General features: G+C 37.7%; 6 protein-coding genes, 1 non-coding gene and 1 pseudogene across 8 annotated transcripts; 2 read left to right on the top strand and 6 right to left on the bottom strand.

Moving 5' to 3' along the window:
* Positions 1-402: 402 nt before the first annotated feature.
* Positions 403-1854, bottom strand: LOC18018195 (transcription factor TCP19). 2 transcript variants are annotated; one of them, XM_024156528.1, is made up of 2 exons: positions 1787-1854; positions 403-1515 (listed from the first exon to the last, which is right to left on the bottom strand). In XM_024156528.1, exon 2 carries the CDS (start codon positions 1500-1502, stop codon positions 552-554), a length of 951 nt encoding a protein of 316 aa, XP_024012296.1. In that variant the 5' UTR covers positions 1503-1515; positions 1787-1854; the 3' UTR covers positions 403-551. The 2 variants fall into 2 exon arrangements, with proteins under 2 accessions (XP_024012296.1, XP_006401898.1); XM_006401835.2 differs by having other exon boundaries at positions 403-1512; positions 1787-1840.
* Positions 1855-2632: 778 nt separating this feature from the next.
* LOC18018194 (molybdenum cofactor sulfurase) lies at positions 2633-4366 on the bottom strand. Its single transcript, XM_006401834.2, has one exon. It carries the CDS (start codon positions 4364-4366, stop codon positions 2657-2659), a length of 1710 nt encoding a protein of 569 aa, XP_006401897.1. The 3' UTR covers positions 2633-2656.
* Positions 4367-30232: 25866 nt separating this feature from the next.
* LOC112086525 lies at positions 30233-32935 on the bottom strand. Its single transcript, XM_024155490.1, has 4 exons — positions 32723-32935; positions 32574-32624; positions 31080-32473; positions 30233-30827 (listed from the first exon to the last, which is right to left on the bottom strand). The coding sequence occupies exons 1-4, from the start codon at positions 32933-32935 to the stop codon at positions 30233-30235; spliced, it is 2253 nt and encodes a 750-aa protein (XP_024011258.1).
* A 606-nt stretch (positions 32936-33541) lies between these two features.
* On the bottom strand, positions 33542-35407 carry LOC112086524. The gene is made up of 3 exons (XM_024155489.1): positions 34865-35407; positions 34258-34789; positions 33542-34164 (listed from the first exon to the last, which is right to left on the bottom strand). Exons 1-3 carry the CDS (start codon positions 35405-35407, stop codon positions 33542-33544), a joined length of 1698 nt encoding a protein of 565 aa, XP_024011257.1.
* Positions 35408-40731: 5324 nt separating this feature from the next.
* On the bottom strand, positions 40732-42398 carry LOC18018193 (immune-associated nucleotide-binding protein 12). Its single transcript, XM_024155488.1, is given in 6 exon segments — positions 40732-40833; positions 40901-41093; positions 41095-41176; positions 41260-41386; positions 42152-42211; positions 42387-42398. Coding segments are annotated over 6 exon segments (576 nt in total).
* A 2567-nt stretch (positions 42399-44965) lies between these two features.
* Positions 44966-46575, bottom strand: LOC18018192 (BTB/POZ domain-containing protein At4g08455). Its single transcript, XM_006401832.2, has 2 exons — positions 46273-46575; positions 44966-45424 (listed from the first exon to the last, which is right to left on the bottom strand). The coding sequence occupies exons 1-2, from the start codon at positions 46573-46575 to the stop codon at positions 44966-44968; spliced, it is 762 nt and encodes a 253-aa protein (XP_006401895.2).
* Positions 46576-60158: 13583 nt separating this feature from the next.
* On the top strand, positions 60159-60263 carry LOC112086940. The gene has a single exon (XR_002899794.1). It is a non-coding gene; the product is annotated as a small nucleolar RNA R71 (small nucleolar RNA).
* A 10867-nt stretch (positions 60264-71130) lies between these two features.
* The window catches only part of LOC18018191, a 1944-nt pseudogene continuing 1781 nt past the window's right edge, over positions 71131-71293 (top strand).

Below are 71293 nucleotides of genomic sequence, written 5' to 3'. Positions count from 1 at the left end.
ATCTAACTTAGAAAAATTCCTTTTTTCTTAACAATGACAAAAATACATTAAAATTGGATTTGCTCTAGAAAATAGGGAACAATAAAAATAAAAATGTGGCAAGAGTAGCCCAAAATGTTTTTACAAAGCCCACACTAGAATTGAAGCACTATAAGTCCAGCATAACAAACACAGTGGACACACAACAAGTAGAAACAAATTTGAATTTCATGTCCACAAGCTTCAAGATTGTTTAGAAAACGTCAATTTTGATAATTTGGTTATATGTAGTGGCTAAGTTTAAGCTGAATGAACGTGTCATGACTAGTAGTAGCCAAATGCCAGAAGAGTAAACAAGCTAGTGCACACTCCTAGAACCACGTGCCTATCAATTTGTCATCTATTCAAAAAAAGAATCTCAGTAATTAATAACTAGAATTTGCTATTTCTCATTAATTAAACCCCTAATCAAAATACTTCTGTCTTAATTCTTCTACCAACTCTTTTACAAATCTTCTGCTCAAATCATGACCTGACCTAAACAACAAGACTTAAACAACAATTAAATTTTCCTAACTCTCGGGACATGAAGAAGGCGATGAGTTGTTGTCCCCTGAGCCACCCAAAAACTGGAGCTCTTTTTTATTATCATAAATCTCCAACGAAAAATCCCTCAGCGTTTGCGTCGCACCGCCTCCACCGCTTGTTTCCATCTGCGGTTCAGCAGCGGTCGAAGCGTTTGAGACGTAACTAGGCACCGGTCTAGTAGTACCAACGTTCAGAATCGACGGAGCAGCAGAAAAGGTAGGTATGGCCCACATATGGCCCATTTGATGCGGCCCACCGGTAACGAACGCAGGAGTAGTAGCACCCATGGGCCAAAACGGCAGAAAATTCTGCGTGTTAACGTTCATGAAGTTGACGCCGAAATTTGACGCCGTTATCGGAGCTAGACCAGAAGTAACGGAGCTGTCTTGCTCGTTAACGTTGACAAACTCACTCGTGCAGTTTCTCTTCCTCCGTTTCCTCACTAGGTCACCGGAGCCGTCGTCGCTCTCATGACGCGGCGGAGAATCCGTCGGAACCTTCAGTGTTCCGTTGACAGAAACAGCGATAGCCGGGATTGTACCGGTTCCGGTTGCTTCGATTATCGCCGGTTCGGACCGTTCAAGAAGCCAGCGTATGGTTTCTCCGTCGGATTTATGGCCGAGTTCACGGGTCAATTGAAAGATCCGGGCGGCGCAACTTACGGGTATTCGGATCCTCCGACCACGACCTTCTACTTTCGTGTGACGGTCTTTAGACGGCCGTTTCTGAGCCGGTTTGGTCTGTAAGATAAGCGAATTCGTCATCGGCTGCAAAAATCCGACTTCTTGCTTCCTTAACGGGTCGTCGTCTTCTTCTTTCATGAGCATATCGGGGTGGGCTTCTGGATCCGGGTCGGATAAATTAGCCATGGTTAATTGCGAGCTACTGTTTTCGTCAATCTCTCGAATCGCTTTGCCTTCTTTATTCGATTCCATTTTCCCAAAACTTCTACGAATGGGAACGAAAGTTAGATCTCACTAACATGAAAACAAATTCAGAATCACTGAAAGAGAAATCTGCGGAAACAAAGTCTCAATTTTTTTTGTAAAGAAGAGGAATTTAGTCGATTAGTCAAGTTCTTTTTCTTTACTGATAAAAGAGATTTATCTCCAAATTTGACAGATGAAACGAAACCCTTTAAAAAGTTTGAATTTTTTGAAGATTAAAGAACAGTGGGAAAAAAAGGGGGAAAAGCTAAAAGGAAAAAAATTGAGCTAACCCTAGAAAGGTAGAAGCGTCCCCACCGCACCTTATCCTCTTCACGAACCCTACAAAGAAGGAAGGAGGGGCCCTCAAGATCCTCGTTTTATTTTTATAGTCCTATATCAAATCAACGGTGTGGATCACACCTTTACTATATCACTTGGGTAGCTCAACCAATATGGGCTTATTTTACTTATTGGGCCTTGGCCCTTATCACAATAATCTTTCTGTCCTTACAATCAAAATCATCACTTTTTAAAACCATACTAGTTAATCAATAGTTAACATTAGAGGTGTTTGAATCCGGATTTGGACTCGTTTTCTGGATTTTTTATATTCCAAGTTAAACACATTATATGATGGATAGTTTGATTAATTTTCACAAAAAATTGATTAATTTAAATTCTGGTTTTAATCAAATTGATTATATTGAATTTTACAAAGTTGAGCTTTTGATTGGTTTTTTACTTGTTTTTTCTTGTTCATTTAAGATTTGGATTTGGTTTTCTTGCATGCATATTTCAATCCAGATTTCGGTTAGATTTTATTTCTAGTTTTTCGGTTTTCTTTTTGGTGTTTTTGATTTGTGAGTGTATTCCAAGTTAAACACACTAGATCATGGATTGTTCGATAGGAAGTTTTAATTCAAAATTCAGGTTTTAACAAAATATATATCTTTAAATCATTTCTATATCATAAAAATAGACTAAGTAGGAGAAAATTTAATTTAATTTGTAGGATCAAAGATGTAGGAGCTAAGATTTTTATTGAAAGAAAAATTCGAAAGAAGTCTACTTGAAATTTCATTAATAGCTAGGACCGATTCCGATTTGAGAAGTGAAACAAAACCGAATCGACCGAAACAGAGCCTAAACTAAGCTACAAACTACACTACTTCACGGCTCTTCTGTTCAAAGGCATGAACTCCACATCTCACACTCTCCTTCTCCACAAACTCTGAATCCAAAAACCGGGCAACGAAAATCCAAAGCTTATAAACATCTTCGAAATTCGCAAGAAACCCTAACGCAGCAGTGAGAACAGAAATCCCCTGCTCGTTCTTTCTTTTCTCAAGAACTCTATCTTTCACTCCTTCGTACTCCTCTTCGAACAAGATTTTCTTCAAGAAACCTTTTCCTAGTGAGATATTGCTACAATCGGCCAGCTTCTGCACCACAAAAGGTTCGATTCTCTCTCCCTTTTGGTCGAATAGATTGAACGCAATCGCTGGTCCTCTATTGAAATTAACTTTTGGACCGTAGATTTTAACGAGCCGAATTTTAGTTGAATGTTTGAGTTTGTAGAGAGCACTTACCAACCAATTGATCAAACATCTTGATCTGTTCCCTGTTGCTCCCAACCCAAGTGAGTCCACATGATCTAGGCCTCTGAATTCCATTCTAGAACTAAAGCTATTTGTTAGTGTTTCCTCCGATTCCGTTTGTGTCCGGTTGATTTCTAACGCTTGTAATGAAATCGGATCATCGGTAGGTACGAGGTTGACCATACCTGAGCCAGTGGAAGATTCAAGAATCGGAATAGTGGATTTCTTGACGAACAAGCAACCAAATCCAGAAGGGTTTTCTCCAAACACCTTGTAGAACGAACACACCATGAAATCAGGATTATATATCGAAAGACCGAAGCTGTCCATATCTTTTGGTCCCAAACCGCAAGCATCGATCATCACATGCCACCCGTTTTCTTGAGCCACACTCATCCATAGATACGGATACCTAGATCCCGTAACCCTAGAATGAAGCGGAAAGACGAAAATACCCTTCTTATTCTTCTTATTGCCTCCGTTTTTCCCACCGGTTACCATCTTCCTCAGCTTGGACGAACAGATTCTCAGCCCTGGCCATGAGAACTCCGCTGCAGCTACTTTGGCCCCACGTTTCTCAGAGACTCTGTTGATTTCATTAACAGCCTCGCTCTCGTAGTCGTAAACCGTCAAAAGCTTCCGTTTGGAGTTAAACGGATATGACTCGGCGACGAGCCTGAAAGCAGATGTTCTATTGGCGGTGAAGACCATTGAGTAATTTTCTTCGGAGATTTTGAGAAAACCCATGATTCTTCTCTTCATCGAGTACTCAAACTCTGTTTCTTGACCTCCATCGTGGAGAAGCTTCTCCTTGAAGTTACCGATCTTGGGAGAGACACTAAAGAAGGGACTTTCAGACAAGGAAGAGGAGATCTGGTAAGTGGAAGGGTCGTAGTTGAGTAACTGCGAGTAAGAGTATAAACCAATCCCTATGTAATCAAGACACGTGTAGTGTGTTAAACTTAAGTGAAAGTAGTGGTCGGATCTGATGTGGTCGATCTTGTAAGTGTCGGAGTATTTAGGGTAAGCTTGGATGAAATCGGAGAAGGATTCTTGAAGGGAAGGGAGAGAATTTGGGTCGGTGAATTGGGTGTCCGGGAAAATGGTGGAGGCGGTGGTTTGAGCAAAATCACGGCGGAGAGTGGCGGAAGTGACGGTGGGGGTTGATTCTGGCGGATGGTCGGACGTATCGCCGCCGTGGAATGGTGTAGACGAGAAGCAACCGTGAAGGCAGTTTGGTGGTGGTGTATCTCCGGGAGATGATCGGTGCATTTTGTTTTGTTTTTTTGGTGTGAAAAAGTTGATTTGTAATTTGTCAATGGTCATGAGCCTAAGCTTGTGTTAAATAAAGCCAAAGTCTAAAGTTCTAAAGTAGCGCACCTAAGACAAAAGCTTGTTTATATATTTCGCTTATAATATTAAAAAAGGTTAAATGCAATGTGACGCCAAAAGAGGTTAAGGAAATATGTTTCTACAACGCATAGATTGACGTTTTTTTGTTCATCTATAAGTTTTTCTTTTAGTCCAAACGTGGATTTAGTATTTTTTAAAATCTTACAGTTAAAGAACATTTAAGAAAATGTAGAAACGGTAGTAAATTGGTTAAAGTTGAAATAGTTCAAGAATATTATTGAATCGCTATTTTTTTATTATTATTATTATTATTATTATTATTATTATTATTATTCATTATAATATATATTATAAACAAAGTAAAATTTTGAGTTAAAGCTCTCTGATTCAATCTTAGGGTGGCTAATTACCTTTTACCCCTACTTATGTTTTTAAAAATTAAATTTAATAAAAAAATTATTAAAAATCGTAAATTTATTAAAAAAAATATTTAAAATCGTCAATTAAATTAAAATATTAAAAATCGTATATTAATAAAAAAATTGTTAAAAATCAAAATTTAATAAAAAACATTTAAATTTAATAGAAATTATTAAAAATCAAAATTTAATCAAAACATATTTCAAATAGAAAATAACGAAAATTTAAAAATTGAAAGTTAATCAAAAAACATTTAAAATCATATCATATATCATATATATTATAATAAGCAAAGTAAAATTTTGAGTTAAAGCTCTCTTATTCAATCCCAGGGTGGCTAATTACCATTTATCTCTCTTTATATTTTTTAAAATTAAATTTAATAAAAAATTTATTAAAAATTGTAAATTAATTAAAAAAAAATTATGAAAAATCGTCGGATAGGTCGAAGACAATGAACAAAAAAAATTTAATGACCAATTGGAGAAGAAAAAAGATAATCAGAAGAAGAAATCATAAAAGAAAACCAGTAGATAGTAGAGGAAGTGAAAGAAAATAATAATAAAATAGAAGAAAACTAGAAGATGAAGAAGACAAAATAGAAAAAGGTAAATATGATAAAAAAAGGAAGACAAATCAGATGAATAAGAAGTAAAAAAAGATGAAGACAATAAAGAAGAACAATTTGAAAACAAATAACGATAAAAAAAGAACTCAAAAATTTAAGGAAAAAATTTTAAAAAGGGAAAATATAAACCATGAGAGGAATAAAAAGACAGATAAGACAAAGATCTTTAAAATATGATGAAGAATTTGGAGAGAATAAGAATAATTGGAAGAAGAGGAATAAGAATCTGTTGAAGGAGAAAAATAAAATAAAATAGAAGACAAAGTAGAAGAAGAAGAAGATAGGGAAGAGAAAAAATTGGATGAAAACCTTAAAAGATGAGGAATTGGAGAAAGTAGAAGAATAGGAAGATGATGTAAAAGCCGAAAAACACCAGAAGAATAGGAAGTCGGTGATAACAATGAAGACGATGGCAATGAAAAAGGAAAAGAAAAAAAAAGAAGAAGAAAGAGAATAATAATATATTGAAGAAGAAGAAGAAAGGGAATAAAACCTGGAAGAGAAGAAAATCAAAAGATGTATGAGAGGAGAAAGGAAAAGATGTGGAGAAGAAGAAGAAGACGTGAAAAAAAAACAGTAGAATAAAAATTAAAAAATAACATAGAAAATAAAGAAGAAAAAACAACAAAAAAAAAAAGAAAGAAAGAAGAAAATGATAGAGAAAAAAAAATAAAAGATAAAAAAAAGAAAAAGATGAATCATATTAATCTTATTTTAGTTTGTGTTTATTGATTTCATACACTTATTAGTATTGATTTTAAAGTTTTTAATATTAGACAATGATTACTTTCATAGATTAGCTTTATTTTAATTTTGTATGTATCAAATTCTTGATCTAATTATTTTTTGATTTATGACATAAAACTTTATTTTAAGTTTCAATGAAACTTTTTGACCCGCGCAAATCGCGGGCTAAAAACCTAATTTTATTTTATAAAACGTCTCAAAACTCAATGACCACTCACAAGGACTAAAATTTCGTTATATGCCATAGTTAAATTTTAAGTGTGGTGGTGTTACATAACTATATGAGATAATTGCAGTGGTATTAAAAATATGGTGTGATGGATGTTTTCTATATAATTACAGAAACTATAAGAGAAAAAAAAAGAAAAAAAAAGAAAGAAGAAAAAAGCAGACGCAAATTAGCCGGGAATAATGATTGTTGTCAAGAAAAGCCTGAAAAGGGTGCACTTTGTATTGTTTCTCCAAGTTTTCTTTTTAGAACGCGTAGATTTTAGTGGTCAAGAAAGTGTTTTGTTTTTCTCTTTTGTTTCCTTAGCTATTTACAAATCTTACATGCTAAGATATACCACTATGCTCATTTAGTAATCAAAAACAGCCAATATGTACCATCATGTCAAAAGTTATATTTGTAATTTGCATTATATATATTGTTAATGAAAATAGGGCTGAATATATATATTTTATGTATATATCATCTAAATCAGCTACATATATAAAACTACAAAAAGGCTACACAATAACATTGGTTTTTGTTCGTTTCGAGGAGTGTGTTACCATTACGTGTACTTTTGAGTTATCTAATGCCAAAAAGGGATTTTTGTGTTTTAATTACCAAAAAACATATTTTTTTTACTGTTTGGAGAAGACAAATGATTGTTTTAACAATTTTGCCTACTTATCTATATTATTTAATATTATATTAATATCACACACTCTCCATAATTGTTTGTTGTTATTTATCTATTATTTAAAAAATAATCGAATAATTATTTTGACACTATAAATTATATAATTTTTTTCTTAATACTTTGATATCCATTTTATATTTTTTAACTTAATTTTTTTTGTCGTTTAGTGATAAACACATATGTATCCATATAGTAGCATCCACATCAACAAAAATATATGGATATCTATGTAATGAAGGAAGCAATACAAAAAAATTTACACATCTTCGTTATTCCATCTTCTTCTTACAAATCATCTCAACATAATAAAAAAAAAACTATGAAATTGTTATAGCACTACAAAAAGTGTGTTTTGAATCACTTATTTTAAATATTTGCATTACTTATAATTGATGCTAGTAAATTTTACATCACTTATAAAAATAATTCTGAAAGTGGTGATACAAATATTTTATATCACTTGTCATTAATATTATATCAATTATTGTAATTGATTTTAATATGTGTCCGTTGCCAATAACTGATGTTAACTTTTGCATCAATTAATATAAATGATGTTATTATTTGTATCATTTTAGCTAACTGATGTAAATATTAAAATCAATTTTCATAAGTGATTCAAATAGTTAATTTTAAAATAACTATTTAATTAATGACAAATTTATTTTTTAAATAATTTTCGTATTTATTTTTTATTAATTATTATTTTCTTTATAACAGAATCTTTTTTTTTTGAATGAATGACAAATTTTATTCAACAAAAAAAAAAAGATTGTTCTACATATAAGAATGCGAGCTTTTAATGAAAGAAAACTATCTGTTACAGAACTTTATTCGATTTATCCTTGGAAGTGTTGAGGTCGAGATGCAAACCAAGTTTGCAGGCCTGCTTCGAAGCGACTGTCGCCTTGCAATCGTATTGAGCTGAAATGGTTTCTGATCCCTTTGTCTATAAACCTGATTAACATTCGCGAGTTTGAGGAGCTAGCCCCATGTCGACGATAATTTCTTTCCCGCCAGATTACATGAATTGTCTTCTGAAATAGGAATCTCAGAATAAAACTCTTTAAGCGATCCTGCCTCGGCTGAGTAATCTGAGTCACCACCGAGTTCCAGTCATTTGAATAATTTTGCAACATAATTTCCTTTGCCACGTTCTGCCACACCTGTTTCACAAAGGGACAGGAGAAAAACAGGTGATCCCGCGTTTCGAAATGAGCTTGACAGAGAACACACGTGCTGGGAATTTGGAGATTCCAAGCCACCATTCTGTCGCCTGTTGAGAGTCTGTTATGCATTGCTAACCAAGCAACAAACCCATATTTCGGACAGTGAAGTGTAAGCCAGATTCCTTTAGTCCACGGTAACCTTGGGGATTCAGGTCTCAACTGTTTCCGAGTTACTTTGGTGCTGAAACTGCGCTTATATGTATCGCCGGAAGTTTTCCATAGATAGATATCAAGAGTATCAGCGCTGTACTTCTGCTTGATCACGTCAATTTATCTTCAATGCTGTTCAAAACCCTGTTTCGATGTCTACGCCTCCGATGGGTTATAATGACATCGTGGACTGTATCTTCCTCTCGAATCCCCATATCAATAAACCCAATATCTATTAAGATCTCGATAAGAAACGAATTAAATTTGAAAACAAAAAAAACATCAGGATATAAATTAAAAACAAATAGTCATTTACAAAAATAAGAAAGAACAAAAAAATCATAAATCAAATCCAATTAATACACTAATAAGAAAGTTAAGAACTAAGATCACAATCAAACTATAATTTCTTCAGATTTCTTCATTCCATTGTACTATGGACATTGTTCCTTCATCTTAAAAACTTAGGTATTTTTTGTTTTCTTTACTTCATCCACTTGTAGAGTAAGGACTGTAAGTTCTTCATGACTAAATATTCTCTGAGATATGCTCGTGGTTGAAGACATCTTCATTCTACAAAATTTAGAAGATAATAATATAATTATTAAATCTCTGAAAAAAATCCTTGATAATTTTCGTTTGCATTAGAACAACCATTAGTATAAGAGAAGTGTTGGGTACCTTTATGTAATGTTTCTCCAAACCTTGTAGAAAAAAAAACAGACTTTTGAATGTTTAGTATCTGATCGATGAGTTCACCATATCTTTACCTTTTTTTTTTTTCTAATCTATCACAGTATTTTGTGAGCATAAACATCAAAATAACATAGAAAAAAATTATACTTGAGAATTGAAACACAAAATGATATAAAATAAGAGAATAGATGCATCTAAAGGTTTTAGAAGATGAAATGAGAATTATCATTCATCGATTACAAATCTACTTAGTTGGTGGAAGAAGAAGATTGTGGGTATGTAAAAAAAATCTACTTAATTAATTTTGAGACAAAAACGAAAATATCGGTATAATTTGGCAACAAATATATATATATTTCTTTAAATGGCATCATCATTTTCTAAAAAAAATCAATGCAATAAATGAGATATGAATGAAGAAAATTTGACACATTCAAACTGATTTTCTTTTTTTGTCGACTAGCTAACAATTTTTTTTAATAATGAGTGTATATATAGCTTTTAATTAGTAGGTTTATTATTTGGTAAACACTTAATACTTATTATAAGTTATAATTTTTACTATCAATGTTGATCTATTTAAATGATTTACTTAAATAATAAATAAATATATATACATAAACTAATCCTAGAAGGAGTTTTATGAAATAGTTATCAAAGCAAAATTCTACACAGTTTTTTTTTTATATTAAAAGAAAGCTAGTAAATATAGCGGTTTTCTACTAATTTTTTTTATTTATGTGAGAATGTTTTGACTAAAAAAAAATTAAGTAGTATCGAATTTATTCAAAATACAATTGAAATATATACAAGTATTAGTTTTTTTAAATTGAAATTACGTTAGCATCATTTTATTTAACTGATGTTTATCTTGTATCATTTTTAAATGATATTAATACAAATTAGTAAAAACATCGATTACTTAACCAATGTATATTTATATTTTTAATCAGTTTTTTAAAAATGATTATGATATTGGTCCGCACGCATGTGCAGACATGATTGGTATTGCGAATTTTTTTTATATACTTGATATTTATATGTGTTGATCATTAATATAAAGTATGTTTATTGTAATGACCATCATATACTAATGACTCTAAATGGTTGGTCATCACGCATGTACAAACATCAAATGTTTGTTAAAACTTAAGTATCCGGGTGTTGAGAAATCTATCACTCAATCACATATAATAGTTTGATTTTGATTGGTTCTCTCTTTACCTCACAAACGTTATGTTCGCAGTGGGTTACCGTTTTTGGAATTTTACAACAATTACATAATTTTTTTTGTGTTATTTCGTACCGTTTATCAAATTAATTTGGATATTTTAAATTGTATAAGTTTATGAAAATTTTGTAATTCTTTTAGTTTTAGTAAAATGTTAGGAATATATAATAAATGATAGGTAGTATTTCAATAAAATAATAAATTAATGAATTTTGGTCCAACTCTGTTGTAATTATATTAATATAATTTTTTTTTAACATACTTAACTTTTCCTAAGTGCATTTAGGTGGTTCGTCCGCACATTTTAAGATTTTTAAATTTGTCCTAAGTGCGTCTAGTGGTTCGCACATGCGTGCGGACCAACCACCTATCCGCTTTTAGGATCGGTTGAATGTATTTTTATATATGTGTTCCATGTATCCTGCATATATTCTGCATGTAATTCTATATGTATTCCATGTATTCTGCAAGTATTTTATATGAAAAAATTCCACTAAAAATCGGAGAGAAAAAATCAATTTGGAACATAAAACCTGGAAACTAACTTAATAAGATATAATTATTTTTGGTCAATAGATAATTTTTCTAAGAAAATTTATATACCTTCTTTTAGGTAGTTATCATAGATAATCAAATTTGAATATATTTTAATATAAATGCAAATAATAAAAATTGCAATCAAATGGTTTCTTTTCATTTAATGCTTAGTTATTTTAGGCTGAAAATTAGAAAACAATATAATGTATATTTAAATAATATTGAATGTAATATATGCTAGTAAAGTTAATTATTGATTATTACAATTTTTTTGTTCAAATATTTAAATTTTTAAAAACTAATAACACCTAAAATATTGGCAACAAATCAAGTATCAAAATAATTAATAAGTATATATTTTATATTTTATTCTTGGCCAATAAATCTTTTTTTTAAAACAAATTCAGGTTTTTTAGGAATATAATACACATGCCGATTGAGTGTGTGTTCCATTCCCTAGCGACTCAAGCGATGTCCGTCTTCATGGCCTCAATAATACTCAGTATTGTAATCCGTTTCGCAGCACGGTGTTGTGAACAAAGGAATGAGTCTTTGGAAAGTGTACATAACTTGATCAACAACCCCAATCTGATCATTACGAGCCCTTTCCTAGAATGTTTTTGTAGATTCCAAAAATTCCAGAGTGGATCAGGACGATTTTAGAGATTATGAGCCATAGATTGAGGTTATCATTACACCAACTTTAGATTACAACGACAAATGTATATTGAGATTAAAATTGTAGATTTTGCAACAATTTTTATACAAATATAAAAATATTTCTTTTGTCCACAAGAAGACTTTGTACAATGTAAGACAATATAAAATTTACAAATTACAAATTGCTGGTTTAAAGGGAAAGTCAAACTCTGATTCCTAATAGAGCAAATAAAAATAGAGCAACGTTAATCAATACATCCAAACCAATAAAAATGTCAACCAAATGAATACTTCTGCGTCATATGGTTCAAATCTTACTCCCTTTTATCCATATTTTTTTCCTCAAAATCAAGCAATTTTTCCGATTCATATTTAAGAATTGTAGCTAAAGAAATGAGAGTTTAGAATTTCTGCATATCCAAAACACTGAAAAAAATACATGATTAGTGAGAAATGTCATGTAAATGTGATTCATATTTCTTCTACGTTAGAAATTACTATTAATCCTGAAGTTGAGAAAAAATACCTATCTTTCTTCGCTAAATTTTGGTGGATCTGATGTATCAATAAAAATGTGTCCTTGAACTCATTGTTCATATAAACACTAATGAAATGTCTTCGCAGTGGTGAAAGTAGCCACATTGTATACAACTATATTGGCATACAAAAAAAAGATCTTGATTATGATTTGTTTGTTTATTAAGCAATTTAATTATTCATCTAAATTAAAATTATACTTAGAGAAAAAAAAATTACTAACATTTTCATGACAGAGATGGCGAAGAGCTTGATCTCATAAAATGTATGCTTGACTTCCATCTGATAATCAACCATGTTCACCTACAAAAATTGAGAATAAACAATTAACCAATAAAAAAAATTTTATCAAAAAAATTGAAAACTATCTTACATATTCATGAAATAATATAGAGTTTAAGGATTTACCAAGACTTCATTGTCTCATAGTCTGAGTATATTAATACTCATTCGTCAATTATTCCTACACAGAATTAAAAAAAAAATATTAGTAGCCATACAAAAGTAGAAAAATATGCAGAGATAAAAGAATGGTGAAACTGACATTGGTAGAATGTATATTTATACGGAGGAAAACGTACATAAAAAAATTTAGGTTTATCAATTTTAAAAAATAAAATCAAAGGCTCCAAGTGGTGATCATAATTAAGGAATGAAATGATGAGGAATGTGTTATTTCTCTCTATTCCTAAATTTTTTACCATTTAAAAGGAATAACTATTACATGTCATTCCTCTTCATTCCTGTTTTAAAATGGAATAATAGAACAAATATATTCCCTATCAAATTTATTAAGGAACGAGAGGAATGCAAAAAAAGGAAATTAATAAAAGTATATTATATATATTATTCCATTCCTTCTCTACAATTTTATGGATACCATTTACTGTGACAATTTATTACATTTCTTCTCTATATTTATTCCTTCTAATTTGTTCTTATCCTTCTTTTTTATTCCTTTTCCCTATCATTTCTATTGTTCCTGAAATGGTTACCAGTTAGAGCCAAAATATTCATTGATTAGATGCAGATTTTATATCCAAATTATTGTTACGAATTTATTGTTCAAATATTTTAAAGTTTTAAAAATCATTAACAACATCATTAATGGCAACAAAAAAGAAAATCAATAATTTTAAAAATATTTTAAAAGATTTAAGAGATAAACAATTAAAAAGACTTGCTGGAAAAGATTCAAAGAGTATATACAACACATAATTAAGTTTTAAAGACTTGATCTTAGAAAAAAGCATTAAATAGATGATATCGTAATAAATAATCCATCAATTTTAGGAAACAACAATATCTTATTAAATTAATAATTAAATATATTTAAATATATTTTTTCTTATTAAATATATGATATCGAGATATGTAGATTTGCATATTTAAATATATTTTTTATTAACTAATTTTTATACTATTTATATTTTTGAAGTATTTGAATTTAAATTTCTTTTTTCTAATTTAAACTTATTAATTTTCAAAATCAGATCTTAAAGATATTTTTTATATTATTTTAATTATATTTAAATTTAAATTTCAGAGCCAAACCTGAAAATATTTAATTATTGTTTTTAATTTATTTATTTATAAAAATAATTCTAATTAATAAATGCATAAATTTTAAAATAGGATAGGTATGGTGGTAAAAAAAATTAATATATTTTTTTTAATTTTAAAATTTATTCAATCTTAATATCTCATTTATTGGATCAGATATAAAAGATCCGAATTATATGGATCAAGTATAAAAGATCCAGGTGTTTTTTAGTGGGTCAGATCAAAAAATCCGTATGTTTATCCGTTTTTCTTTAATTAATAAATATTAATATAATTAATATAATTATCTTTTCTCATTAAACTGAAACTAATCAGAATTGTCCATATCAGCATTTTTGCCATGTCACATTTGACGTGGAATAAACGTTATCATTGACATAAACAAAGGAGATTTTCTGAGCCAATCAAATTAAAACACCTAGAATTTTTTCATTAAACTACTTTCTCATTTAATATATAGGATGTAAACCACAGATTTGTATCATTTTAATTGAAGTGAAGAAAATTAAATAAATAACAGCATTATTTACTATAATTGATGCTAAACCAAATAGTTAGTATCATTTAGTAATAAGTAATTCAAATTAATATCACTCGTTTAACTGATTCCATTTAAGTGATGCAATATATCAATTTTTTTTGTAGTGTAAATTTACTCATGAAAATTAAATAACTTGATTTGTTGAAAATGTCTCAAGTATGTTTAGTAGAAATTTCATAATCTTAATGGGTTTGTAACTTCATAGGATCTAATAAAATTAGAAATTAATTACACAACTGATTTAGTGTATCCTAAAGGAGTGATTCTTTCATTACCTCATACAATTTTTTGTCTCCTTCTAATAATCAAATGCTATAAATGCATTTTCAGGAAAATAATAAAATACATCTTTAATGTTTGATCAATTATTATTTTTTTATTTTACCACTTTAACCTCCAAATTTATTAATTGTTTATCTCATTTTAGAAAAGCATCTGTAAGTTCATTATAGTTTGGTACAACATGTTTTCTATGGTAAAAAATTATGTAATTGATTAAGTATAGCCTAAAGTGATATTTTTCTTGATTGCTACACATGCATCTTTATGATAAATCTAATTTAAAAATTAATTTTAGGAATAGAAATAAATAAATCATAATTCATAAGACAAAAAAGTATGTTGGCTTTTTAAAATTAGTGATATATCTTCCAAAAAAATTACCATTTTTTATCCTGACCAAATTAATTATAAAGTTTTTGTTCCAAACATATTTTTAGGAAACAAACTCAGATTCCATCTTCCGCTTCAAGTTCTTCTTTATTAATAGCTAATCGTCTAGTAAAAATATTTTCTTATAACACCATATTACTAATTATTTCTTGCAATGAACTATGAGTTTTTAGTAATTCTTAGTTAGTTTCAAGTGTTTAAAAATTAAATTGATGTTCATGTTGTTGTTTTTCAAAATTATTAGTGAATTACATTTTAAAATAAATATTTTTTTTTTTACAACTTTTTTGTCCAACTTTTTTTTTTGAAACAATGCTATCATTTGATATTGGGTGAAAATCACCATCAATCACCATCTAAACAAAAATAAAATTTTAAGTAATATATATGAATTAACATTCCCAAAATATTTTTTTAAAATTAATACAATTTAAATGACAAACTGTTTAATCGGAGATTTTGTTGGGAAAAACTTTCTAATTCTATTGAATTTTCATCAGTATTTATTGATATTTTATACTTTCCTGCAAGAAAAACATTTAGAAAAATGTTAGAAAATAGCGAATCCGTAGATGTTATGCTAATAGTGTTAGAAAAAACTTGTAACTGTAGTAGATACTTCTTATTGCGTTTAACAGGTGAATCATATGCTTGAAATGAATAAAAAACAATTGTGTGCTATTAGTTTTACCCATCTCTAAATGAATAAAAAAACAATTGTGTGCTATTAGTTATATATAATTTTGTAGAAAGTTGTATCTCTTAATGAAAAGTTGTGCCTTTTCACTAAATAATTTTGGCTTTATTTTAAAAAAAATACAATGTTTCAATTTTGAAAATATGCAATGTTTCACTTAAAAGACTCGTTTGTTGAAGTCTTTGAGTAAAAATAAGGTTAATTAATAATTATGATAATGGTATAATTTTAAAACTAATAATTTAAAAATTCTGTGAAAAATGTAAAAGTCCAAATAATGTGGAACTTGATTTTTTTTTTTTACTAAACAAATTTCAGTGAAATCAATCCTAGTTTACAAAGTCATTACAGAAACTTCGAAAGTGAATTATTACATAATCAGAAATATGCACTATATACTCAAGTCAATAGAAACAAAATGGTGAACTTGACGATTGTTTTATGAAGCCTTACTCGCTAACAGATTTTTAAATCTGTTATTTTCCTTCTTTGTGATCGAACTTGTGATGGATAGTTGTGCATGAATATCTTCTCTTTGTAGAAACTCCAATATGCACATCACATTACAAAACCCAATGCCTTCATTGACAGCTATGAATATTCAACAATATGATACCAGTTATTCCGTATCAAAGTCAATTTTAGAAATGTTAATTTTGGTATACCCTCGATCTGATCCCGATTGATATCAGACCTTGTCTCGTTAAGAGTATTGTCTTGGTAATTCCGACATAGTATTTTGCAACCATTCTTCAAGACATGTCTTTCCATAGTATGCATTCCTGGATCCCAAATATGACGAATTTGAATGTATTCACTTCATAAATGGATAACACTCTCATCATAAAACCAACAAATTATGAATGTTAGTTTAGAATGAAGAGAGAGGGATATTCGTGAGAAGTATTTGTAGACACACTGTATTAAATCGATATGTGGAACTTGATATAATTGGTTAGTTGTTACATATTTTATTATTTGAACGATATTTATTATTTGAACGACATTTTATTATTGAATTTTACAAAAAATTGTATAGAAAGCCACAATGAAAAATTTGTAACTTTCTCATAAAATCAGTAATTATGCATAAAATCAGTAATTATGCATAAAAAAGTACAATTAAAAATAGTATTAAATGGAAAGACACAACAGTTCATTCGTAGTTTTCATGGAAATATATAATTTTTTAAAAAATAAACGAAAAGACACAACCATACATTAATAAACTTTCAAAAAATTAGCAGTTATACACAAAAATATACACTTAAAAAATAATATTAAATAGAAAAACATAACGATTCATTTGTAGTTTTTCACATAAAAATATACTTTTTGAAAAAATAAACGAAAATATACAACCATACAACAGTAACCTTTCAGAAAAATAAGGAATTTATTTCTTTAACAATCAAGTTAAAATCATACAAAATATTGGCCAACACTAGCTGAAATGTGAATAAATAGTAAACAAACCAGAACGGCTTTATGAGCGTAAATGTGATAAGCGGCAGTGCTATCAGAGGCGATGAGAACAACGTCAGTGAAATACCTAGAGTTGCTGCCATGGTCGAAGGAAGAAGGTAAGCCAAGGAAATCAACTTTGGCCTTGAGGACGTGCGCTCTTCCTAGAGCTATTGCTCAGCTTCAACAATCACCTTGCAGCACTCATTGCAAAAGCCAGCATAGTGAGGGATGTACATTTTCGATGAATAGTTATAACGCACCTCCATGTCTTTTTCGGAATCGCTGTCTGACTCGGTTGGGCAAGGGTGCTCTCTCTTCATCGTACACAACAGAGTTCAGTAGTAATCCGAACAACTTTTTTGTTTTCTTTGCTAAGGTAAATTGAACAACTTTTTTTTTTTGGTTTGGTTTAATGTACATTGAATAATTTAAATCTGTTGTTTCTGGTGACAAAGATAACTAGGGCCTAGTGGGCTTCATTAGGTCATGGGCTTATGCGGATTCATTTGGGGGGTGTGGTACGGTTTCCTGATAGGCTTAGAAAAAGGAAAAAGGAAAATGATTTTTCTAGTGGGTTTGGGAGTCGGGTTTTTTGGGGCTATAAATACAAGGCTTAAGGGTTTGTAATTATTCATTCACACAATTAATAAGAAAACTCTAAACAGGTGTTTGCCTCAATTTGCGATTTCTTTCTAAGTTTTATTGCTTTCTTCGTGCTTGATTCACAACAAGTGGTATCAAAGCTCAAGGTTTTCTGCGTGCCATGACGAAAGGAAATTCTCTTAAGTTCGATGTTCCTAGGTTCGATGGGAAAGGGAATTTCGGTCTGTGGCAAAGTCGAGTCAAGGATCTGCTGACGCAACAGGGTATGAAGAAGGCGCTGTTAGAAAAGAAGCCGAACTAGATCGAGAAAGATGATTGGGATGATATGCATGATCAAGCTGTTTCGACGATTCGACTTTGTCTCTCTGACGATATCACCAATCAGGTGATGAACATCACGACTTGCAAGGAGATGTGTGATAAGTTAGAGAAGATGTACATGTCGAAATCGTTATCGAGCAAGCTGTATCTGAAACAGAAGTTGTATGGGTTGAAGATGGCAGAGTCAGGCGATCTTATTGCTCATGTCAACAACTTCAACCAAATCATTGGAGATCTGGAGCGTGTGGATGTTAAAATTGAGGACGAGGATAAAGTCATGATCTTGCTGTGTTCTCTTCCTCCTCAGTTCGAGACTTTTGTGACAGCTATTACAGTCGAAAAAACGACTATATCGCTGGAGACGGTTTGTACTTCGCTGCAATCTCATTGGGAAAGACGGCAGAACAATCCCATGGTGGACAAGTCTCAAGGTGATGGTTTATACGTGAGTAGCAACCAGCAACGAGGAAGGCAAGAAAAGAAGCATGATGGAAGTAAAAGGGACAAGTCGAATTCTAAGCCAGGGAAGAATTCAATGTGCTTTGGTTGTGGTAAAAAAGGCCATTACCGAAGGGATTTTCCGAACAGGAAACAGAACGGTGGATCTGGTTCTGCAAACGTGGTTCAGAAGGAGGATTCAGATGATAGTATAGGCGATTTGTTGGCTGTGACATCTGGTGATCACACAGACTCTTGGATACTAGATTCGGGTGCATCATTCCATATGACTCCTCACAGAGAATGGTTTGAGACATATAGGAGTGGGAACATAGGATCTGTTCAGGTGGCAAACGACATGTCATGTGGTGTTGTTGGTTCTGGAGAGGTCAAGTTTCGCATGCATGATGGCATCATCAGAACATTGACTGATGTTAGGCATGTTCCAGGAGTTAAGAAGAATTTGATCTCTTTGGGTACTCTTCACAAAAACGGATTCAGACTCAGAGGTGATGAAGATGAAGACATTTTGAAGGTTTGTAAGGGATCTATGGTAGTGATTAAAGGGAAGATGATAGCTGGGAACGTTTACAGGATGTTAGGGAGCGTGGTTGTAAGTGGAGCTACAGCTGCTGTGTCTGAATATGATAGCACAGCTCTTTGGCATATGCACCTGGGGCATATAGGAGAGCATGGGTTGCTTGAACTCCATAAAAAGGGTCTTCTGGATGGTTTAAAGAATTGCAAGATGGATTTCTGCAAGTTCTGTGTGATGGGAAAGCAGTCTAAAGTTTCGTTCAAACCAGGACAGCACACGACAAAGGGCCTTTTAGACTATGTTCATTCTGATGTGTGGGGTCCAACTCGGAAACTGTCATTGGGAGGGTCTAGATACTTCGTCATCTTCATTGATGACTTCTCCAAGAAGGTTTGGGTGTACTTCTTAAAGCAGAAATCTGAAGTTTTTGCCAACTTCAAGGTTTGGAAGGCTGAAGTCGAAAATCAGGTGGAGAAGAAGGTTAAGTATCTGAGATCAGATAATGGAACAGAGTATACTGACGGGGAGTTCCAGAAGTTCTGTGAGGAGCATGGCATTCAAAGACACTTCAATGTCAGGAAAACACCTCAGAAAAACGGTATCAGTGAGAGGATGAACCGTACTATTGCAGAGAAGGCAAGGTGTTTGAGGTTGAATGCAGGGCTTCCTAAGCAGTTCTGGGCAGAGGCAGTAAATATGGCGGTGTATCTCATCAATAGGTCGCCTAGGAGTTCCTTAGAAGGGAAGGTCGCTGAAGAGATTTGGACTGGGACAGATATTGATCTGTCAAACTTGAAGATATTTGGATGTCCAGCTTACATGCTGGTTCCAAGTGACGAAAAATCAAAACTGGATTCGAAATCCAAGAAGTGCATATTTCTGGGTTTTAGAAAAGGTGTGAAAGGCTTCAAGTTATATGATCCTGTTGATAAGAAGAGGATATTCAGTCGAGATGTGGTCTTTGATGAGCAGTATATGGTGCAGCAGGCGAAATCAGATCGAGTTCCTGTGATCATTGAGACTGAAACGGATTCTGGTACATCATAGGAGGAGTCTAGTGATACTAGACAAGCAGCAGGACGTGATGGGCAACCTGTTGAGGTGGAGCAGGACGTTCAACATAGGAAAGCAGAGGAGAGTTTGGCACTTCAAAGACCAAGACGCATCATTAAGCTGCCTGAAAGATTAGGGTTTGAAGACATGGCGAGTTATGCTCTGATGGTTGGCTCAGGTGATCCAGCAAATTCTAGAGAGGCTATCTCAAGTCTTGAAAAAGATTTCTGAATTGGAGCTATGACAAAAGAGAATGAGAGCCTAGACAGAAATCAAACATGGGATCTAAGGCCTTTACCAAAATGCAAGAGGACAATAGGATGCAAGTGGGTTTTCAAGGTAAAACCTGGAATGTCTGAGAAGGAACCAGTTAAGTACAAGGCAAGATTGGTGGCAAAGGATTACTCACAAAGGAAAGGGGTTGATTATGATGAAATATTCTCCCCAGTGGTTAGGCACACTTCTATTCGAGCTGTGCTGGGTTTGGTAGCGAGCTGGGATTTCCATCTTGATCAGATGGATGTAAAGACAGCATTTCTTCATGAAGATCTGGACGAAGAGATCTATATGGAGCAACCAGAAGGGTTTGTGAAACCAGGAGAGGAGAAGCTTGTGTGCAGACTTAATAACTCACTGTATGGATTGAAGCAGGCTCCTAGGCAATGGTACAAACGTTTTGACTCCTACATGGTGAAGATTGGCTACACAAGCTGTGAGTATGACTGCTGCGTCTATGTAAGGTATCTGGACGACCATTCTCCCATATACCTACTGCTGTATGTTGATGATATGCTCATTGCTGCAAGAGATATGGAGGATATTGATAAGTTGAAAGAGTTATTGAAGAAAGAGTTCGATATGAAAGATCTTGGTGCTGCAAAGAAGATTCTTGGGATGGAAATTCGCAGAGAAAGAAGCTCTAGGAGATTATGGCTTTCTCAAAAGAGCTATATTCAGAAAATTGTATACATGTTTGACATGAAAGATGCAAAGATAGTGTCTACACCTTTGGCGATGCACTTCTCACTTTCAGCGATGCAATGTCCTAAGTCTGATCAAGAGATCAGAGATATGTCGAAGGTCCCTTATGCAAGTGCAGTTGGCTGTTTGATGTATGCTATGGTGTGCACTAGACCTGATTTAGCACAAGCAGTTAGTCAAGTGAGCAAGTACATATCTAATCTTGGAAAGCCGTCAAATGGATTTTCAGATACTTAAAGGGTAAGCGATCTTGGGCTTATGTTTGGTGGTCAAGAGTGTGGCTCAGTTGTGGGATATGTGGATTCAGATTATGCTGGTGATCTAGACAACAGAAGGTCTACTATACAGGGTATGTCTTTACTCTTGTTGGAGGTCCTATTTGTTGGAGATCTGTGCTGCAATCTGTTGTGGTAATGTCTACCACATAAGCTGAGTATATGACAATGGGAGAAGCAGCTAAGGAGTCACTTTGGATCAAGAGACTTGTGACAGAATTGGGTGTTGATGAAAATGGAGTTCAGCTATACAGTGACAGCCAGAGTGCGTTGTCTCTAGCCAAGAACCCGGTATATCATGCAAGGACGAAGCACACAATTAATAAAAAAACCCTAAATAGGTGTTTGTCTCAATTTACGATTTATTTCTAAGTTTTATTGCTTTTTTTGTGCTTGATTCACAACATAATCAAAACTGCTACTTCCTCTTTATAAATTGAATCCAAAGTTAAATATTAGGTTATATACTTGTTAAACATATATATGAAAGTGCACATATATATATATATAATTAAGGATTCAGGTAAAGTACTTTCTTGAACTTATCGTTTAATAACAAGGCCAATCGGTTTTCACATTGCACTAGAATTTTCTATATAAGACTATGCAAATCATCAGTTATACATCTCAAGAACGGTAAAACAAAAACACTGACTTTCATGAATTCTAGTCACCCTTGAGCCAAATAATCCTCGAACGCCTGTTCGTTCTCTAGAGTTATGCACCTCACAATTTCTTTATCGATTAAATTGGGTGGCACCCACAGATCAAACAGACCTGTATAATTCAGCAGATTAAACATCATAAAAACGAAATAGTAGTCAATCTAACTTTGCTAAGTTAAGCACACATCAGTGATATGCCTCTGTCCATTACAACTGCATAGCGAAACATTCATGCTTCAAAGAGTATCTGTTAGGATTTAACCTCACAAAAGTTCAAGCTTTAATCTATCTCAGACATGAAACACCAGCCACAAGTAAAACAGAAAAAAAAAGCTATGAAGAAGAGAAAGTAACAGAGCAGAAAAATAAAGGGGAGCACACACAACATTTAACGAGTTCAGTGGGTCAAACCGACACCACCTACATCTCGCCGAGACTACTGCTCGGAATCCACTAGAAGGAGAAAACATTTACAAGTGATTCACACTCAAGAACTCACTAAGTGTAATGCAAGAGAAAACCCAGCCCAAGCTTATGCTTTTACATGTTTTCTCTCACCCCTCTAGCCATATTGTGTGTCTACATCTTTGCTCTCCACTCTCTCCTTTCTTTCTGCACTTCGCTGGATTTAGCTTCATGTTGTGCTTGTTCAGCTGTTCGAAACATTCTTGTAGGTGCGCGACGTGGTCTTCCTCCTCGAGTGACTTGACTAACATATCGTCGATGTATACCTCCATAGTTTTTCCGAGCTGAGCCGCAAACATTTTGTTGACGAGCCGTTGATATGTTGCTCCTGCGTTTTTGAATCCGAACGGCATGACCTTGTAGCAATATATCCCGCGATCAGTTATGAATGCTGTTTTTTCCCGGTCGTCAGGGTGCATCAGAATCTGGTTGTAGCCGGAGAATGCATCCATAAATGTTAACTGTTTATTTCCTGCAGTGGCTTCGACGAGCCGATCGATGTGTGGCAAGGGAAAGATGTCTTTTGGGCACGCCTTGTTGAGATCGGTGAAATCCACACAGACCCGCCACTTTCCGTTCTTCTTCTTTACAACCACCGGATTCGCGAGCCAGTCCGGATATTTGGCCTCGGCGATTGATCCTACCTTGAGTAATCTCTCGACTTCGTCGTTGACTGCTTTAGCTCGTTCTGGACCAAGCTTTCTTCTTTTCTGCTTGACTGGTTTAAAGGTCGGATCTACATTCAGCTCGTGACAGGTTACATCGATGCTGATGCCTGGCATATCTTCCGCCGTCCAGGCAAAGGTATCGATGTTTTCTTTGAGGAGGGAAACCATAGATCTGTTGCAGTGACTGAATAAATAAATACCCTCTGCAAAACTTGATTCCCTTTGCTAGCTTTTGAGTTCAAACTCATGTGCACTGAGATAAGAACCCTTTGAATTAACTTGAATCACATGCAGAAAACTGAACCACATTTGTTTCAGAACCTGAAACCCTTCTAATTCAACTTTGTAACAATCTCAACAGCCTCTTACGAACCACTGTATAACCTGAGATCAACCTTAAAAACTTCTCTCATACCCACATAACCTGAGTTACGCCTGAAACAACAAACTCACAGCAGCTTGAACATCTCTAAACCTGTGATGTCCATACTGATGCATCTCATGATGCATTTCATGCTGTAACAGAACTCTGCAATACCTTTACTTGTATGCAGACTCCACCAAACGACTTGAACCATGCATCATTCAATTTCTAGACTTAAACCAAAGTCTTTCTCCTCTTTTTCATCACATGAAACTTGGAGATACTCCACTTGAATGATCAGCAGCTGTCATTTCCTCAGAAGATACTTACATAAACTCCTCATGATAAAACCAAGACAACTCCAAACTTCTTCTTTGCTGTCTTCCAAATGCAGTTTGCTTCTTTGCATTTGCACCCTCTTAAAGACTCATTTTCGTTGCTAACACCAGCTCTGAGATGAGTTGTTTATCAAACTTGATACACAACACTTCACATTTTGAAGTCATCGGCCTTGAGACAGATCCTGCATCACCTGCACTTGTCTCTACATGTATCTCCTTTAGAGAAAACAATGCACCACTTCAATGTCTTCATCTCAGCCCACTTGTGCCTTCTCTGAAAATTTTCCAGAAAATCTGCAACTCTTCTCAATCCAGAAACCTGCAACTCTGTTGTGAAACCTGCAGTTCATTTCTGAGATTCCTTACCAACTACCAGTTGTTCTTAGCTTGCTTGTCTTCTTTGTACCCTGAGCTTCTGTGAATCTTTTTCAACTATGAGCCAACCAGACTTTTAACTCTTTCTCATTTTAGCTAACCATCAAATACAACTTCTACAAACATAGCTCTACCAGGAATAGAAAAAATACCCTTTTGGATATGCATTGCTTTTCTTGAGCAACAATACTCCACCCAGAACTATAACCACTTGCATTTCATTTTGTCTTAAAAAAAAACTCATCACCAGTTTGAGTTAAAACCACTATTCACAATCTCTTTGATCCACCTACACGTTCTGATGTATCAGATGAATACCATGGCTTCTTGCTTCAGAAAACGTGCCAGACTTGTGACACAACCCCATTCTTTATGCCGCCACTCCACCTGATCCATGTACCCGAAGAACTACCAAAGAACCTTCTTGAGCTTTAGTAACACTGTCTCTTCTTTACTTAGAGCATTCTCCATGATAAGATAATGCATAAACTTATGTCGATACACCATCAAACCATGCTTCCATCACAGATTTCACAAAAAATTTCAATCTTGAATTCTCTTGCAGCCAAAATACAACATATACTGATCTTGTACCGCTGAAATAAACAGGACATGCCGCCTAACTCTTCTAGCTAGGAAGACTTTCGATACTAGATCATTGTATATCCCGTTGCACAACCACATTAAAAGACACTCCTCATGACACATGAAGTCTCCAATGCCCTAGGCCTTAAGACCATCAGATTATTCTCCACTTGAAGATCTGAACCAAGACAAGATAACCTTTGTGAATTTCTGTGTGAGCCAAAACTAGCACAACCAAGAATTTGTGAAGAGAAACTAAGGGATCTGAAACTTCTAGGATAATCGAAAGAACAGTAAGATCAAAAGAGGATTTTATTGCTGTAAGTGTTTAGTCTTTGTTGCTTAGGGTTGCCAGAGTTGGCGGAATGAATTGCATACATCATATATTTATACTAACTTTCTAAACCGCCTAGCCGAAAATCTCGGGCGAGATTTTCGAAATATTTCCTTATCGCCTCGTGCGGCTGACCGCCTTTGCATCTCGCCTAGGGTTTTCCATGGGCTTCACCTCTCAAGGCTTCGGTTCAGCCCATCCATGCTTCTTTACGGCTCGGCCCATCTAGCCTCCTTCACGGCTCGGCCCATCTAGCCTCCTTCAAGGCTCGGCCCACTTGCCATGGAGACATGATCTAGCCCACCGCACCGATACACGGCTCGGCCCAAACGTGTTGAAGTGGGGCTCGGCCCATTTCTTTCGATGCGGCTCGGTTCACCTGTCTTCTTTCACGGCTCTCCCCACTGGCCTATCTGCACGGCTCCCCCATTCGTCTTGGTGAGAACGGCTCTCCACTTGTCATGGTGAGAACGGCTCTCCACTTGTCATGGTGAGAACGGCTCTCCACTTGTCATGGTGAGAACGGATCTCCACTTGTCATGGTGAGAACGGCTCTCCCACTTGGCCAGCACGGGTCTCCCACTTGGCGACCACTGCTCTCCCACTTATCTTTCTTCCATACTTAGCCATTCTGAGGTGGTTTATCTACTTGGGGTGAAAACCGACCCCAACAGTTAGCCCCCCAACTCATCAGTTTCGGAGGCCAGAGTGACGAGGTCCATTATTTCCGATCTTAGGATAAACCACTGAGTTAGACGCCAAGGCGTTTTGGGAATGAAGATGCCGAGGCGTTCTGGGGATGAAGGCGCCGAGGCGTTTTGGGAATGAAGACGCCGAGGCGTTCCCAAGGAGTGCCGAGGATGCCGAGATGGTACCAAAGATGCCGAGGCAAGAGTAAGGACGAGGCGATTTTTTTTAAATAGTGACAGCCCATGACGAGGTGATTTGAGGAGGTTATGCCGAGCCGAACAAATGGCGAAGCGTTTCGAGAGAAAGCTCGTGCCGAGCTGTTTTGTTAGCGGCAAGGCGTCTCAAGAAACAGATTCAACGCCGAGCCGTTTCGTTAACGACGAGGCGATTAAGGAGAATATATTCAATGCCGAGCCGTTTCGTTAACGACGAGGCGTTTCAAGAAACAGATTCAACGCCGAGCCGTTTCGTTAACGACGAGGCGTTTCGAGAGAACAGATTCAATGCCGAGTCGTTTCGTTAACGACGAGGCGATTCAAGAGAGAAAGAGTCAATACCGAGCCGCTTCGTTAACGACGAGGCGTTTCGAGAGAATGGATTCAACCCTGAGCCGTTTCGTTAACGACGAGGCGATTCAAGAGAGAAAAAGTCAATACCAAGCCGTTTCGTTAACCTGGGTACCCTGACTGTTGGTCTTTCGAGAGGAAATTCTTGATCTTTCGGCGCGTGCCAACGACGCAGCCCGGTATAGCCAATTCACCGCGGATCCCACGCGCTGTTGGACGGCTTCCCGGGGTTTACACGGAATTCACGCGCTTTGTTTTTCTATAAATAGGTGAGCTCCTTCACTCTTCCTCATTATTTCCCGGCTCACTCGTTTTCACTAAAGGTAGCTCTCTTTTCTCTCTTCTTTCTCTCTCTAGTTTATTTATTTTCCGACTAGGGTTTCCGAGGTCTCTGCCGTTCTAGATCTTTTTCCGGCAGAGGCTCGCCGAGTCGCGCTGTAACTCTTGTAAAAGTCGTAAATTATGTCGAGCTGTTCCGACGATTCGTTGGATTCACTTTTTCACTACGAGCCAAGCCGCGTAGACGCCGAGGCGAGAGGTACGGCAGAATCCTCCGAGGCGTCTGCTTCGATGAGCCCCTCCAATCACTCATCTGACGAAGCGTCAAACCATGAAAACACATCAGATGTCGGCTCTCCGGATGGCGAGCCATCGGTTTCGACGAGCCGTCCCCAAGGCGAAGCGACAGATTATTGGCGGTTTTCCCAGCAAAGATCAGTTTTGGACTGAACGCTTCTTCTACGTCTTGGTGAACGAGGCGTCGGTCGGCAAAGATTACGTTCACCGAACCAAGACAGCTTGGGGACCACTTGGTAGCCGACCCGAAGCTTTGCCTCGGCTCGGAGATTCAGTTGATATTCTCTTCCTTTTCTGAGACTTTTGCTTTTTGCTTTGTTTTGCAGTTCAGTGCTATCTTCCCCCGATTCCCGACGATCTCTTTACTGTTCGAGACTCTCTTTCGTCGCGGAAGGTTAATTGGAGAAAAAACTTCACCCCTCGAAAGAGTAGAAAAGGCGCGAGCCATCCTTGCCGGAGTCTCTGTCAGTTCTTCGTCCTCAAGTTCTTCGAGAGATACCTGGGAAAAAATGGTGGTAATCGCCCTTAGAGAAAGGAAGAGGCGCGAGGAAGAGGAAGCCGCTAGACGAGCTGCCGAGGCGGCTCGCACGCAAACCAAGGTGGTTCCGGCACAAGCCGAGGCGATCTCAGCGCAAACCGAGGCCATCCTTCAACCCGACCCTCCGAGCCGGGAAGGGGACGTGATGATCCGCGCCGCAGAAGGCAACGCTGCCGAGGCGGTTGAAAAAGAGATAGCGCCCGAGGTGGAACCGGGCGAGATAATCCCCGAGGCGTCAGGGGACAGCTCGGCGGCGCGGAGCAAAACACCTTCGCACTCCGCCATTCTGGCTCTCCCGAAGTCAACGAGGCCGCCGACTTCGGTCGTCCAGAAGCATGACCCGAGCCGAAAGCGTTCGGCTGCCGACAAAGGGAAAGGCGTCGCTGTTCAAAAGGACTAGCCGGCGAAGAAAAGGCAAAAACCGACGCCAGGGGACCCTGATGCGCGTAAGTTGGTCGTTGACGACCCTGACGCCTCGGCTGTCATGTTCTCGCGCGTTAATAACGCGATCACGCGCCTTCCCCCTCCAGAGAAGCTGAGGAGGCCGAGGTCATACGGCGCGATGGCACAGCGCGGTACTAAGGTGCGTTTTATTTGCCTTCCTTTATTTTCGCAAATTTTTACTAAGTGTTAACGCGAGTTTATTCTTTGCAGTTTTTCACGGCCATTAATGACCTGATGGCCGAGTACGAGGCGAACCTTTCTAAAGTTGAGCGTTGCTTGGACGAGGCTCGAAACGAGACCGCGGCGTCAAAGGTCAAGCTGGAAGAGGCGCAAAACGAAGCAGCGGCAGCAAAGGGGAAACTCACCGAGGCGATGACCCGAGTGTCGAGGTTGGAAGAGGAGAAGATAGTTCTCCGAGCAGACGTCAACAAAGTTTCCGCCTCGGTGATTCGCCTGGAGGAAGCAAGGAGAGCCAAAAGCGCCGAGGTGGCATTGCTTAAGAGGCGCATCGAGGCCAAGGACGCGCTGTTCAAAGCCTAGGTCAAACGCGCGAAGAAGGAGGCGAGGCGCGAGCTGACGGCGAAGTTTCAGGAACGCCTCGCTAAGGTGGAGGAGGGTTTGGTCAAGCTCGAGAAGGCCAAAAATGATGAGAACGATCTGGGACAGATCAAGGGCAATCTCGCGATGATTGCCGACCTGAAGAAGCCGGACGCCCCGACGCTTGACGACGAGGAGGCGAAGCTGAAAAGCTGGGAGAGTGAGTATGCCGACGACGAGGCGTACGAGCGTATCGCTTCCGAGATTCGGGGCGAACTGTATTACTCTCCCGTATCGCCGGACTCGGTTGACACAACCCTCGGCAACGAGCCGATCGAAGAAACAGCGGCCAATTTAGGCGTTGTGGACCCGAACGGCTCGAACGCGGGTACGCCGATTCCCTCGAACTTTCTCGCCGATCGTGAAACGCAGTCCGCGGCATGAGTTTTGCCTCACAAATTTTTCTTGCTTGCTTTTGTACTTAGGATTTTATCCGCTCTCTTTTGAACATTTATGTGTTTTGTGCCTGGACGGCTTTATCCACCCGACTCTTTATTTTTTGCTTAATGGATATATTTTCCTTAGCCGTTTTCGGACTTACTTGTCTATTAATTCGCAAAAATGTCTACGAAAAATTGTCAAGGACGAAGGCTGTTATGTTGATTTTTTCCTCTACTGTATTTTCGAAATTGACAGGAACATGGGCTAAGGGATGAATTGTTTTAAGGACCTCGTTTAGGTTCTAGACGAATTTTTGATAGTAAAAGAGCGTTACACGATAATGTTTAGGCAAGTCTTTGCTGGTAATGCCGAGCCGTGTTTACGGCGAGGCGTTTTCGCTTTGAATGTTGCCGAGCCGTGTAAACGACGAGGCGTTTTTGTTTTGAATGGTGTCGAGCCGTGAAAACGACGAGGCGTTTTGTATCGAGTGTTGCCGAGCCGTGAAAACGACGAGGCGTTTTGCTTTGAATGGTGCTGAGCCGTGAAAACGACGAGGTGTTTTGTTTCGAGTGGTGCCGAGTCGTGAAAACGACGAGGCGTTTTGCTTTTGTTAGCCAAGGATGAAGTGTTATCAAACCTGTCTAAGGACCGGTGTTCTCGAGTATGTTTATCCGGGTTTAAGAGTTTTACATCGGTTTTAGAGAAAACGATGTAGTCTCGACTTATATTCTCGTGTGCGATAGTAAACCGTGGCGACCTGATACGTTTTTGGTCTGATATTTGTATAGCGCGCTTTAATTTTTATCCGTAGAGGATGTAACTTGCACCCTCATCCTAGGAAAGGTGGTAAAAATCCGTTTAGAGAACTTTGTACTTGTTGCCCCGTTGTGGCCAGCAACGAGACGAGGCGTTCGAAGGCTTAGTTTGCCGAACTGAAATTGAGGACCGTTAAAGGTCCAAGGTAATCAGGTCATGATATCATGCCGAAGTGGTGAGTTAAAGAATTCAAAAATTCGAGCTTGTTACAATGTGAAGCTAGCCGAAGCGATAATAAACGAACCAGAAATCAAGGGTAAAAGTGAAATAAGTAGATGATTAAAAACGAACTGAGAATATGCCGAAGTGGCGACGTTCCTAAATGGGCAAGTCAAAATAATAGAGTTAAAGGAGGTATGTGTATACGTACCCACTCCCCCCCCCCTTTTTAGGAGGAGGGACAGCTGAACCCGTCCGAAGACGGGCTGCCTACGTACCCTCTGCAGGGATCAAGCCGTCCCGTAGTTCATGCTGGCCGTGCTGTGGTTTTAGTGATAATACTTCTTTAGATGCATTGCGTTCCATGATCTTGGAATCGCTTCGTCAGCTAGTGTCGCGAGTTCGTAGACTCCTGGACAAACCACTTTTGTGACTTTGTAAGGACCTTCCCAATTTGCTCCGAGCTTTCCTGCGTTCTTCTCGGCTGTGTTTTGGAAGACCTTTCGGAGGACGAGGTCCCCTGCTTTGAATCTTCGACTACGAACGTTTTTGTTGTAGTATCGCGCCGTTGCTTGTTGGTAGTTCTGGATTCGAACTAGGGCTTGGTCGCGCTTTTCGTTTATTAGGTCGAGCTCATCTAGCATCATTAAGTGGTTCAAACCCTCTTGCCCTGGTAGAAGTCTTCGTCGAATACCTGGGAAATCCACCTTGGGGGGAATTACGCACTCCGATCCGTAGACTAGAGCGAATGGAGTTTCCCCGGTGGCTCGGCGCGGAGTTGTCCGATGAGACCAAAGGACTCCTTCGAGTTCGTCCGCCCATCGTCCCTTCTTGGCGTCGAGCCTCTTTTTCAGACCGTCGAGTATTGTTTTGTTGGCTGCTTCAACTTGTCCGTTCCCTTGGGGGTATCTTGGCGTGGATTTGCTGAGGCGGATTTTCCACTTCTCGCAGAAGGCTTCGAAGCGTGTTGAGATGAACTGGGATCCGTTGTCCGTGACTATTTCGTAGGGGACCCCATGTCGGCAGATGATATTTTTCCAGACGAAGTGTTCGACTTGAGCATCCTTTATGCTTGCATAGGAATCGGCTTCGACCCATTTGGAGAAGTAATCCGTGAGGACGAGCAGAAAACGCTTCTGATTCGAGCGATGTAGAGGTCCGACGATGTCCATCGACCATCTCATGAACGGATAAGGCGACGAAATCAATGAGAGCAGCTCGGTAGGTTGATGAATCGTCGGGGCGTGCCGCTGACACTTCTTGCACTTAGCCGTAAATTTCTCGCAGTCCTTGATCATCGTGGGCCAGAAGTAGCCGTGCCGTTTTATCTTGATAGCGAGAGACCTTCCGCTGGAGTGGTTCCCGCACGCGCCGCTGTGCACCTCATGCATGATCTTTCTTGCCTCCGGTCCTTCGACGCATGTCATGAAAGGCCCTGAGAATCTCCATTTAAACACCTCGCCATCGACGAGGACGTAACGTGCGGTCTGAGCTTTTAGTTTGCGGGCTTCCCGTTTGTCAGTTGGCACCTCTCCATCGGCGATGTACACTCGGATAGCTCCGAGCCTTTCTTTGTCGCAGCCGTATTCCGGCTCGGCTGGTGAGGCGTCTTCTTCCATTGGAATGGCTTCGTCGTCCTCTGGTTCTTGTTCAGGAGGATTTATCAGCCGAACTCCTCCCACTTCTTCGATACTAGGACGTTCGATGAATTCGACTGGGATCGTCCGTCGGAGATCTGGGTCTGAGGTTGAAGCGAGTGCTGCCAAAGCGTCAGCCGAGGTGTTTTCTCCTCGGGGAATTTGCGTGAGGTCGAACTCGTCAAATTTTTGCACCAACTCTCGAACCACCTTGAGGTTAGCTCCCATTCGTCCATCCTTTGCCTCATATTCTCCGTTAAACTGGCATGCTACGAGCTGTGAATCACAAAAAGTCCTTATCTTTCGAACCCCGATTCCCTGCGCTAGTCGTATGCCAGCGATCAGTGCTTCGTTATTCGAGGTGTGGAAGTTCAGGCGAAAAGACTGCTCTAACAGTTCTCCGGTGGGAGAGGTGAGGCGGATTCCTATCCTCGAGCCGTGTCTAGATGACGAGCTGTCGACGTGCAATGTCCATACTTTGTCTAGAGTTGGCTCGTTTGTTGCTTCGGCCGGGAGTTCAATGAGAAAATCAGCGAGCACTTGTGATTTTGCAGACGACCTATTTCGATACTCGATGTCGTATTCGCTCAGCTCTATGGCCCACTTGGCGAGCCGACCGGATTGGCTTGGGCTGTGCAGGATCGAGCGCAGCGGAAGTGTGGCGAACACAACACTCGAATGCGATTGAAAGTATGGGCGCAGCTTGCGAGCCGAGACTACGACGGCTAGGGCGACCTTCTCGATCTGGGGGTAGCGGGTCTCGGCGTCGGTCAGCGTCTGGCTGATGTAGAAAATGGGTTTTTGCTCGGATCGTTCTTCTCTGATTAGTACCCCACTTACAGCTGTAGCAGACACCGCGATGTAGAGGAAGAGCGGCTCTCCTTCGACCGGTTTTGCTAAGATTGGTGGGCTTGCCAGATAAGTCTTCAATTCCTGGAAAGCCGTCTCGCATCGTTCGTCTCATTCAAATTTCTTGTTCCCTCTGAGGGTGTCGTAGAAGGGCAGCCATTTGTCCGTGGAACAGGAAATAAACCTGTTTAGCGCGGCAACTCTTCCTGTTAGCCTTTGCACTTCGCGCTTCGTCCTTGGAGAGGGCATCTCAATTAACGCCTTAATCTGCTTGGGGTTCGCTTCTATGCCCCGGTGGGTTACCAGATAGCCGAGGAATTCTCACGAGGTGACCGCGAACCTGCACTTCGCTGGATTTAGCTTCATGTTGTGCTTGTTCAGCTGTTCGAAACATTCTTGTAGGTGCGCGACGTGGTCTTCCTCCTCGAGTGACTTGACTAACATATCGTCGATGTATACCTCCATAGTTTTTCCGAGCTGAGCCGCAAACATTTTGTTGACGAGCCGTTGATATGTTGCTCCTGCGTTTTTGAGTCCGAACGGCATGACCTTGTAGCAATATATCCCGCGATCAGTTATGAATGCTGTTTTTACCGTTCGTTAAGGTGCATCAGAATCTGGTTGTAGCCGGAGAATGCATCCATAAATGTTAACAGTTTATTTCCTGCAGTGGCTTCGACGAGCCGATCGATGTGTGGCAAGGGAAAGATGTCTTTTGGGCACGCCTTGTTGAGATCGGTGAAATCCACACAGACCGCCACTTTCCGTTCTTCTTCTTTACAACCACCGGATTCGCGAGCCAGTCCGGATATTTGGCCTCGGCGATTGATCCTACCTTGAGTAATCTCTCGACTTCGTCGTTGACTGCTTTAGCTCGTTCTGGACCAAGCTTTCTTCATTTCTGCTTGACTGGTTTAAAGGTCGGATCTACATTCAGCTCGTGACAGGTTACATCGATGCTGATGCCTGGCATATCTTCCGCCGTCCAGGCAAAGGTATCGATGTTTTCCTTGAGGAGGGAAAGGAGCTTGCTTCTCAGGGGCTCTCCTAGTTGTGTTCCAATTTTGACGCACCGTTCCGGATGCGCACCGAGTCCACTGCGTCACATATCGGCTCGGTGCGTGTTTCGCGGCTCTCCGCGATCTGTAATTGCTATAAGAGTTTGGAGAGCTCGTTCACGGACTCTCTGTCTGTCTTCATCTTTTTGCGGTCTATGTCAGCTCGTGCGTCGGTGACGGGGTTCCTCAGTTTGTGCTCGGCTAGGCAGCACATTCGTGACTCCTTCTGATTCCCCCAGATCGTTTTGACGCCCGATGGAGTTGGGAATTTGAGGCAGAGATGGTAAGTGGAGGGTACTGCCCGCATCCCGTTGATCCAGGGAGTTCCCATGATCACATTGTAGATTGCTGGGTGATCCGTGACGCAGAATTCGACGATCTTAGTGACTCCGCCAGCTACCACGGGAAGTCTGAGCGTTCCCATAGTCATTGTCGTTTCTCTTGAAAATCCGGTTAGAGGTTTGGGGATTGCTTCCACCTCGGAGAGGTCGATTCCCATTCTTCTGAGTGTTTCTCTGAAGATGACATTCACCGAGCTTCCAATATCGATGAGCACCCTTGCTACATCATGATCCCTGATCGTTAGCTCAATCACCAACGGATCGTTGTGAGGTCGATCGATTCCTGCCGTTTCCTCCTCGGCGAAAGAGATCACTGTGTTTGGGATGTCGGTTGGCTCTGTCCAATTCTCCTTTGCTTCGGCTCGACGCTGATAGGCTTTGATGGAGGACACGGTATCTTGGTAGTATTGAGATCCACCCATGATCATATTGATCCTTTGCCTCGGCTCGGGTCGCTCTTCAGGTTCGCCTCTCCTGTCACGCTTGGGATTATCGCCTCGTCGGGGAGGATTCGCTGGTTCCGCCGCGCCGCTCGGCTCGGCTTTTTCTTGTTGTTCGTTAGGAACGAGGTCTTTGAGGCTGACCGCGTTTTGGAGCTCTCCTGCTGCCATTTTTGCTGCGAGCTTTGCTCCTAGAGTTCGGCATTGAGCCGTTGAGTGTCCATAGGTCTGGTGATACTCGCAGAAAGCCTTCTCGTCGTAGTTGGCACACTTTCTCACCCAAGTGTTGTTGCGCGGCTCTCCTCTTCCGCGTCCGGAGCTGACCTGATAGTTATGGGCACCTCCGCTCCTAGGTTCATCCGAACTCTGCCTTGTTGCATTGCTCGATGGATTGACCTTCTTCGCGGGGCGCGGCAAAATTGAGCTTCGGATCGCTGCTTTCGTGGCTTCGTACTGCTCGTCCAAGTTTTTCATTTCCTCCTCGTTTACGACGAAGTCTGATGATCGGTGCAACGCGTCTTGAATTGTTTGCGGCGTATTGAGAGCCATCTCCCGGCGGAACTCGGATTTGTACCACAAAGATCGTTTCAGAGCCTCGAGCACAGCCTTGTCGCTTATCCCTTCTATTTTGGATACGACTGCCAGGAATCGTGCCATATAATCCCGAAGCGGTTCGTTCGGTCCTTGGGATAGTGTCCACAGGTCGGCATCAGATGTTCCTCTGTCCATAAACATCGAGTATTGTTTAAGGAACAAAGCGGAGAGCTGTTGAAAACTGCCAATAGAATTGCGCTCCTGCCTCGAAAACCATTCGAGTGCGGCTCCCTTGAGATGCTCCACGAAGAGCAGGCAGTATCCGGCATCTACTTCGCGTTCGGTGAGTTTAGCGGCGTTCTTTGTGAAGGCTCGTCCCATCGCTATTCGAAACGCGGTGATGTGTGCTTTCGGGTCGGTTGTTCCTTCGTAGAACAGGATTCTCACATTCCCCGGCTCGAGAATCCTGGCCTCCGTGATTCTTGCAGTGAACGGGGTTCTCTGAGTTTCTTCAAGCATTCGGTCGATTTCGGGCGCGACACTTGTCGCATTGTGCACTTGAGATTTCATGGCACGTATTTCAGCCACTGTCCGAGCCATAGAGGCTCGCAGCTCTTTGAGCTCGAGAGTTTGTGCGTGAGTCATTCCCTTTGATTGGGGGGGGGTCGCTCCCGCTCCTCTCGCCTCGGCTCGTCTTCGCGTTCTGCCTGCTCGATCCATTGGAGATTTTCTTCCATCTCGGTTGGGTTATCGCCGCGGGTTGGATCGGAGACTTCGTCAGTCCGGATGCCGTTCAGTGCCGAGGCGAGTTCTTCCTGACTAATTCGGCGAGCCGAACCAGTTTGTTGCGGATTCATGGTCTCGTCGTTCTGCTGGGCGTCTACGTCGATCGCATCACCCCCTTCCTTACCGGCTCGTTGCCTGGAGTTCCGCCGTAGTGGAGGCGGCTCGGTCATGTTGATTCGGGTTGCTGCGGGAGTACGTTCGTCAAGGGGACGAAGAAACTAGGAATTTCTTGCGCCACTCCCCGAGGCTTCTGCGGGTGTCGAGAAATCGAAGCGTCTCCGAATTCCGTCCATCGGGTCGAGAATTCCGGCTCTCCAAGTCGAGTGTTGTCGCTCAGCTGCCATCGCGTCGAGCCTCGCCGTAATCGCCTCGTTTCTTTTGTTTTGGTCATCAATTTTTTTCATCAACGCAGCTATCATGTATCGCATCTCCTCGTGGGTTTCGGTCGTTGCCGTCATTGTGCCTGATGCTGGAGCGTCCTTCTCCGCGCCGTTACCGGTGTCGTCGGGGGTGTTGCTCGCCATGTTTTTCGGATCTTAAAGACTCGTCGATTTAGAGTAAGAAAGTTTTGATTCCCCACAGACGGCGCCAAATTGTGTGAGCCAAAACTCGCACCAAGAATTTGTGAAGAGAAACTAAGGGATCTGAAACTTCTAGGATAATCGAAAGAACAGTAAGACCAAAAGAGGATTTTATTGCTGTAAGTGTTTAGTCTTTGTTGCTTAAGGTTGCCAGAGTTGGTGGAAGAATTGCATACATCATATATTTATATTACCTTTCTAAACCGCCTAGCCAAAAATCTCGGGCGAGATTTTCGGAATATTTCCTTATCGCCTCGTGCGGCTGACCGCCTTTGCATCTCGCCTAGGGTTTTCCATGGGCTTCACCTCTCAAGGCTTCGGTTCAGCCCATCCATGCTTCTTTACGGCTCGGCCCATCTAGCCTCCTTCACGGCTCGGCCCATCTAGCCTCCTTCACGGCTCGGCCCACTTGCCATGGAGACATGATCTAGCCCACCGCACCGATACACGGTTCGGCCCAAACGTGTTGAAGTGGGGGTCAGCCCATTTCTTTCGATGCGGCTCGGTTCACCTGTCTTCTTTCACGGCTCTCCCCACTGGCCTATCTGCATGGCTCCCCCATTCGTCTTGGTGAGAACGGCTCTCCACTTGTCATGGTGAGAACGGCTCTCCACTTGTCATGGTGAGTACGGCTCTCCATTTGTCATGGTGAGAACGGCTCTCCACTTGTCATGGTGAGAACGGCTCTCCCACTTGGCCAGCACGGCTCTCCCACTTGGCGACCACGGCTCTCCCACTTATCTTTCTTCCATACTTAGCCATTCTGAGGTGGTTTATCTACTTGGGGTGAAAACTGACCCCAACAATTTCCTGCAAAACAGTGCTCCACCTGAGACAAGAACTCCTTGTTCTCTTAGATTTACTCCAGCAGAAACTCCATGTGTTAAACACAACACTGCACAACCGTAAACCTGTGCTACTGCAATCTTTCCAAGAGTTTATACCCTTGAAAAAACAAGAACTTGGACACTCTCCAGCTCACACCTAAGCTTACACCGTAAGTGTGTTTCATCTGTTGTCTCAACAAACATCTTCTGTTATGTTCCATTACAAAACTGCATCAACAATTGCTACAGACCCAGCAACCTTATTTCATCTCCTCTGAAATAACTTTGTAGTTGCGATCACTGATGATCCACCGACTGTAGACTCTTAGATTTATAAAAAACAAACCTCTGAATACTGAGACAGAACCCTGCAGCAAAACCTCTCCAAAAAACTCAACCAACCACTGAAGTCTTGTCTTTAACCCAATAAATGACCTGATCTTTGCTTCATACCCATTTTGCATCTTCTCTTTAACTTTGAATATCCAGAAAACTCTTTACTGATATCTAACAACCCAATACCCATAAAATTCAAGCTTATAAGGCGTCCCTTAATCCCATGAACTTTATGAGTTTCCGAGGCTGTTATTCCAACATCAACTGAGCACCCACTGAAGCAGACTTCACCAAACTGATTCAAACCCAAAATATAGCATGAAAACCCAACACTGAATCTTGGCCAGTCCCTTGTAAAGTCAGTACATAACCTTGTGTTCCATCCAGCTTTCAAATCCTTTGAATATGCAGAACTTTGATAAGACCACAAACTTCAGCTCAGAGTAACACACAAAATACCTTGTGCAGCAGCGGAATAAGACTTAAAGTCTCCAACAAATTTGAGTCTTGAGAAAGAAGAATGATTCTCATCCAATGATTTGAGTCTAAGAACTCCGACTCACACATTACCAGGATCTGAATCCACTCTTCACACGATGAAGCTTTCATCTTGCTTGCAGAGCTTGTTGAATGATACTTTGGTTCTATCATAGGCTTTAGTCATAAACTGCTTAACTTTTACCTTCTGGAACCTGAACCAAACTTGTACCGCAGAACCTCCACCTTGAATAAATTCATGAGCTTCTCATTGCTGCGTTTCACAAGCTCTTCTCTACTTGTTCTTACTAATGAACTCTCGTCTCAGTTCGATTCCACTGGAGAAACCCGAGTCCATAGCTGTTGACTTGGAAGAGTCTTTGCTTCAGCCACGAAGCTAAGAAAACTTTTACTGTTCACATGGAACGAACCTTTTTCTGGTGATCAATTCGTCGCTATTCCTCCGGGAAAACAAGCGGGAGTACCTTTTTCTTTGTTTCTCTCATCATGGGCTCTATTTTTCTTTCCAGCCCAATTTCTGATTTAGATAATCAGGCCGAAAAATAAAACCCATAAGATATTAATAACTAAGGCCCATTACATTGTAAAATTCAGGCCTAGTCTTCTTCTATCTCCTCCTTCCTTTCCCGACGACAAATCTTTCTTCCCCGACGCCGTCTCTCTGCGCCTCCCGGTGAGGATCTCCGACCACCATCTTCTGTTCCTTCCGGTGATTCCTCTGTCACCAACCCTTTTGCGATCTCGTACCGGCACTGAAGCTCTAATACTCTAAGCTTCTTCCCAGTAGTTCCTTCGATGACTTGAAGCACCACCACCTCTGTGATTTCTGGTGATTACTTCGCCGTCAAAGAGAACCACCTCCACTCGAGCCTCTGATTTCATGAACTTCTGAAACCAACCTTGCTCTCTTCTGATTTGATTTACTTCAAGATCTTTAACCCTTTTAACTTGGACTCGTTCTGCTCTTCTCGATGTCAAACAGAACATCCAGCCCACTCCATCAGATTCTGCCTTTACTGGCGAGAATCTCTTGTCGTCGAGTTCTCTGAACAAATGCTAGAGCTCGGGACGAGCTTCTTCTCCAAACCAAGGAGAAACCTTTACTCCTTCCCTGTCTTTATCTTCTTCTCTCAATGCTTCCAGCAGATCTAAACCTTTAGATGACCAAGATACACCTGTCTTCACTGAGACATCTCCAGATCCATCAACTTATCTAGAACTGCACTTCCCGAAGCCATTGCTTGATAAAGCTGTTGACTTTCTTGACAAAGCTTGTGACTTTCTTGTAAAGCTTGCACTTTTCTTCGCCAAACCTGGGCTCTGCTACCAGTTTGTTAGGATTTAACCTCACAAAGGTTCAAGCTTTAATCTATCTCAGACATGAAACACCAGCCACAAGTAAAACAGAGAAAGAAAGCTATGAAGAAGAGAAAGTAACAGAGCAGAAAAATAAAGGGGAGCACACACAACATTTAACGAGTTCAGTGGGTCAAACCGATACCACCTACATCTCGCCGAGACTATTGCTCGGAATCCACTAGAAGGAGAACACATTTACAAGTGATTCCCACTCAAGAACTCATTATGTGTAATGCAAGAGAAAACCCAGCCCAAGCTTATGCTTTTACATGTTTTCTCTCACCCCTCTAGCCATATTGTGTGTCTACATCTTTGCTCTCCACTCTCTCCTTTCTTTCTATAAGCTTATATAGTAGAGACAATCTTAAACCCTAGTGCAAATTCCTTGGCTTTTGAATTCACAAGAAGACAAAAAGAAAAGGCTCCTTCTTTGTGGTCCCAAAACTAAACTCAACCCAACATCATTAACTTGAGTTAGTTCTAGAAGACTTGCTCATCAAGTTCACACAATCTTCACAGTATCAATCATATTTATGATTTGGTCATATCATCTTGTACAACTCTTTGTGACTGCCATGTTCTGGTTAACTTACTTTTGAGGTAAACTAAAACCTTTCCTCCAATTCCCTGTAGTACTATTTATATTTCCAGAACTACCGACCAGAACTAGGGTTTTTGTAAGGTTTGAAGATGAACCGAATTCGCATTCATCTGTCTGTCCATCCATCTTCATGAGTAAGGAACAAAAAAGATCAGTTAACATATAAAAAAAGACCTTCATAAAACCTAAGTCAACAAGCAACCTAAAGTTTCTTAAAAACAGTTCTTATACAACTCCAGGTGAATTATTAACCTTGATAAATTGTAATAATGATCTAAAGTAATCCGAGTAAGAGAATTTTAATAAAAGAAGGCCGATCATAATTGTAACTTGAAGTCTTGAAACAAGTGAGCTATATATATTTCCTAAATCTGAATCGACAAAGCAATACAGTCTAAAACAACAAGATGATTACTTTGCTTGAGAAGAGGAATCTGCAGCGATGCGAAGATTTTTAGGTAACAATCTATTAATTAAACCCTAGAGGATAAACGAAAGAGAGTAAGTATGATAAGCTTCTAAATTGGTTGATTTGAAAGCATGCTGTTTAGGTCTAAAATTTTGTAGTGAAAAGAAGCTTAATCTTCCCCTAAGCAAATAACTTAAAAGGATGTTAACAAAATAATTCCGTCACAAATCAGCTGAGCAGGATACTAATTTATTTCATTTTATGAGATACATGACTCTCAATCAAACAAGTGACCAAGGAACTCCAAAACACATTACCATCTTCATCATTTGACTAAGTGGGCCGCTGCTCATGAGACTTCTCCAACTTTTTCATCATTAGAAACATCTCTTCTTTCGTGAACCCGCTCTTATTTCCAACGATAACACTATGCCTTTCATGGAAAATAGTCTCGCTTTCCTGAGACGAAGATGGAATACTCGATAAGCAATCAAACAGCATCAGAAAAGAGTGCATGTGTATTTAAAAAAAACTTTACCCATGTACGGTTTTCCATTCTTCCTTGAATTTCTTCAACATAGTAGCTCCTGAGCTTGCCTAGCTTTCTGACTCTCAGGGGCTTTCGCCTTATTTCCAAAAAACACCTTTCGGGCATTGCATAACTCGAGAATTTCCTGGAACCGTAAAACATTTCAATAAGAATGTGAAAATCAACACCAAAATCAAGAAAAAAAAACAAACATTGAAACCAGGGCAGTCTTTCAAATATTCCTCCAATGTATCAGTATCACCATCATCCTCAAGTGCATCTTCATTTGTGAAGACAACAATCATGTAGTCTAAAATTTCGCTTCCAAAAGGGATCTTTAACGCAAAAAGCGAAGATATCTTTTCTTCTGTTAGCCGGTTTCTCAAGGAGAATACCACACGAACCGTCAATCCCTTCTCTTGACAGACGCACGCACTTCAAAATCTCTCTACAGGTAAACTCTGTTGATGGAGACAGACTAAATAGCCCTGAAGCACATATAAATAAGGTTTAATATTGTAAAAATATTATAAATGACCCTTTTGCTTGTAGTTTTAAGTATCACACACACCAGGAGTATCAATAACATTGAGGATATGGCAATTTGGTAGCGTCAAACTCTGTAGTTCATAGACTGTAGTTACCCCTAATGCACGTCTGGACGCTATTTCCAGTATCACTAGGGTTCTCACAGCTTTCTACAGTAAACCAGAATCACAAGCATTTTCCAAAACACCTTTGAAGCAATCCATATCTCTGTTTCAGAATACGTAAAATCTGTCAAGAAATGTCCATCTTTGTTTCTCTGAAATTAAGAGAAGAATATCTGGATCTAGCTCTACATTCTACAACACTAACTAGTATCTTCAGGACGTAAATTCACTTTATTTTCGTATTGCTTACGTTTATGAGTGAGATTATAAAAGAGATGCAAAATTTTAAAGAAGCAAATACATACCTGGATCAAATGTGAAATCATCCGACGCTACTCGTAGTCCACCTAATTAGTTTTATGTACAAACGAATATAATTCCAGCTGAAAAAGAAAGTAAAACGAGATCTAACATTTTTCTCAAGAACCAATCTGTGAATAAAGCTAATTAAAAGAAAAACTAATGAGTAAAGTCTAAATTTTTTTAAGATAAAAGTCACTAGAAGGAGACATCATAAGGAGGAAAAAACATCACCCAATTTGGTCTATCATCAAAGATGAAACGGATACAGACATGCATGAGTATCTATCACAGAATCTTGCCCTGTCTGGCATTTTCTTGGAGTTTACATGCCGCCCTCTTCAGATCCTCCCTCAGCGTCTTAACTAAATCACTTCAATGTTTCTCGACTTCGTGTGCTTTTTTCTCCGATTCAAGTCTTGCAGCTTGCTCTTCATTTAGCTTCTAAGCTACGTCACTTGAATGTTTATCAATTTCGTTTGCTTTCTCCAATCAAGTCTTGCAGCTTGCTCTTCCTTCAGCTGTTAGCTTCTCTAGCTTCTTTAATTTCTCTTTCAGCTTGATCTCCACCTAAGCAAAGAATTTAGAGGCATGTTCAAAAGGAATCAATGAAGATAATGGGTTTGATGCCTTCAAAAACCAGCTTTTTAAGAACTGTCATAAAAAAAGCTGAAGAGGTATACTATTTAAACTCATGTTAAAAGATAGATGAATCAATCAATGGAGAACTCCAAAAAAACATTACCCTATCCACCATTTCTTTAAGCAGCTGATTTTTCATGAAACTTCTTCATATCATTCATCATTTGAGACATATCTAGTTCGGTGAAACTAATCTATCGTCCACAGTTAAACTAAGCTATGGAGAGTCTCATTCTTCCGAACATTTAGAAATTTTTTTTTTCTCTATTCTTTCGACTTGATCATCTTTCACACACATTTGCAATCATGTGGCCTCTTTATTCGAGAACCAATTTGCTCTATCCGAGAACTTTCAATACAATAATGATGATCAGTCTTATGTAATGATTCATAAAATGGGTCATTGCACATAGACTCTAGGGAAAACATTTGTTGTTGCAAGGTATTCCATAGACTAGGGAAATCATTTGTTGTTGTGCAGGATATTCCATCTATACTATTAAAAGAGAATGGTGTTTTGTGTCCAAACAGAATTTTTATTTGGTTTTCTATTATTCTGTTTTTGGATAACTGTTATTTTTGTTGCAAAAAAAATATTGATTTTAATTTAAATGTACCAAATAAATTAATTTAGTGTAATTTTAATAAAATAATATAAATCCAAAAATTTAGTTTTTAATTTAGATTTGTTATAGATTTTTTTAAATGTAGGTTACATTATCAAAAATTATAAAAAAATATTATTATATCTTTACAAAAATAATAACCTAGATATTAATTTAGATTTAATTTGAATATTCAAATTTAAATAATATTTTCAATAACAGAGATGAAAATCATATATTATTGTATATTTTTATTAAATAAATCTAAATTTTAAATTTGAACAGACATATTAAATGTTTTCATAATCTCTATTCTTTTTAGATTAACATAAATGAGGATGTTGTAATAACGTTTTTTAATTGTGGTACTTTTAAGATTAATATGAACAGACGAGTTAGAATAATGTTTTCTAATCGCGGTTATATGTAATACTAAAAAATAAATCAATAGAAATAAATTACATTTAAACAAAAAAAAATTTTCATCACTTATTTGAATATTATATATAAACAAAAACAAATAAAAAATTATATTATATAAACAAAAATAATCTAGTTTTTATTATACATGAGAGGCATTGTGTGCCAACAATAGGTACTCGTGAACAAACTTTAAAGTTTCGGCAAGGGTTTAAAAAACATTTTATGGATCAAACAAAAAGGACTATGAGAGATTGAGATATCTGTTCGAGAGAAAATAGGCTTTAATGATATTTTATAAAACTGAGTTTTGTTGTCAACAGCGAAAAGACTGACCAAATCAACATACCTCATCAGTATTTTATTTAAAGGAGGACAAATGGGCATGTAGCCCTCATTAGACGATCTTAAACATACCGGTAAAAAATTAGGGAATGGAGAACTTTAGGATCCTTTATCGATTAGTTGCCGATTCGAATCTTCGATGTTGAGGACATCTTCTATTTTATTTCTATTTGTCATAAGTCATAAATCTAGTTACCTTATTTTGTTCAAACGGGTTTGTGTAGACATTTCATTTCTTCTCCCTCATATTTTTCTTTTTCTTTTTAATGCTTTACTTAATTAATAGATTTTAAATCTGTGTGGATAATGCTTTACTTAATTACTAGATTTTAGATGACAAAAAAAAATTACTAGATTTTAAATCCGTGTATCTACACGTGAATTTTTTAAAAATCAAATTTTGTAATGTTATTTGTATTTATTTTTTGTGTTTAGATATAATTATTTCTGTAGATTTATCTTTTCTAAAATCAAATTTTTTGTTATTGTTTTAATAGTTTAGATTTATATTTAGTAGAATAAGAGTATGTAAGTTAAGTACAGACTGACGTAATATTTATAGTAAATCTTGTACAATCAATCTATATATCTATGCATGTTTAAAATAAGTTAAATCTTTCTTTTGATTGCCTCAAATCAGCTAATTATCTTGAATGTTACTGATAAACTAACATGCATGAAAACACAATAATAAAAATATAAGCATAACCCATTCTATCATATTATTGTATAGTAAAATATCTATTAATTTTGATTATTTGAAATTGAATCTAAATTAATATCCAGTTTTTTTTGTAAATATTAATAACAAATGACTGTTGTGGTTTCATCTAAATAACTAACCTATATTTAAGAAAAGTTAAAAATAATTGAATTAATATCGGTATATTTGGAATTATATTTAACTGTAAAAAATGCAATTTTAAGTTAAATATTACATCAAAATGGATTAATACTAAATAGTTTTGAAATAGAAATAAATAGTATTTGGATGCAGGTTTTAATAGTATAGATTTATGAAATGTCACCACAGTTTTTCTTTCTCAATTATGGATTTTTCATTTAGTTATCCAACCTACTTTCTATTTAAGCTAAGACGCAAAGATAAAAACAGTCCCCTAATAATACGAAGGAAAATAAATAAAATGAAGCATGCTCTTTTCAATAAATTTTACTATTTACAAAGTAAACATATTTTTAGTGCTTCAAAAAAAGGTGTTCTGCTAAGCCTGACATAAAAGGAGAAATTTAGAGAACAAGAAATCACAACTTATTTAGAATTGTTTTTTTAAGATGACGAAATAGACATTTCTCAAACAGTTGATCTTGTGCTAGTTTCCGCAACATATAATGAAAAATATGTTTCATGGATATTCAGGACAAGATGGGGATCACTTTTCACGAGCTCCTTGTATTCTTCTCTTTTGGTTACCATATCCATATTAGTTATGATCTTTGTCAACGCAGCATCAAGCAAATGTTTTGCATTGTGCTGGTGGGCAAGGACGTAGAACTTTAGATATTTCTCTAGGCTCAGTTTGCTTGCCAAAAACTTCTCACATTGTCTCTTGAGATATGCCACTTGGTATTTCTCTGACATGATCAAAAGATCACATGCCATTTGCTCATCAACGATTGCTTCAGCGGTGTAGAGATAGTTTACAAAATTTTGAAGAACTTCATAGGATACTTCATTGATCTTGATAATGCTGCGATGACTTTCTTCCATCTCATTCTCAAGCATTGCTTTGAAAACTGGTGAACGGCTCACCTGGCAGCAATAGTACATTGCTTTTTAAAAAAAAAAAATAGCATCTCGAAATTAAAACAGATTTATAGTGGAAGAATGTGCACTCCACAACAAAACCCCCGCAGCTCTCATTATCAATAATACAGATAAATGAAACAGACACTTAAACCCTAAACGGAATACACAAGGAAAGACTCCAATTTGACATCATGTTTTTGGAGTAAAGATGGGAATTGAACTCCAACAAAAAGGCGTAAAACTGATCAAAAAGACTGAGATGAAATGTGGAAGAAAGAAGATATTTAACGAGAAAATATCATTCACATTAATGTAATTCTCTCCTCAAATTCACATTAATGTAATTTTTCTTTTCCCATGATGGTGCTTCTTCTTTTATACATTTCTCTTATATAAAAAGAATAATAGCTTTTTCTCAACTACAACTTTGTGTAAAATTTTGTTTATTAATCACAAAAATATTTATCAAAACTTCTATATATTTCTTGTCAATAATTTTTTATAATTTTTCGTAATTTTTATCCAAAATTGTTTTATAAAAAAAAAAATTTAACCTCAAGTTATTGCTCCACCGTCGGGATGGCTTTCGTATAATCAGTTTTTATTATATTTTTTCAAGAATTTATATGAAATTTTTAATTATTTTCCAAATTTATGTTATAAAATTAGAAAACGTTTGTTTTTCCTATGACATCCAAAACCCTTCGCATGCGTATGCAAACACATACACTTATACTGAATATTATAAATAAAAAATAACAATTAAAGTTTAAATAACTCATCATAGAAAACTAATTGCCAAACAATAGTTGACATCTGATGAAAGAAATAAAAAAAAACAGTGAACATACCAGAACGATTTTATGAGCGTGAATGGGAGGAGTGACGGCCTCAGCATCAGATGCAATGAGAACAACATCAGTGAAGGATTTGGAGTTGTTTTCATGATTGATAGAAGATAAGTGAAGGAAATCAGATTTGGCTTTGAGGACGTTGAGCTCCTCCAAGAGCTCTCTCTCAGCCTCAGTTTTCACATCCCAGCACTTCTTGCAGATACCAGCATTGTGAGGGATGTACCTTGGACAAGTCATGCAACGCACCGCCGTGTCATCGTGAGGGATGAACCTTTCCGGGAAAGGCTGCTTTATCCTCATCGTACACAATTGAATTTAGGGAACCCTACAACTTTTTATCTTTTTTTTTTTTTGTTGCGAAGGTAAACTGAGCAACTTAAAAAATTAGAACTGTTCCCTCCTATTTATAATTGAATCCAAATTTAGAAATTAGGTTATTTTTGACCATAGAATAGATGTTAGGATTTTTTCCTTACCAAATGATTGATACTGTTTAGTCAAATCCAATGAATATCTGACCAAACATGAACATAGGATATTATTCCTGTTCAAAGTCAAAGTTCATCAAACTTAATGTTCATAAATTAAACCAGATACTATAACTTATTAATTATCTTATCAACTTTCTTGAGCTTATCCTTAAACAAGACCAATCGGTTATGACATAGCAAAAGAATTTCCAGCAAACATACATTTCAATTCCAAATCAGATTTATATATAAGAATATATATGCAATTTTCATCAGTTATATATCTCAAGAACGGTAAAACAAAATACTGACTCTCATGAATTCTAGACAAAGACGCCCTTGAGCCAAATAATCTTGAACAGCTGTTCGTTTTCTACAGTTATGCACCTCACAATTTCTTTATCAATAAAACCGGTTTTAACTAGCAGACCTGTAAAAGTTTACCAGATTGAAGTCATAACAACTATATATTGTAGTCAACCTGTCTTTGCTAAATTGTATTTGGCTAAATTGAACAACACGTATCCATACATTAACTTTATCAATGATCTGCCTCTCCCCATGATAACTACAGAGAGCCGTAACACAATTGGCCGTGGACGAAGTAAAAAAAGAAAAGAAAAAGAACTCAATTCATGCTGCAAAGCATAAAATTTGGAAGCACTCACCGGAAGTATCAATGACATTGATGATTTGGCCATCATCTTGCATGTTCTGGTCACTCCGAGTGAACTTGCTTTTGAGGAAAACGCCTTTCTTCCAAGCATATTGTTGCACTCTTTCTGTTTCTAGAACTACCGACCAGAACTAAGGTCTTTGTAGGGTTTGACGATGAACCGAATTTGCAATAATCTGTACATCATTTCAATGCCCATCTTCACACAAACGGTGGACCAGATATTTGAATCTCTGAGATTGAAACATTAACCCAAACAATGAGAAATTTTAGACCTAAAAACCTAGCTAAGTCATCAAGCAACCAGTACCAGTAATTTAAAAAACAATATATATATATATATATATATTATACAAGCCTAGGACATTTTTTAACCTTGAAAAAATTGAGATCGATGATGATATAGAGTAATCAGGGTAAAATAATCTTAATAAAAGTAAGCTATATATGTTTCCTAAAGCTGAATCGACAAAGCAATACAGTCTAAAGCAACAAGATGGTTACTTTGCTTGAGAAGAGGAATCTGTAGCAATGCGAAGAATTTTTAGGTAGCAATCTATTAAACCCTAGAGAATAAATGAGAGAAGTGGAAGTATGATAAGCGTCTAAATTTGTTGATTCGAAAGCATGCTGTTTAGTGATAAGTGGTGATTTTGACTCATTCTAACCTGTGTTTACTAATCTTTTTAGGAGTCTTTTAGAGTCTTTTTCAGGTTGTTTCATATGATTAGGAGGCTTTAGCTGAAGATTGGATGGTATGAAAGGCTTTGGAGCAAAAAGAGATGAAGCTGAGCAAAAAGGAGCAAATTTCATACATAATTGGAGAAGCCTTCCGCGGAGCATCTGCTCCCGATTTCGACCTTCTGTGGAGCACCTGCTCCGACCTGGAGAAAAATATGGAAAACAACTTTACATAATTCAAAGTCGCGTGAAACAAATAAAAGAGTCCAGAGCCGCCTATCTTTTCTCTACGTTTTTTTTTTTACAATATTCGGAACCAGAGAGTTTTTACTTGTGAGTTTTTGGGAGAAGAAATCTGCTACACTTTGAGAAGAATTCTGAACCCTATTATTACTTCTGCTATTTATTTCATGAATTCCTTTTCATCTGTTGCTGTGTTTCTTTTCTCCATGTCTGAGTAGTCTCTTAGCTAGATTAAGGTTTTTAAAGGATTTCATGAGTTAGAGAATTGGATGCAAATAGGGCTTAAAATCGATTTTCTTCACATCTGTTGAATTTAATGCTTAGGTTGAACTGATCACTCAATTTATGATCTTAGGTTAATCTATTCATCAAAAGTGTAATAGGTTGCTAGAATAAACTTTGGTGAGCGATTTGTTCTTAGCCAACGACAGTTGAAGTTAAGGCAAATCGTGAACAGATCAAACCTGCTTGTTAAATCTGCAATTTTCTAGGTTCAAACGACAGTTTAGAATTTAGGTTGTTAGAAAAAGTTATCGGTACCATGACAGTGGATCATTATACGTTTATGTTTGAGTTCGAGATCTGCATTTAAATTGTGCCATGAATAGTTATCTGATTCTCATCTCTGAAACTCCTGCGAATTACCTTGGTCTAGTGCTTGTTTTAATTTGAATTTAAATTGTCTTTAGCTTGTTTTACTTGTCGTTAAAGTTACAAGCCAATCATATTTTGTCTTAGCTTTAATTCAGTCTTTTTGTAACACTGGTCATCTGGATTTCGAATTCTTTATATTATAATCTCATCATTGTTCTATTGCAATAGAAACTAGGAGATACATCCAGTTAGAATCATTTAGGTCTATAGTTTTACAGTACACATTGATATTGTTTTATAGTAAAAACAAAACACAAATTGAACTACGAAAATGTTTTTTTTTTTTTTGTGTTTTGGTCAAGCTACGAAAAGGGATTTAAAAATAACAAATGGAATAAACAACAAGTAAGGATGTTGTAAAAAGAATTTTGAAACTGTCACCATAATTGACCAATAAGAATCTCAGCGCATCTTTGTTTCTCTACCTCATTTATCTATTTGATTTCGGTTATTAGAATTTTTCTTTATTAGATACAGTATTTGAGTTTATTATGATTAACATTATGGCTTCTTTTTGAGACCAAAAAAAAAAATTATGGCTTCTTTATTTTACTATATAGTCGACCAAATTTTTAAAGGTTCGATAGACTTTTATGAATTCATTAAAGCTTTTCAAGCAAACCTTTTTTCTTGAGATCTAAGTTTCATCGAGCTTCAAAGCTTTTAGAAAAAAACCTTCGTTCTTTGTCCTTTTTCCGAGTCGACAACTACCATTGAAGTGTTCCAAAAAACAATTAACAGAAATCTGAGTTTTTGGGCTTTCATCATCTTCTGTGAGTTGCTGCTTCCTGAACTGCTCGTAATATGGTTTCTTCTTCTCAACCTATTTCAAAACGTAAGAGACAAGCGAACGTGCATACTATGTTTTCTTTGACTTAAAGAGAAGCTTTTCTTCTCTTAAACTAGTACTATACTATTATAATAGGACTAAGCAAGACAAATTCACTTTCTTTTTCCATATTTTTTTTACACAATGAATTGGATTTATATATACACTCATATGATCTTAACAGAAATACAATGTGATCTCTCTTACTCATCTGAACTTCAAAGGTTAAAAAATAAAATACAAATGAAAAGACAGAGACTAACTTCTTTTTTTGGGCATGGGTGTCAAAAGGTATAAAGAGGAAAGAATATATAGAAATACACATATGAATGTGTATAAAGTGATGGGATTTTTATGTCTTTTGATCACAACATAAATTACAGAATGACACACTTTCCTGTCTTTTTTTTCTTCGAGGTCTTTGTCATTTTCTTGGCCTGCTCCATTTACTTCCTCAGCTTCTTAATGTAATCACTTGAACGTCTCTCAACTTCGTTTTCTCTTTTCTAAAATTCAAGTTTCGATGCTTGCTCATCGTTCTGCTGATTCTCTCATTTAGTGCCTCTCTCAGCTTGGTCTCCACCTAAGCAAGGAACTCAAAAGGCATTTTAATAAAACAAATCATTTACAAATCAGCTGACTAGACACTAATTAATTTCATTCTATGAGATACATGACTCTCAATCAAACAAGTAACCAAGAACTCCAAAACACATTACCCTCCATCATTTGACTAAGCTACTGCTGCTCATGGGACTTCTCAATCTTTCTCATCATTTAAAACATCCCTTCTTTCGTGAACCAGCTCTTATTCCAAGGATATTACTCTGCTTTTCCTGGAAAAATTATCTCGCATCCCTGAGAGAAAGATGGAATAATCGATACGCAATCAAAAGACTTCAAAAAGAGCGTTTGTGTGTTGAAAAAAGTCGGATACTTCATCCTTAACTCTTGAGATAAATCACCCATGTATGATTTTCCATTCTTCCTTGCGATTTCTTCGACATAGTTTAAGAGCTCCTGAGCTTGCTTAGCTTTCTGACTCTCAGGGGTTTTGGCCCCTTTTCTTTTCCAAACAACACCTTTCGGTCATTGCCGGCCTCGAGAATTTCCTAGAACCATAACAATTTCAATAGAAGGTGAAAATATTAAAGTTGAATCGACAAAGCAAGAAAGTACTTGGTTGAGAAGATGAATCTGCAGCAATGCCCTTACCTTTTACTCTTTTAGGATTAATGAGATAGCGTAACTGCATAACTATGATAAGCTTCGAAAAGAATGTTGTAAAGGTATGAACTTTTTACAACACCCCTTGATATTGTTTAATTTTATCGTAAAAAAATGGAAAAACACAAATTTCACTACGGAAAGGATTTATAAAACAAAGAGGAGAAATATAAGAATATTTAGTTTGGTGGTCCAATCGCAATTCAATGTTTATCCTTATCTTTTTATATTGCCTGAAAAATAAAAGATAAACCTTGAAGCTGCCACTGTGGTTGACCAATATAAATCTACCATTGAAGTGATCCAACAAAGCTTACTCGAATGTTTTTTCTTTCATCATCTGTTGTGAGTTGCTACTCTCTTAAATAGAGAATGTTGGTGTCAGATCGAGCCACTACAAGAAAACATAGAATACGCCTTGGTGTCAGTTGGAAATGGCGACTAATTTAAGGCTGTGTTGATATTAACTTTGCGACTTAAGATGTGACTATCAGAGTGACATTAGTTGCACAATTCTGTAGTAAAACATTTAACGCATAAATTTATTACAAGACATCAGTTTTCGAGAGCAATCATGTCCCAATGAGGTTTTAGAAAACGCAACTTGCCAGATAATTATTTCTAATTAACCCTTATATATGGTAAATCCTTTTAGGTCATTTTATTGGAATGTATAATTATAGTAATAATACCCACATGCATAGAAGATATGTTTTATCTTTATTTATTGATGTGGATGTGCATATTCATTTAAGTATGAGAGTGTTGCGTTTACAAAAGAGCTGAAAATGCTGATTAATTACTTGCCATAGTATGATAGATTATTTAGCTCATGTGAAGCCAAAGCCATATGAGATTAGGAAATTAATCCCTTTTCTATTTCATTTTAACACGCATAGAGGTAAGCATTCGGAGATGCTTTAAAAGTGTCAAGGGCTGACGTACATGATTGCTGTAATATATGGCGCTGAAACCCTAAATTTTATTTAAGAAATAAATCATTATAGGATATTAAACACGTCAAGATTCATGCTTACTCAATAGATGACAACAACATTATCATTTTTATACAATAATTATTTCAAGCTAAAGTAAAACTTGATATATAGAATGATTTTAGAGAAAGTGCTATAGAAAAAAATAATGAGAGCACAAAATGTCAGGTCTTATGCCTCAGCATGCAGAGATGGAAGACCCTCATATGATTATGCATTGCATTCTAGAAAATCAAAAGATGGCATTAGTTTTTGCAATAGACTGTTTGGAGGTGATGAGAATAAACCCTTTTATTGATTTACTCGAAATCCTAATTAGTGCCGTCCCAAATTTTTTTGTGGCTTAAAGCATAAAAATAAATATGGCCTTTCAAATTATAAAAACTATCCAAAAAGATAATATGTTAAAAATATTCAAAATGACAAAAAATTATAACAACAAAATTCTATTTTTGAAAAACAGATCTTCTAGCTTTTCCCCCTGCATATTCATTAATAATTTTATCGTAGTCCAGTTTATCAACCATATCTTTCTCTAGATATCATTGATAATCTATTCAGCATTTCTTGATTATCAACTATATCGTAGATAACCTTTTTATCAGCTTTAATTTTGAAAAACTTCTTTCTGCAGAGGCAATTGAGAACGGGATTGTCAATAATATTTGATAAATCCCAACAAACATGCTTTTATTACGTAAATCCCAACAACAATTTTCTTTAAATTCAGTCTAACAACACTTTATCATTATAATTATAGATTATGGACCATTAATCAACTAATCAAAAAAATTTAAGATCAAATCCACTTCCAATACAAAGTAAAGAAAGAGAAGATAATAACAAAAAAAACACACCTTCATAAAAATTCAACCAAACATAACCAAACATGAGACAAATCTTCAGAAGTAAACAGGATAATAAAATTTAATTAATGGCGAAGAAGACGATAGAAAAAAAAAATTTTTATTAAAAGAAAAAGTTTGTTTTAACAAAAGAAAAAGCTAAGTTTCTAATTATCTAAAAAAAATATATGAAAACTCTAATGAAAAAAAGGAAATTTGCCACTAAAAAAGAAGGAAAATTTGGCATATTTTGATGTTTGAACCGTAAAGAGAGAGGTGGGATGGAGGACTCAAAATCAACTAAGCTACAAACACATTAGTTAAGTGTGGCCCTAATTTTTTTTATAATATATGGCCTAAAGCTCATGCTTCACATGCTTTGAAGGAGGGACGGGTTCCTAATGAATGAGATTATTCATGTAGTCATCGTGAAACATTTATTAACCCTTTGCATATATAATGTTGTGAGGGATTGATGCATGTCAACTGCGTGAGGGAACAAGTTTTATTCTTAACAAAAACAAATGAAAACCGCAAGTGCACAGCTAATCAGTTGTAATATTTAGGGATCGAATCCACAGAGATTTGTGTGCCTGGTATTCTTCTACGATTTTTAACTTTATATCTAGACTAGATTGGTTTTAAAGGTTGGTTGTTTATCACGAATTAAACTAAAACTTAAAGAAAGCAAATAAATCTATCCTAGAAAGCAAGTAGAAAAATCGAATGGAAAGCAAGTAAAGCAAGTAAATATTGAACTAAGGCAATTGAAATGCAGATCTAAATAAGCAAGTAAAAATCGATTGGTTTGTAAAATATGGCTAAAAACGCTGAGCTTTTGGAAACTCTAAGGGATCATAATTGATTTTAACACTAAGGTAGATAGATTGGGATTGACGGATATCGATATATAGGGTTCTAGAGCTAGAGTACGGCGGTATGACTACGTCACTGTCGTGATCATAACCAATTGTTTCTCGCAACCCTGACCAGTAGGTTTCCACTCTGGCCCTGGAAGGGAGAGAACGCAAGAGCTGCACAAGACTCGTCAATACTCACGATCTCGCCGCGGGTAGGTTTCCACTCCTACGGAAAAATCGCCTGTTTCATTCTAGGGCTGCTACTTAATGAAATTTTTTGCAACACTAACTATCTAGATCAGATACTAGGTGATCAATCAAACATACATGCAATAAGAACAAGAATAAACAGAGAACAAAGTTGAAATCCCAGATCTATAAACCTAGATGTCTTAATCGATTATGAGAGCCCCTTTCGGGAACCCTAAGCCCAACTCGGGATCTACTCAGACATGGCTGAGGTCGACATCATCATTGGTTTTAATAAAAGTAATCAAAAACAGTAAAGAAAAGAGATGAAGAAAGCTTCTCTATTGAAGAACTCGGACTTGAACAATCTTCTACAAAAATCGCATAAAAACGGCTAAAGGAAAAATGGTTTCTGTAAAGTATGAAGGGTGGTGTCTAAAAACGACCTAAATGACTAGTATTTATAGTCTTCAATACTCCATAGTCTCTAGGGTTCCGGAATTGAGGCTGAGAATGACTTTGGGTTTCAGAAATATGGGCTTTAGTTCGGAGTTAGCCGGCCGCGGTCGGGAGTGACGTGACCGCGGGGAATAGGTGGTTGGCCGCGGTCGGGAGGCTTGTGACCGCGGGGAATGGGCTGTTGGCCGCGGTCGCGTGACTTGCTGGCCGTCTTCGAGTGGCTCCGGGGCTAATGGAATATCTTGAGATCCAACCGTTGGAATGTCTCCAAACCAAGTGCATTTGAAAGCTGGTTGATTCTTCTATAAGTTGTCCAATTTTGAGGGTGATCAGACGGTGAGAAGGTCTTCGTCTCTCCATGAGAGTTCTGACGGTTTGCATTTATCTAAACGAGTCTTTTTGTTCCAATTTGTGCCTCTTTATCCCAAATTACCTGAAAAGTCTTTTAAAATCCGAAAACATAGAAATCCTTTGAAAACCTTTGAAAATGGAGTAAAAACACCTGTAAAAGACATTAAAGTGATCCATAAAAATGGTCAAGATCCAGCTAAATCTCGGCGAGAGGTTTGAAAATGCAGGAACTAAACAAAATCTCAGAGACCAAACTTCTAGACCAATATCAATCAGTATGCATCAATCGGGAATAGCCTATAAAATTCTCACTAGCAATACAGGCATAACTAGTCCGTTAATCCGTCATGCGGAAATCTATGCACTAAGATCTAACTTCCAGTCAACTAGCTCTTAACATTCATTAAAAATCTTGGTGGTTCTCATCAAAGAAAGTCTAGGCAAGACAAACTAGGCTAGGTGTCAAAAAAGGTTATTCTAGAGGTAAGGCTTAAAGTGTTTACGGATTACCTGAAGATCTGGAGGATGCAGGATATTATGCAAAACCGCAAGAGAGTGTGAAGCTGTTGGTATCCACAGTTTTTAGTCACTTTCTTCTTGCCATAGATTACTGGTCTTCTTCCTCAGGTTCTCTCCTAACTCCCCAGACTTAGATTTTTGTAAATCTTTCAAAAACATAGCTCTATAAATGTTTAGTAGTTGCTTCTTGCTTCACAAATTTCGACAATCTAGGACTCATTAGGCTTTTTGTTTCCCTCTCTCTTTTCATTTTTTTTTTAGAAGAGAGGGAACATCTTTAGATATAGAGTCTTAGAGAGCACGAAATTACCAGTTAAAATCTGTCTTGTAAAGCTTCATGAGGTTTCTGATACTCTTCCTTCCCAATTCCATTCAGTCTCCTTTCTGATACTCTTTCTTCCCAATTTCATTTAGTCTCCTTTGTGAGTGACTGAAAACTGCGTCGCTCCTCTTCTCTCCGACGTTTTTGCACATATCTGCTGATATAAACTAAAGAGAGAATGCATGAGGATTGAAAACAGGGGTTTTTGGGTTTAGGGTATGGTACCAGATAAAGATAAACTAGTCATCTAGGACGACAAAGAGTGGTAAAAGTGAGGGTAAAAGACGTCCTAGATGTGTATGTCGATGCCTGCCTAAAATCAATGATGAGAAAATTAGATGTCAATATTAAGGTCAAATCAAATGAGCTAGTATATCCTGTCAGAAAGAATCTCCATGAATAGAAGTCCTCTGGTGGGAGTTCGTAGTGCAAGTACTCTAGCTACCGCCTAGTCTAGTGCTAACCACAAATGAGCTATCATGCATAGTGTAGAAGCGTGCAGGTCTAAATCATCATAGTTTTGTGTCAAACATTCCTGAAAAACACTCAATGTCGAATAAGTTACATATTAAAATTTAAAAAGTGCTTGAAATTTGAAAGCGAAAGCAAGAAAATGATTAGTACGGATAGACATCCTCCCCCAGACTTAAATCACATTGTCCCCAGTGTGAAAAAGTTGGTGAGAAGATGGTGAATAAAAGCGAAATAAAATAAAATAAAAGAAAAGAAAACGATGATAGAACCGTGATGGCAGTGAAGTGCTGATCAATCACTCATCCTCCGATGTGTCTGCTACGAACTGGTGCAGCTCCTGTAGGAAGGTGACAACGCGCTCAAAGCGTCGTCCGTGTCTCTCAACTCTGCGCTCCAGATCAGAATGTGTGTGCGATGATGTAGATGATGAGGTGTGGCCGGTCGAAACAGATGGTTGAAAGTGAGCACGGGCCGCAGCTGCATCGCGTTTTGCCTTGGCTAATGGTGAATGGTAGACGAGGGCAGAAATCATCGGGTTCCGGAGTCCATCGCGGACATCCTCCGTTACACAATCTCGGGACTGATGGTGAAGGCAAGCTGACTCGGTGCTCCTCAGTACCAGTGCAATACTTGTAACCAAACCTGTCTTGATCAAAAGCGGCAGGAGAGATAGTGTGATCGCCAGAGAGATAAAGTAGGTCATACCAGACATCGGGAAGTGGATCATCGGATGAAAATCGAATCCTACAGCCTGTAGTATCGCTGTAATAGCACTCCCGTAAGCTGGAGTAGCGTCCTCGCAACCATGTAAATCATGCTTCACCTTTACCATGTTCTGTGCTATGATCCAGGTAAAGCAGGCAAGTCGTGGGTTGTCCATAAATGGCATCTGAATTGTAATGAGCTCGGTCTTCAAAACACATCCCATGTTGGTTCTAGAGAAAATCGTGTGTGCTAAGAGTTTGTGCACAACTCTCACTGCAGGATGAGTAAGAAGGGCTGACTTGGATCTCCCGCTATCATAGACTCCATGACCCATCTCTCTCCACATGTTAAAATCGGGTTCATCTTCAAGGTAAATGCCATCGGTGTATGGAAGCTTAAGAGCCTCGAAAAGTTCAGAAATGGTGAGCGAGTAAGGCTGTCCGCGGATAGAGAATGACAAGATGCCATCTGATGCTCTGGGGTTCCTCCTCTTCGTGTGGTGGAGTGTAATAGTTGCTAAGAACTCGCGGACTAGCTCAGGATAAGTTGGAAGATTCAGCTCCATGTAGGGTCTCAGCTTAAGTGCATCGATGTACCAGATTACATCTTCTCTGATCCCAGGCATCTCAAGTGTATGATAATCAATGCAAGGCGTGGGTTTGATGTTAAGCTTCTTGAAACGTCTTGCATAGTCCACTCTCGGGTTTATCTCCTTGCCAATGTATCGAATCTGTGGTGGCTCAGGAGTTGCTCGTGTTTCTCTTGAGTGCTGGAGCAATCTCATCACATAGTTTCTTCTTCTCGGTCTGGCTTGGTTCAGCATGTACTCTCCTAGAGTAGCATCATCGGGAAAGTCTTTAGAGCTGACACCAGTGCGACGGCTTCTTCGGGATCTGGTTTGTTCCATTTTTCTGCAAAACGAATTGATTCTTGGAAAAAAGAGTGAATATGGATGCTGATTTTAACACATTAAGATCAGTTATACTAATACTAGTATTAATTAAAACCATGAGCAAGCAGAATTGACATTAAATCAAAGAAATCGAGTAGTTCATGACTAGATTCGGATTTTTGATGTTCTCAACATAGAAATCTTCTAAAAATCGGTTTTAATGAGCAATTTCCATGTCAAATCTATAGGTTACCAAATACTAATCACTAATCACACAAGACTTAATCAGATACATCCATTTTGCTGTTCCAAATTCGACTTTTATAAAGCATGTAGAATCCAAATTTCAAAAATCTCAATTCCTCTTTAGCTAGGTGTTAAAATCGATTTTTAGATAACCTAAAAGGAAAATCTATTGTTCTTAAGCTATTTCCACCATCAATAAACCAGGATTTGGGCTTTTTAAGAAATCCCTAAGTTCTAAAATCAAGTAAAAATGGCGAGTTTGAGCTTCATACCTTGCTGGAACTGAATTGAAATCAGTTTTGAAAAAGAGTGAGGTTTGAGCCAAGAATCTCTTAAAAAGCTTAAGAATTGAAAAAAGTGATCTATCTCCTAAATCTCCAAGTCTTTTGGAAGAGAAGGGAAGAAAGAGTTTTGATCCAAAAAATGCATTTCTTTTTTTTTAAAAAGCGTTTTTGTAGCAAAAACGGAAGATTTCTGGGAATTTTTAAGTTTACGGGAACTTACCTTTCTTGTCTTGCACGCAAGGAAGGTTTAAAACTTACGGAAAATCTTAACGGGCTTTACCGAGAATACTCTAGAAATCACCAGGAAACTCCGGGAACTTTCGAAAAGCGGTGGAAATCCGCATTCTTGTCTCAACGACCAACGGCCTCGGTCAGGAGACGCGTGACCGCGGCGATTGAGGGCTCGGCCGCGCTCACATTCACGGTGCCGTGATCGATGCTCCCTTGGCCGCGGGTCGGTTGGTCACGACCGCGGCTCTTTCTCCTGCGGCCTTTGTCCAACTTTCTGGTCTTTGCCGGGCCGAACAGCTAAAAACCTACCATTTTCTTCTTGGTTTTTCTAATTTTCTGATTTTTTTTGTGTTTTTGTTTTATAAAATATCTGAAACTTAAAAGGAAAAGAAAATATAAATTATAAAAAGGAAAAGAAAACTAAAAGAAAGAGTACCTAAATGGGTTGCCTCCCATTAAGCGCTTTTGTTTTAAGTCTTTTAGCTCGACGTAGGCATGAAGAATCAGGCTGATTTGAATGGCACTCCACTTGATGTGCCTTTATCACTTCCGGTCGCTGGAGGTTTTACTTCTTCTTCTTGAGGAGCCGTCTTCTTTCTTTTACTCTTCTTTCAGACTTTAACATTGTTTAAAACCCTTTTTGTGTTTTTGATCAGCTCCTGGATTTGGTCCTCACTAGTTTCTGTTGTATCCGGTGGAATGATGATCTTGATTTTTGCAAAAGCTTTCGGCTTCTCCTTTTCTTTCTCTTTTGGCCGGTTTCATTTGCTTGGAAAATCATCCAGGATAGTCGGGTAAAACCTTCTGTGATCTACATTGAGGAAAACATCATGCCGGTTTGCGTGATCGATTACTGCTCCTACGGTAGCTAGGAATGGTCTCCCGAAAATGAGTGGCCTCTCCTTGTCTTTATCCATCTCCAGGACTTGGAAATCTGCTGGAACAATCTTGTCTCCCACTAGAACTTGTAGATCATGAATCGCCCCTTCAATATCTTTTTTAGATGAATCTCCAAAAATAACCTTGACTGTCGATGTCCTTAAGGTTTTTATGCCCAATTTTTCGGCAAACGTCTTTGACATGATGTTGACATTGGCTCCGGAATCGCACAGACAGTCTGTGAACTTGATTCCTGAAATGTAACATTGGAAAACGAAACGTCCTAGATCGTCGGCTTTTGTAAGCCTTTGAAATGGTGATCGTTGAGGTACCTTAAATAGTGGCTGCTTGGCATCGACATCCTTGTAAAGTGGTACAAAGATTGGGGTTTCTTCTTTCTTTCCATCAGTTTTGGCCTTTTCTTTGGGCAATGTGGTTATGGCGTTGCAAAACCTCTTAGGATTATCTTCAACTCTTCTTGGAAGAACTCCACTTTGCGGCTGTTTGGGCAACTTGCACGTCTAGCTTTTTGACGTGTGAAGATAAAGCTTCAAACTTCCCGTTCAGATCATTGTACATGCAGTCAACTTTCACGTTCACGTCTTTAGATGTTTTTTCGTTCGTCATAACGAGCTGTTGGATGGACTCTCCTTGTTGTCTGTTCCGGTTTGCTTTGTCGAGCGATCGTATTCAGGACAATCATTGCTATTGGCTTGAGCCAAATTTTCGATGAGGGCTCTTTCTTGGGCTATTGTCTTTTGTCCAAAATCTCCATTGCTAGCTGTATCAAGTGAAAATTTGTATTTTGGTTGCAAACCTCGGTAAAATGTGCTCAGCAGGCTCGATCCAGGAAATCCATGGTGAGGGCAATCACCCTCATACTCCTTAAAACGTTTCCAGGCTTCATAGAAAGATTCAGTCGGTCTTTGTTGAAAGCTTGAGATCTTTGTTCTCAACAAGTTCGACCTTGACTTAGTATAGAAGTGATTCAGGAAAGCAGTTTTTCACTCTTCCCAATTAGTAATCGATCCTGCAGGCAAAGATTTCAACCAACGGTGAGCTTTGTCTGCTAATGAAAAAGGGAACAACTTACACTTTAAATAGTCTGCTGGAACTTGGTTTGTTCTCATCATGCTGCAGATTTCTTCAAAGAACTCGATATGGTCCATTGGGTGTTCAGAAAGAACTCTATGGAATTGGTTTTGTTTCACCAATGAGATGATTTGAGGCTTGACTTCAAACTCATTCCGGTTCGGAAATGGAACTTGAATTGCAGATTGGTTCTGAAAAATTTGAGTAGGTGCATCAAAATCAGCTATGCGATGGTTTCTGGCTTGTCTTCGGTGTTGATTTGCTTGCTGAACAGGGCGGTTAACGCGTCCATTCGGCTGCATTCCTTGGTGGTCACCATCAGCTGCATTGATGGGTGCATCAAGGTCTTCACGTTCTTCTCTCTCGCGGTTCTGGTGGTTTCTCGGAGGAACCTCATTCTCCTCTCCATCTTGTCGAGCATGATCACCTCCTCTGTGATCATTCTCTTCATTTTCTCCATGTTCGTACCCGTCTTGGTCCATATTTAAAGCTCGGTTAATAGGATCTCCAGGCTGGTCATCGTTGGCCATTCCTTGCGTTCGTCTAAGTTTTCGAAGTTCTCTTTCGTGTCTGTCTATCTCGTCTAGAATTGGAATGTTTTCTACAGGTCTGCGCCTGGTATTTATGCAATTCAGAGAAAAACAAAAGAAGGGAAAGATAATTCAGCAAAACTTTAAGAAAGAACTAGAGATCAGGTGTCTAGAACAGAAGTTAAAACAAGAAAAATAACAAAAGGCAGCGAAACAAATCCCCGGCAACGGCGCCAAAAACTTGATGCGTGTCAACTGCGTGAGGGAGCAAGTTTTACCCTTAACAAAAACAAATCAAAGCCGCAAGTGCACAGCTAATCAGTTGTAGTATTTAGGGATCGAAACCACAGAGATTTGTGTGCCTGGTATTTTTCTACGGTTTTTAACTTTATGTCTAGACTAGATTGGTTTTAAAGGTTGGTTAATTATCACGAATTAAACTAAAACTTAAAGAAAGCAAATAAATATATCCTAGAAAGCAAGTAGAAAAATCGAATGGAAAGCAAGTAAAGCAAGTAAAATATCGAACTAAGGCAATTGAAATGCAGATCTAAATAAGCAAGTAAAAATCGATTGGTTTGTAAACTATGGCTAAAAACGCTGAGCTTTTGGGAACTCTAAGGGATCATAATCGGTTTTAACACTAAGGTAGATAGATTGGGATTGACGGATATCGATATATAGGGTTCTAGAGCTAGAGTACGGCGGTATGACTACGTCACTGTCGTGATCATAACCAACTGTTTCTCGCAACCCTGACTAGTAGGTTTCCACTCTGGCCCTGGAAGGGAGAGCATGCAAGAGCTGCACAAGACTCGTCAATCCTCACGATCTCGCCGCAGGTAGGTTTCCACTCCTACGGAAAAATCGCCTATTTCATTCTAGGGCTGATACTTAATGAAAACTTTCGCAACACTAACTATCTAGATCAGATACTAGGTGATCAATCAAGCATACATGCAATAAGAACAAGAATAAACAGATAACAAAGTTGAAATCCCAGATCTATAAACCTAGATGTCTTAATCGATTATGAGAGCCCCTTTCGGGAACCCTAAGACCAACTCGGGATCTAGTAAGACATGGCTGAGGTCGACCTCATCATTGGTTTTAATAAAAGTAATTAAAAACAGTAAAGAAAAGAGATGAAGAAAGCTTCTCTATTGAAGAACTCGGACTTGAACAATTTTCTACAAAAATCGCATAAAAACGGCTAAAGGAAAAATGGTTTCTGTAAAGTATGAAGGGTGGTGTCTAAAAACGACCTAAATGACTAGTATTTATAGTCTTCAATACTCTATGGTCTCTAGGGTTCCGAAATTGAGGCTGAGAATGACTTTGGGCTTCAGAAATATGGGCTTTAGTTCAGAGTTAGCCGGCCGCGGTCGGGAGTGACGTGACCGCGGGGAATAGGTGGTTGGCCGCGGTCGGGAGGCTTGTGACCACGGGGAATGGGCTGTTGGCCGCGGTCGCGTGACTTGCTGGCCGTCTTCGAGTGGCTCCGGGGCTAATGGAATATCTTGAGATCCAACCGTTGGAATGTCTCCAAACCAAGTGTATTTGAAAGCTGGTTGATTCTTCTATAAGTTGTCCAATTTTGAGGGTGATCAGACGGTGAGAATGTCTTCGTCTCTCCATGAGAGTTCTGACGGTCTGCATTTATCCAAAATAGTCTTTTTGTTCCAATTTGTGCATCTTTATCCAAATTACCTGAAAAGTCTTTTAAAATCCGAAAACATAGAAATCCTTTGAAAACCTTTGAAATGGAGTAAAAACACATGTAAAAGACATTAAAGTGATCCATAAAAATGGTCAAAATCCGGTGTTATCAGGGATAAAAATTCGGCCCAGTAAAACAAGGCTCATTTACTGAATAGTAAAAAGGCTGTGCGAGATCAGAAAGCCAAGCGAGGTCAACTGAGGAAGAAAGGCGAATTGGACCGAGCCAAAATCCCATCGCGATGAACGGTCAAATGGTTAAAAGGAGATTAAATACAGAATCGTCAGATAGCCCCGTCAAAACCAGCGGCCTGTTCAAATTGGTGAATTTAAGGGGCAAAAGCGTAACGACAAGAGCCTCAACCTTAAAGAACATTTATGGTAAATCAGGCAGAATGAACGGAGACGTAGTTACGATCTCGGAGTAGTAAGGGCAAAGACAGAGGGGCAGGGGATCCACATTCTTAGGGCTTGACTGGTTTAAACGCAGCGGTTGCGGTTGCGAGTGCGGAAGTCTGCGGAAACGGACGATTGCGGTTTTGAGCGTTATTCAGCGGTTTGCACGACTGATTAAATTTTTTAAGGTGGATCCGTTTGCAGGACAATTTTGACTGACAAACCAACGATTGTTTTAGCGGTTAAACAAAAAATTACCAAAATAAACATCATATATAATTATAAAAAAAAAACAGAAAACTATATTATTATGATTAATATCAAAATCAATAGTTTAAAATAATTAAGAAATTATAAATAAATACTAAATAATTATTTTAAAAATTAAGAAATTTTATAATAATATGTTTTATTTCAATTATTGGGAACATCACCTAAAGTTGTGTCTAGTAATGTAATAGACTGGAAAAAATTTACTCCAGTACGTGGATCTTCTGGATTTGTCCTATGCATGATGTATAATTTCTTCAATTGATCTAATCGATTTTTTAGACGACCCCAACTCAAATCAACTCCAAATTGCTCATTAGTATTATTCAAAATACGTTTTTTTTGGAGTGCACTAAAAAATCTAAGATATTTATCTTGACTTTTTTTCCACAATGATTAATTGAAGTAAAGCACATGTCATTTCGTTTTATCATGTAACTTTCTGAAGAACAAAAAAAAATTATAACAAACTAATTTTGTAATTAATAAGATACATATTTATAATTTATTACTTTAAATTTAAAAGTGGAAACAGAACAATTAATATAAATAAATTAAACTTAAGTATTATGGCACTTATGCTTGTATCTTAATTTTCTTCAACTGATATGAAATCCATGATTATAGATTAGAACTTGATAGAAAAAGTGAGAGGTCAGGGTTTATATATATAAGATAAAATTAGTAAAGTTAGGGTTTTATAATTGTTTTTAACGTGATTTTTTTTTTCTAGCGTAAATTTATTTATTTTTATTTTTTTATCTAACCGCTACCGCCCGCAACCGCAAACGCTGGCGGAAAACAGCTTTTGGATTTCAGCGGTATAAAACGATATGGAACGGTTTGCAGCAATTTCTATGATTGTGATAGAACGCCACTAACTGCTACCAACCGCAAAAGTTACGTTTGTGGATGATAGCAGGTAAACCAATCAACACCTTACGATCTAACACATACACTCTACTTTCATTCAATAACCTAGCTCTTGACTCAAATACTTGTTTACTTTCTGTTCTTGTTCTTGTGGTTCCCACGAAGATAGTAATACCAAAAGTAGTTCACTTCGACTCAATCCTGTCCAAAAAAGTCTCCCGTTCTTTGCTTGTTCTGATTGAACAAAAAAGTCACTTTTTATTGCTCGATTAGTCCTCTGGTTCTTCTCCTCTTGAAGATTGACCCTAGGCCCTTCTATTTTGATTATTTACAAATCTTATCCATTTTATTTCCAACTACAACAAATGTACATTAGTGTATATATATAGACGGAATAAAGTTGCAACGGTATTATCAAGATCCCATTCCCGTTCATCTAGATTTTCTTTTTTACCAAAAAAAAACGATCAAGAGATTGGGGAATTGTAGAAAAAATAGGACTTGTGTTCCCGTTTAAATCTGACTCCGTATGTCTGAAAAAAAATCTTCCTTTGCTATATATTGTCTTTGTTGAAATTAATCTCGAGATCAGACATAACTTCACGAGGGAGGCAGATTGGCACATATTTTGTCTTGGACTGGCCTAGAAATTTTTTTGATATTAAACAGAAAGACACAATCGTTCATTTATAATTTTTTATGGAAATGTATAATTTTAAAAAAATATATAAATGAAAAAACACAACTATAAATTAATAATCATTCATAAGATTAGTAGTTATACACGAAAAAGTATAATTAAAAATAATATTAAAAAAAGACATAATGGTTCATTCGTAGTTTTTTATATTGCTATTATTCATAGAAAATGTTGTAGTTGAACCCGGATCTTAATAATTATGAACTTGGATAATAATTGAATTTTGTATTAAGCAGTTTTTTCTTAAATAGTATTTCGACCTTTATCAAGCCTTGGGTTACACGAAATCTCTTATAGGATAAAACAATCAAAGTTTTCCTCATTTTCTAGGCTAATATGCAAGAGATACAAATAGAGTTTTCTGTACTTTTTTATAATTTTTTTCCTAGTTATTGTTTACAGTCATGTGCTCTTATTTTTTTTTTCTCTAAAGATTTCTCAATTTTTTTATAGAATTCAAAGAGGTATAAAGGAATAGTTGCAATGATTTAAAATAACCATAATCCTAACAGTTGCAATAGTTTAATAACCATAAACTCAAGAGGTGTAATGGTTGGTAAAATAATCATAAACTCAAGAATTGTAATATTTAGTTAATAACCATAAACTCAATAGTTACAATGGTTGGTAAAATAACTATAATCTCAAGAATAATAACATTTAGTAAAATAACCATAAACTAAAAAATTACAATAGTTCTCTAAAATAATCTTAACACTTAAATCTTCAAAATTCATTTTCTATTTAAATATAATCATAAATTAACTAAATAAAAAACACATATATCAAAAATAAACGAAATTAAAAGACACAACTATACAATAGTAACATTTCATAAAATTAACAATTTTTTGTCGACATTCTAGATACCTAAAACAATTCAGTAATAAATTAACAATTTTACACAAAAAAAATATAACTAAAAATTAATATTAAATGAAAAGATACAACAGTTCATTTATAATTTTTCATGGAAATGTATAATTTGAAAAAAATAAATAAAAAGACACAACAATACAATAACAACATTCTATAAAATTAGTAATTATATACGAAAAATATAATTAAAAATAATATTAAACAAAAAGATACATTCATTCTTAATTTTTTATATATTATAATTATTAATAGATATATAACGTTATTATAAAGAATACTTTTTTTATTATATATATATATTTTTGCGACCCAAACCGGGGATCAACCGGATTTACAATCGAAATGAACCAGAAATACAAAACCTAAACCTAAACTTGGTTGAACCGACTCTGCCAATGTTTGGTATACCGGTTAGGTTAAGTCTGTGTTAGAGTCGCTCCTCACGGCGGCGTCGAAACCAGCGTCCCAGTGAAAACGCCACCCACACCAGAGGAGTCTCACGGCCAGACCGGAGGATTCAGCCAAGGCGAAAATCCTTACTCAACCATCTGTCCGGAACCTCACAAGCAGAGCCAACTAACCTTTCTCAAAACTTAATCCTCTATCCGGCCTACGGAGGAAAGGCCCAGGATCAGTGAGCAAAGGGCCGTGAACCCCTCTACCACCGTCGCTTAGGTCGAATCACCGACCGCCACAACCCCCTATGACTTACAGTGCTATCCCTCCGAATCACCTCCTCGACTTCCGCTGTGTAACCGCATCTCGTAGCAGCGTCGACATCTCCTTGACTCCTTTCCTCCGATCTCCAGTGGCCGTCCTCCAGCGTCCCAGATCTACAGAGTAGTCATCAGTCTTGCTTTCTTCTGATCTCCTCCACCGTCCCCTAGCGGCATGGATCAACAAAATAGTCGCAAATCGGATTCGCCACTGCTGCAACTAACACCGCTCCACTTCGAAGAGGCAATTGCTCCACGCCTCGCACCGACGGAGAGGAAGAAGCTGAGCCTCCTGATTCACCTCGATCTACCAGCCAGGTTAAGCGCTCAAGGAAGAAAAGAGAAAAAAGAAAAAACGGTGAGAAAAGTTGACGGCGGCTAGGGCAAACTGGAGAGAAAAGTTGCGGAACGATTGTCCTTTCTCATAAAGAATACTTTCATCAGAAGGACAAGTGTGATCGTGGTGGTGGGTAAAGGAGAACGCGAATCGGGTAATATAATGATGAGTCGAGTATTGAATTTGACAATTTAGAATATCTCGCTTTTTGAAAAGAATGTAGTTTTCTCAAAATATTCATTCATATTTGCATGTAAGCCAAGGTTTTATTCAACTAAAACTAGTAATTGAGTTGCTTAAATGTAAATGCATGGCTCGACCGATTTTTTGAGTTTCTTAATTAAATACGTGTACTCTCGGTATGTATGGACGCGGAAAGTAATCGTCTTCTGTCTTCACATGCATGTTTGAGGGTTCGTTTATTGTCATACTTTTCTTTCTTTTCTTTTTTTGGTAAAAAACTAACTGATCGTCGAGAGAAGTATACCAAACCGATAAAGAAAGTAAGTAAATGCAGTGCATCATACCAAACCGATCGTCGAGAGAAGTATTAAACTATCCCAGAGGATTTGCCGTGTTGGTATAGGCTAGAGTTCAATTAATCTTAGCAAAAAAAAGTTTGGTTAAAAATCCTCGCGAAATTATTTAACCACTCCTATAAAGATAGTCGAAATAGTGTTTTATGTTTTAGATCCATTGAAAAATGAAAAAAAAATCCGTTGAATGGCAACTCGACGGCTATATTCGCCGAGAAAATTAGTTAAATAATGGTGACATATGCCTGAATCACTCCTGATTATAAAAAATAAAAATAAAAATATAACTATAGGATAGAATTAGTTGTTGGAACCCAATATTAATAAGCATTTAGACTTGTAATATTGAGTTTGTGTGTGAATAAGAAATGAAGTTTAATAAGCAAATAGGCCTTATAAATTCATTTGAGATTTGAGTTTGAGCCTATGGAAATAAAATGTTCCTATTGGCTATAACTAAAAGTGGAAGTTTAGTGGAAGTGTATTTGTCCCACATTGCTCACAAAGGAGAAAAATCTTTTGTATAAATATGACCTTCTCACAATAAGGGTCAACAACATTGTGGAAGTAAAAGGGATTATGCAAAAACACCTACGCGCGCCACCGCCGCCGCCGTCGCTGGTGCCTTTGTCGGTGCCGGGCTCGGGCTCGTTGCTCGTTGCATTTTTTAATTGGCTCTTAGGGCTCTTGGGCTCTTGGGCTCTATATAGCTGGGTGTGGGTCGTGGGCTTCTTAGTTCCTGTGAAATATTTTTTGCATATTGAAAGGATAAATCTTAGGAAATAAAAGATTGCGTCCAGATAATAACGGAAGATTTCCGAATCCTTTTACTCGCGGAAATAGGAGAATATCTCGTAATACAAGTCTATTCAAAGACTGATGAATTTGAACGTTTGGGACATGTTAATTACAAGTCTATTCAAAGACTGATGAATTTGAACATGATTCCAAAGTGCAAAATTAGCAAAGACAAATGTGAAATTTGTGTCCAAGCAAAGCTCACGAAAACACCATCACCTCATGTTGAACGAACTACCGGACCTCTTGGGTTAATCCACACTGATCTGTGCGATTTAAAATATCTACCATCAAGAGGTGGTAAAAAGTATTTTGTGACTTTCATTGATGATTGTACAAGGTATTGTTACGTGTATTTGCTGCGAATCCAATGGAGTTGCGGAAAGAAAGAACCGAACTCTGAAGGAGATGATGAATGCAATGTTGCAGGAATCCGGGACACCCAAAATCTGTGGGGGGGGGGAGGGGCGCACTGCTCACCACAAATTATATCCTCAACAAAATACCTCATAAGGTAACTGGCAAAACACCGTATGAACTTTAGAAAGGTAATGTACCTTCGTACAAATACCTGAAAGTGTGGGGGTGCTTAGCAAAAGTCGCAGTGCCACCTCCAAAGAAGGTCACAATTGGACCTAAGACTGTGGATTGTATCTTTATCGGATATGCTCACAATAGTAGTACTTATCGATTTCTGGTACATAAGTCAGATGTATCAGATGTCCAAGTGAATACTATCATGGAATCAATGAATGCTTCTTTCTTTGAACACATATTTCCATATAGGGATAAGCAAACTACTAAACGCACTCGTGAAGAAAGAGATGTGACTACTTCTGTAAATGAGATGGAAGTAGAACAGGTTGAAGATGAACCTAGACGAAGCAAAAGAGCTCGTAAGGAAAAAACTTTTGGTGAAGATTTCATGATGGTCTTTCTTGTCGAGAATGAACCGAGATCTTACACAGAAGCCATGTCTACACCAGAAGCTCCTTATTGGAAGGATGCTGTCAATAGTGAGATGAGTTCTATAATGCAGAATCATACCTATGAGATAACTGACTTACCTCAAGGGTTCAAAGCACTAGGGTGTAAATGGATCTTCAAGACCAAGCTGAAAGCTGATGGTTCTATAGATAAGTACAAGGCACGCCTTGTGGTGCAAGGATTCAGACAAAAAGAAGGTCTAGATTTTTTTTGACACCTATTCTCCAGTTACGAGAACAACTTCGATCAGAATATTGATTGGTGTAGCAGCCTTGCGAGGCTTGGAAATCCATCAGATGGATGTTAAAACTGCCTTTCTAAATGGTGATTTAGAAGAAGAAATATACATGAAACAACCCGAAGGTTTCGAGGTTAAGGGTCAAGAGCACAAAGTGTGTAGACTCGTGAAATCATTGTATGGACTGAAACAAGCTCCAAAACAATGGCACGAAAAGTTTGACAATGTGATGATGTCAAATGGTTTCAGCATTAACGAATGTGATAAATGCATCTACTACAAATGTACTCCAAACGGATACATCTTACTATATCTGTATGTAGATGACATGCCGATTATTGGCAGTAACAAAGATATCATTCAACAAACCAAGAACATGCTCAATGGCAAATTTGACATGAAAGACATGGGACTTGCAGATGTCATTCTTGGGATTAAGATCATTCGAACTTCAGATGGAATTACTCTGTCTCAAGATCACTATGCTGAAAAGATCCTAGAGAGGTTTAAGACCTACTCGAATGGAACCGCAAAAACTCCAATGGATATGCAAGTTCACCTAACCAAGAACACAGGTGAACCAGTATCACAGGTGGAGTATGCACGGGTAATTGGAAGTCTGATGTACTTGACCAATTGTACAAGACCCGATCTAGCGCATGCGGTAAACGTGTTAAGTCGCTACACAAGTAATCCAGGTCATACTCATTGGAAAGCAATAACTAGAGTGTTGAACTATTTGCGATACACTAAGAGTTATGGGCTACACTTTGGTAAAGAACCAGCAGTGTTAGAAGGGTATAGTGATGCCAATTGGATTTCAGATTCTAGAAATTCCAAATCCACAAGTGGATATGTCTTCACACTCGCTGGAGCAGCAGTATCCTGGAAATCTTCCAAACAGACACTCCTGGCCAGATCAACCATGGAGTCAGAGTTCATAGCTTTAGACAAAGCAGCCGAAGAAGCAGAGTGGCTTCGGAACTTCCTGGAAGATATCCCGATGTGGGAAAAACCAGTGCCAGCATTACGTGTACACTGTGATAGTCAGTCGGCTATTTCTCGGGCACTGAATAATCTGTATAATGGCAAGTCTCGTCACATACGAAGACGACATAAGACCATTAGGCATCTGATCTCAAGTGGTGTACTCACGGTTGATTACATCAAATCAGCGGAAAATTTAGCGGATCCGTTCACCAAAAGCTTGCCGCGAGATCAAATCATTAAATCATCTAAGGGAATTGGCTTATTGCCTATCACGAAAGAGGATGTTTGATGGAAACCCCACCTACGCGATTGGAGATCCCAAGAGGTTGGTTCAAAGGGACAACTAAATCAAGCAGAATCTGAGAAAAGCACTGAAAAATGCTCAATTTCCATGATGATAAACAGTGCTTCCTGTAATTATGTAAGGTTAAGCTTTATGGCTTTTAATGAGATAAGACCATAGCCTTCATATACATGTATATAGAGTATAACATGACACTTTCTGTGTATGTGAAAGGTACTTGGCAATCACCTAGTGAGTGTGAAATGAGGCCGTTTCTAGGAGAACGAAGACAATGCTATACTCTCCAAGTTCACTCATGATAAACCAGGCACGTTCAAGGCCACAATGAACACAATAGAGAACTGAATGCTACGAGAAGACAAAGCTGGGTTGTATCTGTTGATTTGGTTTAGACCAAAATCCGGGTGGTTCAAGACATCATGTTCACTTCCTGGAGAGTAAATCCGACAGATATTAACAATGAGTAGTTCAAGGCTGAAAAACGCTACTTCCTCAGACACAGTTAGTTTTCGCTTATACTCTCGAAAAGTCCGTCTGTCGAGTCAGTAGTCTAGTTGGAGTCTAGTCTGCATAGTCTATCGAGTCTGCATATGTATAGAGTCATTTCTATACATGCGGGGGA

The sequence above is a fragment of the Eutrema salsugineum genome, unplaced genomic scaffold, assembly GCF_000478725.1.
Source record: "Eutrema salsugineum unplaced genomic scaffold, Eutsalg1_0 scaffold_2, whole genome shotgun sequence".
NCBI classification, from domain to species: domain Eukaryota; kingdom Viridiplantae; phylum Streptophyta; class Magnoliopsida; order Brassicales; family Brassicaceae; genus Eutrema; species Eutrema salsugineum.
Note: the sequence above shows the minus strand (reverse complement) of the source record. Positions and strands in the feature narration are given on the sequence as shown.

What these genes read in the sequence shown, in the direction of transcription:
- LOC18018195 (XM_024156528.1), bottom strand. Translation starts at nt 1,502, where the DNA reads ATGGAATCGAATAAAGAAGGCAAAGCGATTCGAGAGATTGACGAAAAC.
- LOC18018194 (XM_006401834.2), bottom strand. Translation starts at nt 4,366, where the DNA reads ATGCACCGATCATCTCCCGGAGATACACCACCACCAAACTGCCTTCAC.
- LOC112086525 (XM_024155490.1), bottom strand. Translation starts at nt 32,935, where the DNA reads ATGCCGTTCGGACTCAAAAACGCAGGAGCAACATATCAACGGCTCGTC. An exon ending in CAGCGAAGTGCAGGTTCGCG is followed by an intron (nt 32,625 to 32,722) that starts GTCACCTCGTGA and finishes GCCCTCTCCAAG; the next exon opens with GACGAAGCGCGAAGTGCAAA. An exon ending in CCTTATCCGTTCATGAGATG is followed by an intron (nt 30,828 to 31,079) that starts GTCGATGGACAT and finishes AATCCGCCTCAG; the next exon opens with CAAATCCACGCCAAGATACC.
- LOC112086524 (XM_024155489.1), bottom strand. Translation starts at nt 35,407, where the DNA reads ATGACTCACGCACAAACTCTCGAGCTCAAAGAGCTGCGAGCCTCTATG. An exon ending in TGGCACGATTCCTGGCAGTC is followed by an intron (nt 34,790 to 34,864) that starts GTATCCAAAATA and finishes TACAAATCCGAG; the next exon opens with TTCCGCCGGGAGATGGCTCT. An exon ending in TCCCAAGCGTGACAGGAGAG is followed by an intron (nt 34,165 to 34,257) that starts GCGAACCTGAAG and finishes CCTCCATCAAAG; the next exon opens with CCTATCAGCGTCGAGCCGAA.
- LOC18018192 (XM_006401832.2), bottom strand. Translation starts at nt 46,575, where the DNA reads ATGAGGATAAAGCAGCCTTTCCCGGAAAGGTTCATCCCTCACGATGAC. An exon ending in ACGCTCATAAAATCGTTCTG is followed by an intron (nt 45,425 to 46,272) that starts GTATGTTCACTG and finishes TATTGCTGCCAG; the next exon opens with GTGAGCCGTTCACCAGTTTT.